General features: G+C 40.4%; 1 long non-coding RNA gene across 1 annotated transcript; it reads right to left on the reverse strand.

Moving 5' to 3' along the window:
• Positions 1-7,391: 7,391 nt before the first annotated feature.
• On the reverse strand, positions 7,392-57,340 carry LOC309849323. Its single transcript, XR_014303656.1, has 3 exons — positions 57,201-57,340; positions 8,594-8,727; positions 7,392-7,726 (listed from the first exon to the last, which is right to left on the reverse strand). It is a non-coding gene; the product is annotated as an uncharacterized lncRNA (long non-coding RNA).
• Between the last annotated feature and the right edge of the window lie 14,749 nt (positions 57,341-72,089).

Below are 72,089 nucleotides of genomic sequence, written 5' to 3' on the forward strand. Positions count from 1 at the left end.
CTCCAGAAGTGTCCTCCTGCCCTCTTTGTTTTTATTACTATTATAGGAACATCCAAGATCTACCCTTTTAGCAAGTTTAAGTACATAATATTGTCAACCATAGACACAGCGCTATAGAGCATATCTCCAGGACTTGTGCATCTCGAAGAACTGGGGCTATTGTACTCTTTGATTAATACTGTCTCATACCACAATCCCCACCTCCAGCCCCTGCAACTGCCCCTCCAAGCTCTGCTTCTCCAAGGAACTAATTTCTCCTGTAAGTGGTACAATACAGTGTTTGACCTCCTGTGTCTGGCTTATTCCCCTTACCATATTGTCCCCCAGGGTTGATCTTAAGCTGACATTTATATCCAAATTAAAATTTGATCGATAGTAGAGGAAAAATTCCTAGCATTTTAATAATTAGGGAGTTCTTTTGTTATTCTATGAATCTCATGATTTAAGACATTTTAAATATCCCTTCCAAGAAACACTGAATTTAAAATTTGTTTTCCATTGCCTTCATTAGAGACAAATTTAATTGGCATGACAGTAAACATTGCACAGGATCAATAGGAACAAGAGCTGCTTGTTTAAGTCCTGTTATACTGAGATATTCGAAAGATTCCCGCACTCAGGTTTGGAGAACCAGTGTCAGAGGCCATATGACTTAGAGTCAAGAAATCCTGCAATAAATTTTAGTTCTCATATTTACTGGCTGTGAGTCCTTAAAGAAACCGCTTGAACCCTGTTCAGGAACCTCAGTCTCAAAGTCAGTAAAATTAAAGTAAGGATACCATCATGCCAATATCACACGTTTTTTGTAAGGATCAAGTTTTTAAAAAGAATATATGTTTTACAATATATATATATACATATATATATATATATATATATATATATGTATATATATATAAACTAGACCCATTAATATTAAAAGTTTAACTACTTTGAGTATTTCTGGCATATATAAACCATAAAGTGTTGGATCATTCCAAAGTAATGGTGAAAAGGTCCTATGCATTTTTCCCCCAGCAAGGAGCTTTGCAAAAGAATAAAAGAATATACAGTGTTAGGGAAATTCAGAACCACACAGTGCAGCATAGAAGTCAGAAAACACCCTCTTCTAAGAATCCAGAAGCATCATAAGCAGCCTTAATCCTTCTGATGTTGCATTTTGTCAATTGAGGTACAATAACAATGTCAAAAATTCCCTCTCAAGACAGAACACTGTTACTAGTAACTATGGTAGTAATAACAGTAGTAATAGATATATTAACAGGGTGGGGGGGGGACAGAAAAAATATCAAAGTTGTTCATATTCATATTCATATTCATATCAAAGTATGAATAAATACTTATTTGATCTGAATTTTGATCCAAGTTCATAAATTGTATTATGCTTAAAATTCTATGAATATATATATTTTCTAGGAAGAGAGAATCTCAAACAGACAAACAGACCCCATGTTGAGCTCAGAGTCCGATTCGGGCTCGATCCCAAGACTGTGAGATCATGACCTGAGCAGAAACCAAGAGTCAGACACTAAGCCAACTGAGCCACCCAGGTGCCCCTAAAATCTATGAATCTTCATATTAAGAAAATGTTGTGTTGGGACACCTGGGTGGCTCAGTTGGTTAAGCTTCTGCCTTTGGCTCAGGTCATGGTCTCAAGGTCCTGGGATCAAGCTCCGCATTGGGCTTTCTATTCAACAGGGAACCTGTTTCCTCTCTCTCTGCCTGCCTCTCTGCCTACTTGTGATCTCTGTCTCTCTGTCAAATAAATAAATAAATAAATAAAATCTTTAAAAAAAAAAAAATGTTGTGTCGAGGTGCCTGGGTGGCTCAGTGGGTTAAGCCTCTGCCTTTGACTCAGGTCATGATCTCTGGGTCCTGGGATCGAGCCCCACATTAGGCTTTCTGCTCAGCGGGGAGCCTGCTTTCCCCCACCCTCTGCTGCTGTTCTGCCTACTTGTGATCTCTCTCTCTCTCTCTGTCAAATAAATAAATAAAAATTTTTAAAAAATGTTGTTAAGCTGTTGTTAACACAACAGCTAGATGGAAAATGCAGCCTCAAAATCACCAATGTGACTTAGCCAACAGAGATTCAAGCATGCACTATGCACAACTCTGTTCCAAGTGCAAAAGAATCAAGACTGTGATAAGAAATAACACCCAGTTCTGCAAAGGATGAAGGGCAATGACCCTCACATATTTCCAGTGGATAAGTGTGTTACTAAGGCTTCTTTGAAAATAGTCTACAAATATCTTTTTAAACTAAAAATTCATATGGCCTTTGACTTGGTGTTGTCTTTTTGAAAATTAACCTACAGAGATAAACACAAGATATGTATGAAGATATTTATTGCAATAATTTTTATAGTAGACAAATTTACAACAGTAACAAACACAACAAATCTGGAATGATACTTGATATTCATCAGATAATAGAACTATATATACTGACCTGGAGAAGTCTATGATATACTGCTAAGTGCAAAAAGGAAGAAAAAGAGAATCACGGAGTTCTGTTTGAACATCTGAGTACTAACTTTTGTTTTATTAAACCATATTAAAAGCAATACATTTTTAAAAAATTGGGCAGAAATAAACAATTTTGAAAAATGGCAGAGAAAGCATTGAGGTGATTTTGAGTTTGCATTCAAGTAGCTTAAAATAAATAGATGATAAGCTTTTAAACAATGAACTCTAAGTTAAAAAGAGAAAATACTCAATAAGAGGCATTTGTTCCCTATTACCAAAACATGCAGAAATGTCTTGGGGAGCTGAGGGGTGGTTAAAATGAAACTGAAAAGGATTTAGATAGAATGATGGGATTTTGTTATACCCTTCCAAGAATTTTCTAGATCAAATTAAGTCAGAGGCAGAGGCTGGGAATAGCTGAATGAGACAAAATGAGACTGGACTGAAAGATTGATCCTTTTCAGTTTTCTCTGTCCAATAGACCAGCTCTGGTCGGGCCGAGAAGATACTAGTTGTCACCTCACTTAAATTCTTGGGAACTGAGCCCATTGAAATGTTTGGTTATATCCAATTTTGCTATAATTGTTTTTTCATGTAGCCTAAGAGTGTCAAAATAATTTAGAGATAAAGACATTAATTAGCATTTCTAAATAAATTTGCTGAGCTATAATCTTAATCTGGTAATATTCTAGATACATTGAAAAAATAATTTAGTAAAAGAAAATGCTTATTAGCAATCAATCTTGAAAAGATAGCACAGCCTCAGAGCTCATGGATACAGATGGCACACTCATGGTGGGATCACAATGAAATGCTAAATAAGCCAATTTGTACACGATCTTCGTCTCAAGTAATAGAGTATTTGTTTTTGTGGGATTCTGATTTCCAAAATTACCCCCCAAGTAGACCTGAACATCATTCAGGCAACTACTTAGCACTTAAAAAGCTTTCACGGAAACAGATGGCATTAATAAATAAATCTGCATATCAAACACTCACTGATAAAACTATAAGCCAGCTATGAAAATTAAAATCCAAGTAAAATAGGTAAATAGGGAAAAAAACAGTTTAGTGTGTTCCCCAATACAGAAAAATAAATGAACCCTGGAAAAGTTCTTAAAATGGCAGGTCTAAGTTTCAGGAAAGCACCAGTTAAGTCAAATGAAAAAGTCTCAATGTTAAATTCTAGTCAAAACTTATTAACTATGAATGGAGAAAATTAGCTATTTAGGTCCCCAAGGTAGATTGTACATAGATGGTGGCCACGTGGGACTCAGATATGGCATCATGGTGGCATCTAACATTCATATAACATAGAGTAGCTAATCAGATAACAGCTTATTATAAAAGGAAGAGTTTCTGACAAACAATAATTTCCTACATATTCTTAGTATCCAGGAATCTAAATATCAACTACTGGGTCGATTGTTACTTCTTTATCTATACCAAGACAGATTCAAAGATATCCACAGATTATATAGCCATCCAGGGTAGAAGAATGCCATTTACTTCTTTCTCTATTTCATAATATATGGATCTGTTTTATATTTAATACCTAAAATAAACTTCATTTATACATTTCCATTTAATTACAAATGTGTGTGTGTGTGTGTGTGTGTATATATATATATATATATATGCTAAATATATATATATAACATATCTGTATATATATAACAAAGACTTGCAGAATAGAATGTTCCTTCCAACTTGAGTAGCAAATTACTAGTGTGTGAAAGTCCCAGGGCTTAAGCTTTTTTGATTACTGGAAAGACACTGGCCAAAATCCCCTTAGAATCTCCAAAGGGTGTATACAAAATTTGCAATGCAGTTTTCACTGACAGTAAAGGGCATGAGACGTGCTGCCTACCACATATAAGAAGTGTAAAGAGAAGTTCATGATTTCTATGCCAACTGCATTTAAGAAAAGCTGGTAAACAAGTTTGCTCCATCAAGTTTACCTTCATGCTAAGATACCATCTCCATTCTGGCTGAAAAACAGTAGATAGAGAAAGAGAGAGAGAGATGTATAGATATATAGATATAGATAGATGATAGATAGATAGATAGATAGATAGATAGATAGATAGATAGATAAAATAGTGTTTTGAACAATTCATCTTCACAACTGCATTGAGTGTTTAGGCAGATGTACCACAAGATACAGGCGGGCTAGGACATATGTTTCTTGGACATCTGGAAAACTCTCCCAATTGTGCAGCAAAGAACATCATTGAAAGACCTAGAAGGAGTTATTCAAAATCATTGCTTTCCAGAGCCTTTGCTACTGACACAAAATATAGAAACTACTGAAGTTTCTTACTATTAGTCATGACCTTACTGGCTTGGGACTGAGCTATCCTATCCTATCCCCTCCACTTCCACCCCACCCCAGACAACCTGCAGCAGGCCTCCGTCCATGAATCCTCTGCTGCACCAATTACTTTCACAGCCAAGCGTCCCAAGAGAAAAAAGTCTTGCTCACTCTCTCTCCATCATAACCCCCACGCCTCCCTCAACATCTGCTTTCTTGGAATTTATTCCTCCCGCAATTTCTGGGGCTTGACACCCTGGAGTGTCAATGTTCCCTCTTCAGACCACTGTTTCTCAGTTTTCTTTGTCCTCTTTCCTCTGCTTGGTCTTTACAAGTGAATGATTCCATAGAGTTGTCCTTGGTTCTCTTCTTGGGCCACCCAGACAGGTTCCATGAAGGTATCTCACCTACACTCCCCTCTTTCTCTTCTGTCATGGTCTCTTTCCTAGTCTCAAACCCTGTGTATCCAATTACTGCTGGAAATATTCACCTAAAGTCCCAGGAGAACTTCAGCCTAAAGTTTTATAACTCACATTTTCAACTTCATTCCTTCCCACCCTCCAAATCTATTTATGCTCCTGGATTTCTTGTCCTTACCACCGGAAACCTCTTCTTGACCAAGAAGGCATACTCCCTGAGTGAGAAGCTTGAAGTCCTAGAAAAGAAGAGGTGATTTTGCATTCACCTCTGAGCTCCAGCAGAATGTGACAAAGAGTTGATGACCCATAAATGCTTTTTGAATGAGAAACTCGAAGTGAATTTTATAATGAAAACCTTTGAAGAGCCAACGAAAAATTGAACAAGCAACAAAAATGTAAAACATTGGGACCAATTTTTTTTTTTTTAAAGAAACTGGAAGATAAAGACTGGTGTCTATGTACTATTAAGCTTGCAGGAAATATCTCTAGGACTTGGTAACAACAGACATTCAATAAATACTTGTACAGTGATTTCATGAGTTAACTCACTTGTCAAAAAGCTCTATTTTAGATTTTAACTGAATATTTGAATAGCTAACTCCTAAGATTTTCTGATATTTGTTACTTCTAAGCAACAAAAAGCACAAGTACCTATTACAGTATGGGCTTTGGAGTCTGTAAGTCTTGGACAGGAGTCCCATTCCTGACCCTAATTTCTGTAAGACCTCAGACAAACAGCTTCTCATCCTAAACCTGAGTTTATTTGTAATGGGTTTAATTACTCTCATCGTGCATGTCCTGGTTTCATCTCAGAAAATTTCAGAATTATACATGGAAACTGCCACACCAAATAAAACACCCAACCACAGAACAAGAACATAGATTTCAGACAAGGACATGTTAAAATAGGAGACTTTAGGAAGTCCCAGCAGGGTTTACCTGCACCAGAGTCAAAATCTCTGGGAGTAAATCAGGTATCAGCTGTGTTGTCCAACGCTGAGTTAACCTGATGCACATAAACCAGATATTTGAGTACCACTGCCTTCGGGGAGGACAGTCATATGTATGACAGTCTTCTATCATTTAAAGTGCTTTCGAACACATTCCTGTCATCTGATGCTTTCAACAAGTCAGGGAGTCATGGACTGATTGATTGATTCATTCATTCATTCAACGGGCAATGATTGAGTACAGGGCACTGTTTGGGTGCTGGGGGAGAGGGTGTAGGATGGGAAAGAAGACCAGACATTCCTTAGTCATGGAACACACAATTCATATGGCCATCTTTACTCAAATAACACCCTGAATAATTAAAATTACACCAAGTCACGTGTTAGGAAGAAGATACATATGTCACTATGAAATCTCTCCCTGGTCGAATTGGCAAGGAAATCGTGCTTAAGAAAGGTTAATGTACATCTTAAATCAGCCTCCTCAACCATGACTAATAGTAAAAAACTGGATTTGTTTTACAATGAGCATTCTGCCATCTGTGAAACTATTCTTATCAAATTCTGGCTTCCATGTGTACAGACAACAGAGTGGTAAGGTTCCAGGGAGCTCACAGGCGATGAGCTGACCTTGAATTACAGCGATTTAGAAGTGCCAAAACAAAAGAAAAAGAAAAAAAAAACCCAAGGATGCACTGAAACAGAGCTTCAAAGCCGTGGCAAGGCCAAGGTCTAGAGATAAACAGAGGTCAGACAGACCAGCTTCCCAGAGAGCAACCAAAAATAGAAGATTCTCAAGCACGGCCATTCATTGTTGGTAGATCTGCCCTTCTTGAGAAATTTGACAGGGCACAATGTTTAAAGTCTTATAATTGTGCACATCCTTGGATCCGGAAATTCCACTTCTAGGAATTAAAATTTCAAACATCTGCTCAAAATACAAGGACGAGATGCGTTTTATTTTGAAAAGTTATTTATAATTTTAAGAAGTCGGAAACTTAAATATTCTTTTAGTGTTAGACATTTAAGTATGGTTTAGCAATAAACTCGAAAGTATGCAGCCATTAAAAAAAAGTAAGGTTTTTTGAAACAGAACATCCTTACTGCATAAAAATAGATGGGAAAAAAGTTAGATCCATGGTTTGATCTGGATTTTTAAGAATATATGCACAATAGCCATGTGTATGCATCTGTCTGTAGCAGATGGGAATAGGTATATGCAACAAAAATATTCAGATAAACTAACATTAACCAACTCTGTAATTTTATTTCATTTTCTGTCCCCACTCCTACCCCATGAACATGCATCTATAATGAGAAGAAAAACAATGACAAGCCTTTATGAAAAGAACAGTTTCTTCTGAAGAACCACATCTCTCTGGCTGCCCTGGAGGCTCCCAGACCAAAATGAACAAAGCGACAGGCTTCTCGAAGAGCAGCTTCAGCGATGAAATGGATGAGGAGTAATTTTCATGTGTGACCAGGGCATTAATGGTCTTCCAAAAGAGCATCGGTTTCCTTCTCTTTCAGAAGCCCAGAGGAAAACATATTAGTGATCATTAAGGCCATTAAAATTTCTGAAAAAAGAAAAAAATCTTATTCCAACAATTTTGGGACAAAGCAGTCCTAATATAGATTTATTAGAGTAGAATAAGCCATTCCTCAAACTGTCTGGATAGTCAGGATATAATTCTTTGAAGACTCTTCTCTTTCTTGCTCTCTGTCTTTTCATTAATGTAGCTCTTGCCTTCACATATGCCCTCTTGATTGGAAGAGCTGGACTATGTAGGCATAGTAGCTACATTCTCTTGTATGAAGCCAATAGAGGATACTGTGATATCAGCAAAATACAACATAAGATCCCAGATTCAGAAAAAAGGTCCCTCTGGGAAGCTTCAGGCGGTGACAGGTTGACAAGGCAGTATCTGAGCTCATGGACCGCCTAATGGAGGGACACGATGCACTTTCACGTCCGGTCTACTGAGCCCCGTGGATCTGGGGGGAGATGCAGGCTGCCCTCCCAGCTGGTGGCCATCTGCCTAAGTGACAACTGCCAGATGGGGGTGGGGGAGGGCTGAAATGCGGATCAAACATTAAATAAAAGGATTTCTTGAAAATCTGCATTGGCATTGATTATTCATGTGACATTCTAATGTCTTGGAAGTTTTCATTTGAAATATTTGGATAGGAATAAAAAAAGATAAATTCCTGGATGAATCGGTCTAGTGTGCTAGACATGAAGTGCTTTGAGCTTCCTACAGAAAACACACTGAATTGATTTATAAGCGGACCTGTTCCATTCAAACTTCAAACTCAGATCAAAGCATCAATAAATAAAGTTTATCTCCTCCCCCATGGGATAGGGAGCATTGACTCTTCCCTGATCACATTCCCAGTTGCTGCTGGGGTAGAGTCCCTGAAAAGCTGTTCCATGAACCTCTCACCTGTGTGTTGTCTAACTTTGAACGATGAGGAAAGGGAAGAATGGAAAATGATGGCAGCCAGGGAACTCGAACAGATCTCTGTACCTTCCTCTTGGTTTGGTTGTAAATCTAAAACTTCTCTGAATATTTAAGTCCTAGAAAATAAAACAAAAGGTGAAAACTGCCCCAGCTCTCACTGATTTGTAAGTCATAACTGGGAAGGAAAGCCAGTCATGGAAGGGACCAGAATAAATAATAACCTTTTTGTTACTTTCCCTTATCCCATTTTGAAAACATTATAAGGAAACAATTGTTTTGCAGCACCACAATTCTTTAAAAGTTACTTTTGAAGTTCAGGGCAACATTCTAGACACAATAAGCAACAATGTTTAAGAAGAATGGGACTAATAGTAGAGACACTATACTTGCTGTTATTAAGAAAATAGTAATTAACAAAAAGAAATGAAGTCAGACAGGTAAACAGACTTCATTTTTCCTTTAAAAAATTGAATTGTATATAAGAAAATATAAAAAGGCTTTTTCTTTTTCTTTTTTTTTTTTTTTACCACCACCCATCTTCCTATCAAATCCAGATTGAACACATTACAATGAACACAAACTTTCAGTGCAGTTAAGAATAGAGGTCGGAACTAAAGCATTGACCAGCAAGGATGTTCAGTTCTTCCTGATTATCGCAGAATGGGGGTGTTGCTCCTATAGACCTGAGCACGCGGGACTTGAGTGCATCAAAACTTCTTCTTACTCTTCGGTGGCCGGATCAATGATGAGGCCGGTTATTTGCTCACTTTTAAGTCCATTTCTCACTTTTAGGCAGGCATTTGGGTCTGTGTAAGCATGGGTTTTATCAAAACTGGCAGTGCTGAGGCAAAAATCTCTAAGGAAAATGGACATGTGCAAATCCTCCCATTTGATTTTTTCTGGAACATTCGATCTTATTTCAACATAATTGCTGAAAGAAGCTGTAAGCTATTTTAATATATTTACAGTCTTATAATTCCTTCTTCTATGGCTCCTATTTTCCATTTGTTGCATAGCTGGTCTTTTCGTGTGTGCGCGTGTGTGTGTGTGTGTGTGTGTGTGAGAGAGAGAGAGAGAGAGAGAGAGATTTGAGAGGGTAAGTGAGAGAACACAAGGGGATGAGCAAACGGAAAGCAAGCAGCAGCAGGCTCCCCACCGAGCAGGGAACCAGACTTGCACCTTGATACAGGGACTCCAGGATCATGACCTGAGCCGAAGGCAGACACTTAACTGACTGAGCGACCCAGGTCCCCCTTTTCTATTGTTTTTTTAAAAATATTTTATTTATTTATCTGACAGACAGAGATCACAGATAGGCAGAGAGACAGGCATAGAGAGAAGGGGGAAGCAGGCTCCCTGCTGAGCAGAGAGCCGGATGCGGGGCTTGATCCCAGGACCCTGAGATCATGACCTGAGTGAAGGCAGAGGCTTAACCCACTGAGCCACCCAGGGACCTTTCTATTGTTTTTATTGTGGAACTGTCCTTGGACACATATCTGAAAATGATACAAAGCAGTGTTTATGTGTAGATTAAAAAAACAAGAACAACAACAAAAACAACAACAAAAAACAAAAACCCAAATCTGAACGTGTTTATCTAAGCTTTAAATAGTACTATGGAAAAAAAAAAAAAAAAGTTCAATTTAGGCTCAACATTTGATTGTCGGATTTACTTCTAAGAAAATAATGGATACCAGAAATGTCTTACAATCCCTACTGAAACATAGATACGCATCTCTTCGAACAAGTAATGATTCTGCATAGGAAGCATATTCGGATGTCTATGTGTTACTGCAAAGTTAAGAAACACAAAGAACAGAAAAGCTGAGGTACAGTCATTTGAGAAATGACTACTTCTCTGTAGAGCAAGGTGAACGAACATAAGTCAGCCAGCGTGGGACAAGAAGCAAACAAATGCATTGTACAAGCATAGACACAGACAAATTCTTAAAACGCCCTCTGGTAAGGCAAAGAATCAAGGACGTGTAATTTTTACTTAAGATGGCTGAATTAACACCAGTTGACCCTGCAGTTTCCAAGTCCTCAAAACCCACAGTCAGTTCCACATTCTTCCAAGAGGAGATGGCAAGTTGTTGCCTATCTCTCTCTATTGTTTGATAGACTCTTGGGCGATCCATTCTCCCGTCCAGCCCTGAGGGGGAGGGGGCAGGCATTATTTTTGCAAAACAAGGGATTCACCCAGAAAATACAGATTTGGATACAACTCTCTGAGTCCCCACTTAAGTTCAGTTTTGCAGAGAATGTAAACTTCCAGGCTCTGTGTGTCAACATCAGCTATAGGACCTCACCTGGGATAATCTGCGGGGGGGGGGGGGGGGGCGGGTGGCGAAGGGGGTTCTTGTGGAATACCACATTTACTCCGGGGCTATGCTTTAGTGAAACATTTCCTATTTGCTGGCCCCCAAAAAAGTTCTGTCAGGAGATATTTAAGGTTCTGGCACATTTTCTGGTGCCAAGACAAGCTTTCACTTGGCCTGCAGCGGCTACAAACCCCTGACAGATCTAGGAAACACAGTACCTTCCTCTCCTGACTGTTTCTCCCGGTTTTTCAGAGAACAGCTAGAGTTTCAAAGGCACTCCCATTTTAGAGTAGTTTCACTAGTGCTGAAGAATGCAGACTCGAGTGTCAGAAAGGAAAAAAAAAAATCAGAATCTTCATTTTGCCACTGATTTGGCTAGAGGCTGTGAACCATCATACCTTAATGTTTCCGGTTTCACCATCCTGACCCGGCAATGACTGCCAAATAAGATAACTCATGTGAAGTGCCTAGAACAAAGCCTGCGTCGTCAAATGATTATTACCAGTAACATAAGCATTAACGGACCATAAACCTAGACCTGGCGGTTTCTCTGACAGCCGTGACTCACCTGTCTTACAAACCACAGTAGCATACAAGTAGGGGCAAACATGTGCGATGCCATCTGACTAGTTTCTCGACCACACATCCCTCCAGGAGACCAACTAAGGCTACTGGGAATACTCAGCATGAGTACTGACCAGGTGCTCTGTGCCGCTGAGCAGTGTGAAGGTACTTTTAAGACAAGGCAACAAACTAAGGATTTCCTAGTTAAAACACTGCATGCATCTAGCAATGCCCAACTAAATATCATCACCAAATAAATGTTTTTAAAATAGGAAAGCTGGGTAGGGGCATCTGGGTGTCTCAGTCAGTTAGGCATCAAACTACTCTCGATCTTGGCTCCGTCATGATCTCAGGGTCCCAAGATGGAGCCCCGTGTTGGGCTCCTCACTCAGCAGGGAGTCTGCTCCTCCCCTCCCTTCTCTCCCTCCCCCTCCCCCACTGCCCCTGCCCTCACTCATGCTCACTCACTCCAAAATAAATAAGTCTTCTAAGAAAATTAAAATAAAAAAGCTGGTTAATGTAGCAACAGTTGGTCAATAGGAAAATGAGGCTCCGTAGCCTTATTACCACTTCTCAGAGGCTTCTTTGCAGTGAGATCGCCCTTCCAAAAATCTAGAGCTCCCGCCTCACCCCAAGGTCGGTAGAGAAAAGTCTTCCAGTTATGATCATGGCTAACTTCCTGTTTCTTGGTATAGTCTTCCTCTCAGTCATGATCACACTCCAATGCCACAACAGAGAACATGTTCCATTTAAAGAGCTTAGTTATAAACCAACCACAAAAAAGGGACAGAAGTCCACCATTTCAAATGCTGGCTATGTAGCCATACTAATACACAGCCTTAAACCCCTCAAATCAACAATACACTATCAATACAGTTAAAAATATTTTTTTTTCAATTTCTACCAGAAATGTGAGCACAATAAGAGTTAACTGACAACCCAAGGGAGAGAAAAAAAAATTGCAGTTTTCTAATATCCAAAGAGCTCTTACAAACCAATAAGAAAAATATTCCATAGGAGGATAAAAAGGGTTAGAAAAAATTTTTAAGAGACATTCTTTTTTAAGAAGGTAAAGAAGAGAAATACAAGTAGCTGATAGATCTTAAAAATTTAGTCCCAATATTAAATAAGTTGAAATAGTAAAATGAAATAGTATTTATATACAGAAGTTAAAAATATCGACCAGTATATGTGTGTGAGGGAAAACACTTATATAAGTGGGAGTATAAATGGCATAACTTTCTTAAATATCAATTATAACATCTAGACAAAATTTTAATGTGTGTCATTAACTTAAAAATTAAAAAGTTTAAGGATATATGTACAAAGATGTTACAAGTTATTCATACTGCTAAAACATTGAAGATAACAGGGCTCCTGGGTGACTCAGTCAGTTAAGCATCTGACTCTTAGTCTCATCTCAGATTTTGATCTCAGGATCGAGAGTTCAAGCCCCACATTGGGTGAGGCACCTACTCAAAACAAAACAAAATAAAACCATAAATAAATAAATAAATAAAATTGAACATGAAGGTTCTTCATTAGACAATGTTTTTTAAGATTTTTTTTTTTTTGACAGAGATCACAAGTAGGCAGAGAGGCAGGCAGAAAAAGAGGGAGAAATAGGCTCCCCACTGAGCAGAGAGCCCAAAGTGGGGCTCGATCTGAGGACCCTGCAGGTAGAGGCTTTAATCCACTGAGCCACCCAGGAGCCCCCACAATTGGTTTTTAAAGTATACTAACATAACACAATAAAAAATAAATAAATAATAAATATAAAGCATATATCTACTAAAAATACTCATGTAATATTTAAAATATACAAAATTTATTTAAACTCATACTGTTGATAGAGAGCTAAGCTCCCAGGTAATCATGCATATAATGTTACCATTTATGTAAAATTATGCATGGCTAAAACAACGGAGAATAAGAAAGGTCAAAAACATGATTATTTGGGGGCAGTAGATTTCCAAAGATATGTTAAGTATGCTGTATTATTTACATTTTACTATGAATGTGTCCTCTTTTAAGATAAACAACATTTCACTGGAAATAGAAATCGTGCTTCTTCCACTGAATGATCAGGGTCCTCTAAAAGGGTGCAGCTACAGTGCAATTCTCAGAGAAGATGACGGCCCAATGTAAGATTTGGGCAGCTCTTGGATTTCAGGAGTTCAAGCACTGCCACACAGTGTGAAAAGGGAAGAATGTGCTTCAGACCAGAGCTGGTGAGAGTAGAGCAGCAGCAAAGATGAGCGAGAGCCTCTGGCCCATATGGTCTCTCAGGCTGGCTGGAACAGCCCTTGCGAGAGCCCTGCTGCCAGGCAAACTGGAAGCTCAGAGCCCAGGCAAGGGAAGAAGCCCCGGCTGGACAAGCCGAAGCTGGGGCATTAGTGGCCCCTCCTCCCAGGCTCTTCCCATCAGGATCTGAACAACAGCCTACTCTAAAAGACAAAGACAAAGGCACTGGCTGTCTCTGAGATCTTGATCGGGGAAAGTGAGATGTGGTTGGTGATGCCAGTGTTGTGGGAGGAGGAAAACCTCACCCACCTTGGTCCCCAGCTGGGCACGCAGGGGTGGAGGCTTCCAGAATCACATGGGACCCACTCTCCAACTGTGGAGCCCAACGAGGGCTACCTGGCTGCCATAGCCTCTCTCACATGGAGAGCAAGTATCCTAAGCACAGGGTTCCAAGGTTATCTGACCACATGCCACTCTGCGCCGCTCCTTCCATGGTGGTTCCTGGACACATCTCCAGGCAGCAAGCTTCCGTCCACACTTGGACTTGTCTCTAAAACCTTTGTCTTCTGCTTGTTCTTTTCTACCACTCCAGGACTGTGTCAACCTCTCTTTGACCCCTGGCTCCTCTGGAGCTCATACGGTCTGCAACTTTTCTCCCCTTCTGCACCCCGGACTTCAGAGAAGTCTCTTGATCCCCTCCAGTCCTCCCTTTCCTCAGTGAGGACCCCAATGGCTGGCCTGCCTACTTCTGCTGTTCTAAGTCGGTTCTGCACCCAATACCTGCTCTGTCCCCAGAACCTGCCAGCTCCAAGGACTTTTCTTCCCTTCCACCTCAGCCCCTCTTAAAATGTCCACCTTGCGTCAATATGCTGTTTCCTGGCCAACATAGCCAAGTATCTCAGCATCAACGATGTTTGCTTAAATGCTCCCTGTGTCTGTTTTATAATTTTAGCTTCAAAATAAACCTAAGAGTAAGAAATACTGCTGCCTGCTACTTAGAGAGTCAATTCTATGTGCCTCACACTTTTTCTTAAATTCACATGCACTCACTGATTAACAGAACTCTATGAGGCAAATACTTTGCCATTTCTATTTTATAAAAAGCATATTTAAGCACAAAGAGGTTATCTATTTGTCCAAGGTCATGAGGCTGCTAAGTGATGAAGCTGATTCCAACTGAAGGCTGGATTGTCAATAAAAAGTAACTCTGACCCGCATCTGTACCTGCACGACTGTCCCTCCCCCTTCCCAGGACAGGTGAAGACCTCCTCACAGCTCAGCAAGGTCCTTCATGCGCTCCTGGAGCAACGCCCCTTGACTTCTCAGGACTGGCTCTTCCATCACTCTGCTCTCACCCTCACTGCAGTTCAGCCCTTGCCCCATTGCCCACCAAAGCTCCTCTTATCAGGTTTGTCTAGAAGACCCCATTCTTGCTGAAGGTAGCAGGACTTCCTCAAACATAAGCTTTCTAGCCTTCTTGGCAGGATTGATTCCACTGTCTTCTCTTCCTTGATATTTTCTATTCTCTTGGCTTTTGCCATTGACACTCAAAGGTCCTCTACTAGGAGTTTCTCTTAGTTTCTTGATGGCAACTCCCTTCTCATTGATCTAAATTCTGAAGACTTTCTGAGCTAAGTCTTAGGGGCTCTCTTTTCTGTTCATATTTTATTCTCAAGGAATTCCCATCCAAGCCCACGGCTATTAGAAGAGGTTCTTAGTAGCAAATAGCAAAAACGGACTTATAAGCTAAAAATGAAATGTGTTAAGAGGACTTAGGAAAGCTCACCAAATTGCTGGAAGGGCAGGTAAACCAGATTAAAGGCTGAGTTGCCACGAGCAACACCACAAACCATGCCAGAGAGCTCGCTGCCCTTGGGCTCAGCCTTGACACTACCAGCAAGACCACAGTAGCTAGGACGACTACTGACCTAAGTCAAGAGCAAGAGCTCTCTGACACCTCCCTCCTGAGCCTCAAGCTCCTGAATAACAGTCTAGAGGGGTAAGACTGGGTGGCAGAGCCCAAAACTTTGGTGGCAAAGGAGGCTGAGAATGTACCCAGTATCTGTTCCTATAGGAGACGGACTCTTTTCCCCCATGCTAAGCTCATAAAGTGGAGAATTACCCAAATGTGGGCAGAAATTCCGGTGTTGAACACTCACCCTAAGAGCTTTGTCTCATGGCTGGATGTGTCCTCTATATCCTGCAGACTGTCCTACTTCTATGTCTACCTCAAACAATTTTTAAGATCTGGTATCTCATTTAGGGTACTTACGCTTATCTCACATTTAACCTATCTGACGCCAGTCTTTGAGTCCACAACCTTACTGCCTGCGTTTCTACTTTTTAATACATTTCTTGACATCTGTTTGCTCATCCTGAGAACTGAAATGTCCACCTTGATACCTTCTTTCCCTTCTGCCTTATCCCCAACCTAACACCCGGTTCTGTTTGTTCCCACTGAAGCATCTCTCCCCATTCTCTCATCTCTTTCTCTACCTTCTCTCGCCGCACTTTTACCTGCATTCTAACTTCTGTACTGGAAACCAGCCTTTCCTCTTGATGGTCTAGATTCTATGCTCACAGCAATTTACAAATCTTTTAAAAGGGGGTTTTGGAAGATGTTGGTCTCAGATTCAAACTCCATCTGTGGCTTCCCCTTTACAACTATATAAGAGGTCTTACACAGAATTTGGACCTGCAGACTTGCTCCTAGCTGTGTCCTGTAAACTACCGTCGCTGCTTGGGATCCGCAGTTACTGAAGAGATTAAGCTTCTTCCCGGTACAGACCCATCACTAATGTTGTCCTTGTCTCCTGGAATGGAATATACCTCCCTCCTGCTTCAGTTGACTCCAACCAGAGATACAGTTCTCCACTGAAACACTATTTGCTCAGTGAGGCCTTCCCTGATCCTCCAATGTTACCTAGTTTACTCACATGCCTTTGTTTTTTTTATATTCTCTTCTTCCCTGAAATTTATGATAATTTACATTTTCATATTTGTCTGTAATATTATGTATCAACATTTGGCTCCCCAACTTAGTAATGTGAAGGTAGAAGCTGCCTCTGTCTTCTTTACCAATGGAGACCTAGAGTCTTTCTAAATGGAGGTAGTTGCCCAATAGCATTTGATGGAGGAGAGAGATAACCAACCTAGCCATGTAGGATATCCCACCGAGGGAACAGAAACAAATACTAGACTGTCCCTGCCCCAAGGAGGCTTAGTAAGAATTCATGGGAGAAAAACAAGATAGAGGTTGCCCTAGAAATCTTTAGTTGAGTATATTTGGTCAAGATAGTCCCTAAAAACATCAACTGCCCAACCTTATTCTGCAGTAAAAGAAGAGGAATGGCGTCCAGAGTAAGCAGGACTGGGATCAGGAGTCCCCACTCTGCTTTGAAAAAAAGGACAAGAAGAGAAAGGGCAGGATGATACGCCTCCCAGGAGCTGACGATAATGGTTTGAGGAGTTTCCTCTCCTGTCGCCTCCCCTTCCCCACCCCACTGTGGAGCAGTTGTTCACATACCTCATTCCTACAAGTGGCTGCTGGTCAGCCCTTCAGTGTCTTTCACTGAGTGTCTATTATGTTCAAGGTAAAAAAAAAAAAAATCACAATTCTTGCTCTTATGTAATTTAAAATCCAGTAAAAAATAGTACAGGCATATAAGTAATGTTCTCATAAATTGATGTTAGTTATGTTGCTACGGTACTGGCCAGCCTCCACGGTGTGATGTCCTTATTCCACAAAAAGTGTGTTCAGTGCTCTAAGAATGGCATGATCAAATTACTATAGAAACAGAGGGACTCCTTCATACTTACATTTTAAAAACAATTCTTAAGAAGGTATGTAAAAGTAGTCCAAACCACTTGACAAGGTTCTGGCTAGACCCTTAGGAGAAGGATCTCCCTGAAGGGAGAGACATGGTTTTCATTGAAACCATGTGGCATGTAGTCATCTCCCTTGATGGTTAAGCAAGGCAATGTTTGTTCAAAGACAGCCTCTGCTTTGAAACAGCCGGCCTGTGGTAGGAGGTGCTGACATATAGTGTCTCCCAGGACAGGAGACCTGGACATCGGCCGCCTTCATTGCTGCCACATCCGGGTTCAGTAGAGACCCTGCATGAACTTCCTTCCAATTCAAAACATAACCGCTTTGTTGACTGGTGTTATCCCCTAAAACCAGACTCAGCTCCAAGAGTGAAGAAACATGGGTGTGACATTAACACTTCTGGTAACCGGAAAGTTTTCCCTTTGTCGTAGACCCATTGAGGGGCAAAGACAGAGGACTCTGCCCAGCAGTGCTGCACAGACTCGGCTGAGACACTCCATCTCCTACACGCAGGTCACAGGGACTGAGGAGAGGTCAGCCCGCTCTTCTTTATCTGTTCTGACACTGGGATTATGATCAAGAATCCTCTCTTGTCCCATGATTTCAGGACAAATTTCAGTTTACCTGCATGCCACGTTTTCATTCAGCTCCTCTGTTGCCCGCTTAAAAGAGTCTTAAATGGTCATTTATTCCTCCAGGTACTGCTGGGGCCAGAGCTATAATGTTTTAAATATCCTTCCCAGGTTTTTCTTGTTGTATTTTATGATCATCCAGAAAGGTTAGGTGTGTGGGCTTAATCTGACGGCATGAAAATAGCTGTTATGTCCTCAAACACATGGACATGTTCTTCTAAAAACTTCAGTGAAATCTATTTCTGGACTCTGCTATACAATATTTATAAAGTGTTTCAATTTGTCTTAAGATCAGAATAGCACGCAGATGAAGTAAGACAAGTGAGAAACAAAAGTACCTGTTGTCCAATTTCTTTTGCTTAACAATCGAAATTAACATCTTTAATCTTGCTTTCATTGGGAAAGGCAAAGAAAGGGGAGGGTGAGGAATATTCACTGCTGATCTTCAATGCACCAGTTGCTATACTCAGAAATCACGGGTTTTCTTGTTCAATTATCCCATCACGACAAGGTACAAATTTGTACTCATATTTTAGAGACAGTGAAACTAGGGCTCCAAGAGGGTAAGTAAAGGTCTAAAAACTGTCCATGTGGTGCCTTAATACAGCCAGGCACCCTCTTTCACGTGTGTCCAAAGACAGCAACGTATCGATCTCTGTGACCTCAGACATTTTACACAAGGAACATAAGTAGATTCACCGTCATTCTCTACTCTTTGCAATTTTAATATTTCAGGAGGGTTCAAGGTATATTCACATAAAGAAATTGCAACAGCTGTAACAAGTCAGCCCAATTTATTAAAAAAAAAAAAAAGGAAAAGGAAAAGAGGAAAATTATACATCCTATAACCCATAAGAGCAAGTTCAAGACAGAGCTGGGTCTAACAGTTTCCCTGCAGGTTAGCAGGGACAGCTGTGTTCCACGTAAATTTGCTGACCCTCATGAACTTCCCATCAACAAGATTTTCTCATCCTCCCATTATTGCTGTTCAACGATTAATCAACAGCTGTTGAAACATTGTAAGCATGCTTGTAATTTGGGGTAAAATTAATGATTGCCTATCTATTAAAATGCAGAGGGAGGCTTTGATGCTCAGCCCCAGTGTGAACTTGCTGATTTATTCTTCAAATCAATTACCCTCCTGAACTCCCTTGTCTCCTGACATTGGCTAAGAGCATCCCACACCCTACACTTCTCCCAAGTGAGCCTGTGACATATGTAAAAACATATAGTCTTGCCCAGACATGGGGTTCTGTAGAGCACAGAAATATACTAGTAGAGTAAAAGAGAAGCATAGGTAGAAAGAACAAGATTTTGTATTATTGTTTTACAGTTACCTAAAAGTAAATTTCTAGAAAGAATGGTTCTTTCAAAGCAGTTATGAATTCAGTGAATCAACAACTCAAACAGTAGTATCAAGTTTTATATAAAAATAAAATAAAGCTAATGAAACCACTTCGAATGGGTTCATTCCTCACTGGTTCGTATTTGCAAAGTGTTTCATAATTTACCTAAGGTCTCACCCTGTTAACCCAGACATGAACACTTAACTTCTGCAAAGTGGATGGTTTGTCAATGGTGGTGCCCTAGGTTCATCAAGCCCAGCATTGGGATCCTGCTTTGATGGCCAAGAGTCTTGACCTTGTTCATGCTTATCCACTATGTCAGGAAGAGAAAACCCTATGCTCTGCTCCTTCAAGATTATTTTAGGAATGCACTGGACCATTTTGATTATTAGTTTGGTTTGCCTTTTTATAGTCATGACATGTCACAGTCATCAAGGAATAAAAGAATTCTCTTGAATTCAGAAAAACACAAGTAGACCATAGAAACAGATATAAAACACTACTAGTGTCTACACTACTCTCTACAGCACACTGCACTGCTACTACCTGTTACAGATCAACTAAATAGTAAACAGTCACCATTGTGTTTCCATCCTGACAGCTCAGGAGTATATACAGGCTTCAGATCACCCACCCAGACAACCACCGGTATGGCAACCCTAAGTCAAGCTATCCTTCAAGCACGTTTCAGCTCTGCCATCAACCTGTTTGTTTTTGTCAGATTACACGTAGAAAGGAAAAATAATCAGAATATTTTTTTGCAAAAATAGAAACAACCCTTGCTCTTAGGATATGAAACACATAATTTAGGGTGAATAAAGATTTTAATTATGTAGTAGTTTACAGATTTCCATTCTCCTCTACCGGTATGAAATTTTCGGGTTCTCAATTCAACCAGTCTTTGTTTTCCTTCAAAGTACAGCAACAAAATATTTTTTCTCTTCCACGAGGAAGCAATATTTTTCTATAAACTACATCTAATATATTAGTAATAATGGTGTGCCACTTCAAACAAATTACAAACTAATGTTAGTGTTCTTACCAATGGTATACCAAATAACAACTCCCTGTAGGCCAATTTGCATACAAAATGTAGCATTTAAAGCCAAGTTACAATTAGCACTTTATTATGGAACCCTGTGATTGTGATAGACTGTAAACTACTTATACCTACTATGAGGATTTTCATTTATGAAAAATTACACTATTAGAATTGTCATTACAACAGACCAACCTGCGTTCAATTACTTACAAACTCAGACCAAGAGTCATTGTTTATACTGAAGGAAGGAGAAAGTACAAAGCATCGCACCCCCTCTGATGTGACAGTGCAAAATAAACAAGATGGATAGCTGAGCAATTATGTACTTAAATGACAAATATAGTGACACCACACCTGTGTACACCTCTCAGTCACATCCTATGTCAGAAAAGCAAGCACAGAGGAATTTGAGCCACTGCAATCAAAAAAGCAAAAGTCAGAAAGAGCACTTGCCTTTCAAAGTACAGGGTTTACTAATTAATAATATGGGGAGTGCTGGATTTCCTCACAAGAATTTACAAAACTAGATAATCGTGTCCCCAGGACTCTCACATAGTTCACTGTTTAAAACTTTGCGACGACGTGGATGGAACTAGAGCATATCATGCTTAGCGAAATAAGTCAAGCAGAGAAGACAACTATCATATGATCTCCCTGATATGAGGAAGTGGTGATGCAACATGGGGGCTTAAGGGGGTACGAGAAGAATCAATGAAACAAGATGGGATTGGGAGGGAGACAAACCATAAGTGACTCTTAATCTCACAAAACAAACTGAGGGTTGCTGGGGAGAGGGGGTAGGGAGAGGGTGGTTGGGTTATGGACATTGGGGAGGGTATGTGCTATGGTGAGTGCTGTGAAGTGTGTAAACCTGGCGATTCACAGACCTGTACCCCTGGGGATAAAAATATATTATATGTTTATAAAAAATTTAAAAAAAAAGAAAAAAAATTAGAGTCATATGGGTGAGTGTGTGATTGTGAATACATGAATGTGTCTTACCAGGGCTGATTTTTCTTACTAACCTTCCAAAATTCATACACTCAGCTTGCTAAACTAGATTCTACATTTGAAGGGGAAGGCGGGTTCTCGGTGGCAGCTCTCAAGTTCCTCATTCTAAAGAGAAGTTAGAGAGCTCACGTGTTCTGACAGTCTGCTTCTGGTGAAAGAGGGTACCTGCCTGAAATGGTACTTATACTCTTCATTTTAACTTCAGGTTATTTTCTATGCTCCACCTCAATATAAAAAACAAACTGAGGTTGAATACGTTTATATTTTGGTTTGGTTTATATAATAAAGTAATAGGGCAGCCTGGTTTATGAAGATTTTCCAGACACTGAGAAAAGCCAGAGATGGACACGTAAGCCAATGTACACATACATCGCAAGTGCGCGCGTGCGCACACACACGTTTCATTTGAATGACTCTTGAAGACATTGCACGTGCAAACCAAAATTCCATTTAACAATGATCTCAGAGTCTTTAAGCATCTATTAACAATCAAAGTTCCATTCTTCTTATTCCTTATTTCAGCTTGCTTTTTTTGTACACTAAGAATGATACAGTCCCCCAATCTTTTTCATTCTTCCCTGGCATAATTTTCCCCCTATTTCAAATATTAGTCAGAGTGCAGGAGTAAGTGGCGGGGGAGGGGGGGAGATACCCTGCAATGGCAGATTCTATAAATACTACAGCTTAATTCTGTTCTGAGATAAGCAACCAGAGTTGCAGCTGCCATCAGCAGAAGAAATGCAGGCTGCACGAGACAAAACATTCCCCAGTCATATTTTTATAGCGAACAGAACACTACAAAGTAATAGAAATTACAGTGTCCTGTGAAGAAGGGTTAGCACCGACTTTAAAGTATGTTCACTGCGTTCCCACTGATTTGGGTCAGGACCTTAGATAAGTCATTGAACTGCTTTGTGACTCAATTTCTCAGATGCTAAATTGGCAGAAACCCCATCTGAAACCTTCCTATCAACAGCACAATGAATATTACAGAGATGATACAGGTAAAGACATGCTGGATTCTAGAGTCCAAAGGACGCGCCTACCCGGTGTGAGCACACACTTCTTACGGTGGAACGGAGAGCCGCCAGTCTGTCTACCATGACTTAGCAAATCAGGAGCATTGAACTTCCCAGGCTAAAAGACACTTTGGCATGTTCATTAATGTAAGTCCTGCGCACTCTCTTGTCATTATTATCCATACTTTTTGCGCGACAGCACAGGTTCTCCAACAATCTCAGAGTCGATTTCAGTTCACAAACAGGTCAGCACTCGATCCACGCAATACTATTAAAATTATTAAAAGACTATTAAAATGTAAAAAAAAAATTATGGAGATCTCAATTTCAGAATGTAAGTTAATTCAAGATTTCCATTAAGGGTATTTCTTTTCCTTATTTTGCCGTGCACATTCCCTTCCATGGAACAGGAGGAGAAAATGCGAAAGCACTCAAATCATTGTCATGTTTGTTGGTGCTGAGCTAAAAGTTTGGTGGCCAAAGTATCATACTCTTTTCTGAGCTTCCTGATTTTCTGGAGCCTGATCTTAAGGGGCCCTTGAGAAGATACTCTCCTCACCTGAGCTATGATTTCTTTTGACATGACTAGAAAAGTAGAGGGAGAGTCTGGGCAGCACAGAGGATTCTCAGCTGACTTTATCACTGGCTGTCCTCAAAAACACTGTTATGGTTTGTTATTGGTGCTTTTCTGACTGCTTAGGAACCATGAAGCCCAAACTATAACGTGAACATAGAACACGGGCTATCCTACACAAAGAACAATTCGCAGGCAATGGTCAGTGTTTGGTCAAGGACCAACATCTTAAAGATAAACCCCAGACTAAAAACTTCCGAGTAAGACATTGTGTCTCCAGTGTCTAGTACACTGCCTGGCCCACATGTGAATGCATAAACATGGACGTGAGACTCTAAGGACAAGAACACAGTCCATGTCGGGTCACCTTAACTGATATGGCAAAGGTGCCCCAAAACCGAGGAGAAGCTTGGTTCTTGGTGTTAGTTCCATGATGACCTTCTCGAAGTTCAAATGTATCTAAGTTATTTCATGTTCGAGGTAAGTCTGTTCTCTTTCCTGAGCACCACTAATCAATAAAACTCCAGTGGAGATGATGAGACAAGATCTTTGTCCTTAAAGTACTAACTTGTAGTGCAGAATCAAGTATGTAACAAGGCATAGCACAGTGCCTTGTAATAAACTTGCATTCAATAAGTGTGTCCATGACACGAGAAGACCACTAACTATATGCCAAGGTGGAAAAACTAAGTGCAAAACACGAGTATGGGGATCTTTAAGAAATCAGAGTGGAAGAGCTTAAATGTTTAGGACCGATATTTTAAAAGATGACTAACAGTTAAAACATAAATGGATTTCAATTGGGGAGAATGTTAAGTGATGATAGCCAATGGAACAGTGCAGGCAAATACATGGAAATGATACAACATGACTCGAGGTTGCAGGGCCTCCTAAAAAAGAAGAGATAATCTCCTGGGCTAGGATATACTTGTCATGGTGGGATGTAGAACCTCCTGGATATTTCTGGTTTACAGACTCATGCTCGATACCTGCTCCACTGGCTAGTCACAGGGTCGGGGCACCTTGCTCTATGCTAGCTACACTTCTATCAAAATCACCTAAGAATGCTTTAGCTAGTTTAAAAATGGCATTCTTTATTGTTTTTTGCTGCTTTTTGGAGCTTGCAACCCCCTAAAGCCTGCTTATCTTTTTAGCTAATATTGTGTAGCTTGGTCACACTTATATTTTATAAATTATTTTTTAACCTAATACAATGTCCAATACCGCTGTTACAATTTTGTTGTTATGGTGATTCATTTTTTTAATTTGTCAAAATTTTCTTTCAATCCTGATTTTATCATCTTCTATAATAACTGCCCTTCCATGCTTTGCGCAATGACAAAATTTTACATTTATGATTACACTATACCTTTTAAAAGACAAAGACAAAGCCTGGTGGCACGCTGCCAGAGACTTTCAGTCAAAAGACAAGTACTACCTCAAGCAACACTTTTAAGTACTGACCGAATGAGCTATTCATCTCCAGTCTGCATTTCCCTAACCTCTACCACACAGGGTTTGAACAACACTGGTGAAATTAGATCTCAGGCTCTCACTCCCATCCAATGAGTATCTAAGAATACGTTCTGTGCATCACTACGCTTCTCTTAAGAGAAACAAGACTTGTATTGAGTATTTCTGTATTTTTTTATTGAGTCCTTCATTTATCTTTTCAACTGACCTTTGCACACATTAATTCTTCTGAGTTGAACAGAACTTCAGAATACCCCTTGGAAAGCTGTAGTAGGCTGGTAGCAGCTTATCCAAACCAACTGTGCACGTATCTTTGCAACTCTACAGTCAATGAGTCTCACTGGTAGGATAGAGAGCCTGGTGGGAATATTTACCAAACCAGTCAGCGTGTGCTATGTATCAGGGATTGTTGTTTTTGAGAAAACTTGGTTAAACTTTTACCAACACAAAACTGAGAACAATTCTAATTGTCCTCCAAGATTTTGAGCTTTTGGTGGCTCAAAGTGTCCTCTGCAAATAAAAATAGGTTTGGGATTTAAAAAAAAAAAAAAAGGATCCTATTAATACATGATGCATTTTATTAGTACATGATGCATTTGAGATGAGCTCAGGACATCTTTAAGACATGTGGCCCCCAGGTGGAAATAAAGGAGTGAAGCCCAGGGAAGGGAGAAAAGCCAGAGTTGCTAATCAGGGAACCACCTATTTGTTGATATGAATGCAGTCTCAGACTAGATGAGACTTAAAAAGGTGGGTAGCACAACAGAAAGAGCACTAGCTGGGGAACCTACAAATTTAAAGCACACAAAATCCAAGGAGGTTTGCTTTACAGAAGAGAGAAAAGTCCACGACACAAGAAACGCCAATATAAAATCACTGATACCTCCACAGGCATCAACAGAGGACCGGAGAAGCATTCAGGGCTGGGAACCAGGCCTGGAAACCACTCTGTGTCTCTAATCTCTCGTGGACCCAAAAGCACAATCTTATATTCTAGAATGAAAAGGACTCTTCAAATAGAATGCAGATTTAAAACATTATTATGATTTTAGCCTGAAGAACACATTCATACCAACACAGAATATAGCATAATTATTTTTCATCATTTTAGAATCTATTTTAATCTAATATTGGGAATCTGAAAACAGGTTTTGTTCTTCCCTTCAGTCTCCTTGGCATAGGCCCAGTTTATTTATCATCACTCATAAACTTGTTCTTTTTTCGATGTAGGACCACTGGAAGAAAAGGAAAGATCATGAATGATCCTTCCCAGTAATGAGTTCCAGCATTACTGAAGTCACTCTAAGCAGCTATATTGTTCAACCGAGTCACCTTCACCTGTGGAACCGCAGATGCCCTTGATGGGATGTATTGAATGAGATTTGTAAATCTCAAGAAAAAAAATTCTTACAGTAGTGACAAGTATAAAATATGATCTATAAAATGGTAACTTGGAACACACACACACTACTTCCTTTTTTCCAGATATTTATGCTTTTACACCCAAAGCTATAAATCTTAGGCTAATGAACTTGGATAAAGTTCTACTCCAACTAATTTCTACAGTTTTCATTTCTCTCCAATCCAACACCCCCATTCTGGACTGCTGATGTCAGAGGAAGTCCCAAGAAGTATGTTATAGCACATCCTTTTTTTTTTTTCCTGCTTTTATATATTTTCTAAGTCTCCTGCAGTGCATGTCAAATTTAAAATTTTTAAAATGAATCCCATCTTAAAAAGGAGAGTGGGTTTTTTTTTGCATATGATGAGATTTTCATTCATAACCACATTTATATCAGTTTGCTTTATCAAAAATACCACTAAGAGAAATGTTATATGTGCATATGATGTTATATGTGCATATGGTATTATATGTACACACTCACACATACATAAATTAGTTCTATTAAGAAACTGAGTTCACTAAAGAACTTGGAATGGATTTGAGAGTAAGAAATTGTAATTTCATAAGAAATGTTGACAATTTTAAGAGACAGAATAGTTAAGGTCAAACATGAATTGGCATAAATACAAACTCTGTAAGTAGGAAGTCCCTTGTCAAGAAGAGGATAAACCATAGAACACCTAAAACCCTGTAAGGTCATCTGAAAGGGCGGGCCTACAGCCCAGATTCTCTGCTTATGTTGCCATCTCAGAGTGCTGTAGGAAGAGCTTTAAATTACTACCGATTTGCATGCAAGTGCATAACTTTGGTCTGAATTATATTTAATGTACGGAACAAGATTATTTTTCTCTTCCATGATTGATCTCTTCTTTTGCTTAGTTCAAAATACATTACTCATTTCTGCCAAAAAACCATTCTTCCAGCAACAGATGTTATGTCATAACGAGACTTACGCATGTTGGTATAAATAACAAAGGTGTTAGCTGGGACTAAAAGGAGAGATTTCCTGTTTATATATCTCTGCAGTGATTACTGAGTGAGGGCAAAATTCTACTATAAATAAATTTTACATAAACAACATGTTTAAGGAACACTGGAAAGTTGGACTGGGGAAGAAAATGTACCTTCAAATTAATGACTGTTTTGTTCACCCCATACAGAGTTTACATGACTGTTACACACATACGGATTCTAAGATATTCATTAATCATCAGCTTTGAATTAAATCCCCATTAGAAGAGAGCACATGTGCTTCTGGGTGTGATTCTTATGAACACCAAGATGCCTTAACAAACCCCCATGTTTTGAAATTGGTTATTGCTTCCAAAACCTTCTCTTGGAAAGAAATCCCAAATGGAAATGGTTTCACCCCTTGTCAGCCCTGACCTGCTACTCAGGATAAACCTTTGTCACCCCATTGATACCAAGTCACTCTGTCCCATGCAGTGAGGTGTTCCCTGCTCACTCAGCAGTTGCTGGCAGGCTCGAGTTTTCCATCAGCTGTTTTCTGACACTTCTAGAGGGTTAGAGGAAGGCTGAATTGCCAACAGCTATGGGACCTCTGGCTCTAGAAAAATGATTCTCCTATTAATCCAGGATTCTAGAAAAAGCACAGAAGGATTTGCCCATTCCTCACAAGTCCCCATTCCAGTCCCCACTTCCTAACCCTAGCTCTTGGGAAATAGCATAGGACAGCAAAGTGGTTAAAAAGAAATAAATCGAGGCTGTTAGTTCTGCAGATGGAAGGGTTCAAATCCTATCTCTTCCACATGGATGTGTGACCTTTAGCAAGTCACTTAGCTCTCTTGTGTTTCACTTTCCCCCCTTGCAAATTAGGAATTATAATACCCACCTTATAAAGCTGTATAATGCATGAAAACTTGTCAAGAACTTGGAAACGTTTCCAGCACAAAGTATTTAAGACAAAAAATATAAATGAAACTTCGCTGAATCAACAATGGTTTTATGTTATGTTCCTTAACTTTCTGGACACAAAAGGATAACATTTTTTTATGTATAGGTAAGAAATCTGAGCCTTAAGAGGTTAACCAGATTGTCAGCCAAAAGTAACAGTCCCACAACTGTCTACATGGAGAGTTTTCCACAGATTTGTTAAATAAAAGTTAATATTAGGAACAACTCCAAAGCTACTAGTTCAAATATTCACAGGGTTAATGTATACTTTTCTACCTTACTCCACAATGGATTTGGGGAGGCTGATAAAAAGCACACAAAAACAAACAAACAAAACAAAAACCAAGAAAGTAAAAACAAAAGTAAATAGCCATTCTGACTGGTGTGAGGTGATATCTCATTGTGGTTTTGATTATGGAAAGAACCTAGATGTCCATCAACAGATGAATGGATCAAGAAGATGTGGTATATATACACAATGGAATACTATGCAGCCATCAAAAGAAATGAAATCTTGCCATTTGCGACAGCATGGATGGAACTAGAGCGTATCATGCTTAGCAAAATAAGTCAAGCAGAGAAAGACAACTATCATATGATCTCCCTGATATGAGGAAGTGGTGATGCAACATGGAGGCTTAAGTGGGTAGGAGAAGAATCAATGAAACAAGATGGGATTGGGAGGGAGACAAACCATAAGTGACTCTTAATCTCACAAAAAAAACTGAGGGTTGCTGGGGGAGGGGGTTTGGGAGAAGGGGGTGGGATTATGGACATTGGGGAGGGTATGTGCTTTGGTGAGTGCTGTGAAGTGTGTAAACCTGGTGATTCACAGACCTGTACCCCTGGGGATAAAAATATATGTTTATAAAAAATAAAAAATTTTAAAAAAAAGTAAATAAAGAGGGAAATATTAGCCATTTTAGAACCTTTAGAACTAAGTGACCACAGGTCAGGGATTCATATTGTGTGGGGCACAGACAATTCAAGACTGTAACTGAATCTGTGATCCTATCTTTACAAAAATGTACATATCAAAACACAAGTTCACATGTCTCACAGACATTCTGAAATCCATCCTAAGCATCCAGGACCGTTCTTGATTATTAACTCCTTTCAAGTCATATCTAATTAGAAAAGAGAGTGTTTGTTTTTTTTTTTTTAATTTTAAAAATTTAAATTAATTTTGAGAGAGATAATAAGTGGGAAAGAGAGGGGTAGAGGGAGAAGCAGACTCCCCACTGAGCAGGGATCCCGATGGGGGGCATGATCCCAGGACCCTGAGATCATGACCGGAGCCAAAGGTAGATCCTTAACAAACTGAGCCACCCAGGTGTCCCTAGAAAAGAGAAATCAACAATGAAAATTATCATTAATGTGATTTCTTTTCATCACGAAAATAATGTAACAGTTCTTGAAAGGACTAAGTCTACATAAGCATGGGTATGGCAGGCATTCATTAACAGTGAGAACTCGGAGGAGAAAAGTTGATCCCACACTTGGGTTAGAGCCATCAACTCAGAGCAAAGAGGAGTATGTGGGAATGTGTGTGTGTGTGTGTGTATGTGTGTGTGTGTGTGTACACAAATATCTCTATTGATTCACATGCATGCATCTGGTTCAGAAAAGGGCAAAACTGGAAGAAGTCTTATGTCTATCTTTTAGAAGAAACAAAGATAAAGAAACTAAAAATTGCATTCTCGGAGAAAAGATGGAGAAGGCGAAGGGCCTAATGAACACATAGTAACAACGGTGAATGAGAGAGCCCGTTTCTTCTCCTTTCTCCAGGATTGTTCAACCAACAAGCAAAGGCAGAGGGTGAGATCATCCAGTGGGAAAACGTCACTGTTGTGGCAAGAAAGAGGGTTGCCTGGGGAAGAACTCTATGGAATGAAGAGTTTGCTCCAAAACCAGATAATTAATTATTGGGCATTTCGAGTCAAATCAGGAAAACTAAGGTCTTCGTCAGCCCAGTGTTTCTATGGTCTAGGGTCATACCCTGAGACCAACCTTCCTAAAAACCTGGGTCTACTAACTACAGTCTTCTGAACTCAGAATCATCCAGGCACACTTTCTTTCAAAACTAGCTTTTTGGGACATAAAGCCTATAAACCCTACTTCAGTGTGATAACCTAGAGATATTGACAAAATCAGTATATAAGCTTGAGGATATGTCACTAATTTACACGTCTTGTAAACAATTAACTTTATCCACATTTGTAATGTTCTTTAAGAGTATCCTGACTAGCTCCATAAGCTCATGTGTTTTATCTGTCCTGTCATTTGCCACCTCACATTAACACATGCACAAACAGCCATGAGTTGCATTTAATCCCAACATTTAATCCTACACACCCTTGGAGTAGGAGAGTTCATATATATATGAACCATTTACAAAAAATCCAACATATTAAGCCAGTGGAGGGGGTTTCACAGGAAAGTGAAGACACAGAGTTCCTTGTTTACCAGAAAACTCTACACTAAGTAGATGTTATCACTATTCATATGCTTGCATAGCAGGAACGCAGCTTGATACACAGGGGATGTTGCAAACTTAATGCTTGTATCCCCCCAGCCTTCACCCAAATTCCTCTGTGGAAGCCTAACCTCAGCCTGATGGTATTTGGAGGTGGATCTGTGGAGAGGATTAGGTTGACATGAGATCATGAGGATGTGGTCTCCATTAAGTTAGTGCTCTTAGGAGACCAGAGCCCTTGCACTCCTGTGTGCTGTGTGGGATGCCACACGGGCTGTGAGGAGCAACCCAGCAAGTTCTGATACACGTGACAGTGGGAAACCCATGGTTCTAAGTCAGCAACACTTAAACTTGACCGCATAACCTAGAAGGATTTAAAAATGTCCATGCCAGGGGCACCTGGGTGGCTTAGTGGGTTAAGCTTCTGTCTTCGGCTCAGGTCATGATCTCGGGGTCCTGGGATCGAGCTCTCTGCTCAGCAGGGAGCCTGCTTCTCCCTTTCTCTCTGTCTCCTTTCTGCCTGCTTGTGATCTCTGTCTGTCAAATAAATAAATATTTTTTAAAATTAATAAAATTATTTGTTTGTTTGTTTGTTTGTTTGTTTTTATTATTTTTTTAATTTCCATGCCAGGGTCTCATGCCCAGACATTCTGATTTAACTGGTCAAGTCCAGACAGCAGGAACTGTTAAAGCTCCCAGGTGATCCTGAGGTTCAGACACATTAAAGAACCATGTGCACCATCATCAGGACTGGCTACTTTCTTTCTCTTACTCAGGTGCTTTCCTTGTGGAGCACCCCCTGTTTCTTGCCTCACCTCCCATCCCAGCAATCACGATCCCTATCTATACCTCTCCATCATGGTGTAGGATCTTTATGGGAAGACCTCTACCAGCCTGGGTGGCTGGTGCGTCCCATTCAATGCATCTCCCTTGAATGTGTTCCTTCCCTATGAAGAGGATCACACAGTCGAGTACCCTCCATGGACCGCACCCGTGGCACTAGCCAAATAACCACCTGCACCTTGGAAGGTTAGCTCTGCCCAGTTTGAACAGAGTTTAACCTTATGACTCAGTTCCCTTCTCCTTAAAATAGAAACAAAAACCTACTCACGTAAGGTTATGCTAATGATCAAACAAGCCCATTGGTGTAGAATAGTGCCTGGCACAGAACAAGCACTAAAGAAACTGTAAGCATGTGGTACAAGTAGTTCAGAACAGAAACCATTGCTTTCATCAAAGGGCCCCAAATATTGTCATGACAATATCTGTCACCTCCATGGGCTAATACACTATTTACCAAAGTCATTGCCAGCTTCTCCTTTTACCGCTTTCTTTTATCGATTCAATAGGCCTTGTAATTCCATCTCAACATTTTTACACATGTGTCCTCCTCTTCTTCATCTTGCTATAAGGATAGTCAAGACTTGTATGTATTTTGAGAGCAACAATGGCTCTGCTCTATCTACCTCCTCCTCATCTGTTTATAATCCCTCCTTCATGTTACCAGTGGAGAGTCTTAACAAGAGCAAGTAAGCACTCAGTGAAAATCCAAATCATTCCTACAGTGATTTTCAGCAACCTACAGTTAGATCACACCTCTTACAAGGCCAGTGAAATCTGGAAAAACCCAGCTTCAGTCATGCAATACCACCATGACTGCCTCGCTAGTGAGGCCCCCAAAGAGGCTGTGTAATTTCAGAGGACCTCAAGTCTTTTCCTCTCTGTTCTCAGTAACTGACACAGTGCCTGGTGAGCAAGAAAACTTGAAAGAATAAAGATTGGCCAGATGGCTGGACAGGTGAAGATTATGGTGTTAGTAAGGTAATAAAATATACACCATCACTTATACATAACTCTTACTGATTACCAGGAATATCCCATGTAAAAAATATCATTAGCAGAAACATTTGATTATATAGAAGACAGCTTCATCTGAGAAAGTGGGATATGGGAATGAACTGGTCTATCTCATGGTTTTTGAAGCATAAGGGTCAATTAAGCTTCTCTCTATATACATAAGATTATCTCAAATTTTTGTATCGCACAACTACCGGCTTGCCTTTAGGCCAGGATATACCTATGTGGATTATTTACATGGTATTCATCATTGGTCGATACAAACATATAAAGAGACACAGACACAATCTATAGGGGTCCCTCTTGTGTGAACACGCATACTTGATGTGAATAATACTCTTATCATTGGGGAAATCCTGAAGGAAAGACAAGCCTGTAATTTTCCTGATGGAACAGCATTATATTGTTTTAGATACCTGTCTTCCAATATGCATAAAGAAGATAAGTAATAAAATCAAAGCTGTGTTATCAACCTAGAAATGGTTCAGATAGTCCTGGGCTACTGTGTTTTTGGTGAAACAATTTTAAGATGCTTTATAGTATATCGATATCCCCAGATGATTCATTTCAGGAAAGTTTGGGACATCTTAGCTTGTACCAGGAAGGTGGATATTATGAAAATAGTGACATACAATTTTACTGGCTCAGTTTCAGTCATCTGGTGAAAGTATATAAAGTTATCCCTACCCTTGGAGTAGGAGAACAGAACAGCTATTGCAGACTGAATGTCGGTCCCCATCACCCACATTCACACGGTGAAATCCTAACACCCTAAGGTGATCATGTATTTGGAGGTGGAGCCTTTGGGAGATAACTGGATCTTGACTTATAAATGGCATTAGTCCCTTTATTAAAGAGACCCCAGAGAGCTATTCAACCCCTCCCTACTTTTGCCAGGTAGGGACACGGTGAAAAGACAGCTATCCAAGAACCAAGAAGTGGGTCCTCACCAGACACCAAATCTAAAAGACACCTTTATCTTGGACTTCCAGAAATAAATATCTATTGTTTGTAAGCCACCCAATCTATGGTATTCTGCTGTAACACTCCCAACAAACTAAGCCCTGTCTACAGAAGACACAGTGAGGAAGGCATTCTCTGGTGATCAGTTCTGGTGAGACATGTAGGCATCTCACTGCAAATGGCTCAAGTAGTGGGATCCTCACCTGATCCTTTCATCCTGCTTTTTTGCCTTTTACCCCCTTTGAAATTTACTTTGAAAGGTAGAAAGGTAAATTTCTGCTATTTACTTTGAAACTAAAGGTTATTTTTGGGAAAAAAAAATCCAAAATTTAAAATACTGGTGGCCAAGACTGTTCTGGACATTTGATTCTCCATGTAAATACTGCTAGTCAAAATGCCTGAACGCACATCTAAAATAGGTTTCCAGGAGATTATGGTTCTGGAACTCGTCAAGATGTATTTTATAGTCTCATCATAGGCATGAAGTTTAAAAATACATATGACGAGGCCACTGACTATGCATACAGAATCCTGACCAGTCAGCATGAACGTGAACTCTAGATGTCAAGTAGAACTTTGTGGTTCAAGTCAGCACACCATTGGCTGTCATGTCTCATTGTTGGAGCTGTGGTTCTCAGCTCCGCTGCACAATCAACTCACCTGAGGACTTCGAGAGATAACACATCCATATGGGCTTGTCCACTTGGGCTCATCCATTGTAGCAAATGTCCCACTCTGGTAGGGGGGAGTTGTTGAAAATTGGGGAGGTTATGCTTATAGAGAGGAAAGGGTATATGAAAACTCTGTACTCTATTCTTAATTTTTCTATAAACATAAAACTGCTCTTAAAATATAATTAGAAAAAAGTGGTCGATGCCTGACTCCCATCCCCATTCTGATTTAATATTGGTTGTGATGTGGGTGTGAGATTTGATAGGAATAAAGTGATTCTATAATGCAGCAAAATTTAGGCACCCTATGCTAGATGATTGGCATTTATGTCACTAAACGTTTCAACTTCAGCAATATACCAGTGATTATAATGCTTAACTGATTTTATGATTTAAAGAACACAAGGAGTATTAATATAAACGTGTGAACTTGTAGTGATAGTCAAATACCGAGATCAAGAGTGCACTGCCTTAAAATTGTAAGCTTCTTCCAGATTTTTAAGAATCAGTTGATTTCATTGCTAAGCAAGCCTTGAGTCCCTCTCTCGGCTTTACCTACCATTCCAACAAAGATCATAAAAATGGGAGATTTTTTTTATAAACTTCCAGTCATTCAATTAATGAATATGTTCAATTAATCAATATGTTCAGTTAAAGATCTGGTGCAGAAAGTTTCTTCATTGGTTGGGAAGTTGAGGTTTTGGGCTTCCTAAGAATGCTCAAAATGTAAAATACAACATTTTGTTTCCCTAATGCTATCACAAGTTTAAAATGCAAAACTAGCAAGCCAGAAAATAAAAATAAAACATGGACTTAAAAAAGTGAAAAATTTTAGGTGCACTACAGAATACAGACATACACAGATAAGTGCAGCTGGAAAAATTCATTGAGTTGAATGAAATATAGGTAAAAATGGAGGAATTCTCATCTTTCAAGAAAAATGAACATAATATAGTTGGTATGATAATGAAAGTGTAATTTGGCATATGTATACCCTCTTGACACATTGCCTAAAAATAATGGCAAAGGTTATGAAGACTGAAATATTGTAGAATGGATAATTGCTTCCTAAGATGTTACGCAAACCTCACAGTACCCAATGTAATTAAATTCAGCAAAGTGCCCAGTAAATACTTGAAGATTTAAGGATTATAGCAGGATGACTTTAAATAGGATCATGTTAAGTATAAGTAGAATAAAGGTGAATAAATAGTATTTTTTTTTCCAGATCCTGACCTAAACAGGAAGTTTCAATCGAAAATAGCAATGTTTGGGAACATTTGGTCTGGCTCAGTCCATAGAGCTTGCAGCCCTAGATCCTGAGGTTGTAAGTTTGGGCCCCCCATTGGGTGTAGAGATTACTTAAAAATAAAATCTTAAAAACATAAAATAAAATAAAATCTTTAACAAAATGATTACCTAGAGCAAATTTGTTTTTGTGGTCGTTTTGGGGGTTTCATTTATAGCTTTTATTCTGAGAGCATGCTGTATACAAATGCCACAGATGAGAAACATGTAACTGCTGATCCAAACCCAACAAAACTTCAAGGTTATCTGTCGTCAAAAGTATCCACAGGAAGAGTTGTAATGGGGGCGATTTTATAGGCCTCAGAGATTAGGATCATTCATCTGCAACTCTGGCCAATTTAATGTACAATAATGATAAGTGAACTAATATTCTTCCTGTATTAATATTCTCACTTGGTGCATATTTACGAAGCTATTAAATATGAGGTGCAGAAATGTCCAAGGGCCCCGACATGTTACATTGGACCCATGAAAGAGCTCAGCCAGATTTCCAAACATGGTGCATTGTAGGTGCAAGTCTCCAAGCAATCCTCTTCCCCAGCAGCCTCCATCCCACTTTACATGGTTACTTATGCTCATTCTGCTTCCTCTTACTTCATGTGTGTGCTTAGTCCCTCCCCAACATGCCTACACTTAGAGGTAAATATTGAGAACTATGGCATTTAGAGGACTACTTCCACGTCCTTCCATTACAAGGAGAAAGTCAATGGAATAGACTAATACCTGCACTTTCACAGACCTTAGCAATCATGAAAGAATGCATAAAAATACAGAACAGTTATGTGATTGCTGAAGATGAAATGAAGATTTACTTCACCATCAAGGGATACTTCTAGTTATTTGGATTCTATGGAATCATGCTGCTGAGAAAAAGAAGCCCTATTTTGGCCCAGTAGGAGTTATTTTATTACTCCAAGCTGCCCTCAAATTTAACACATTCTCGAGGGGTAATACCATCACATTCTATTCATTCTGTCCTTGTAATTGTGATAAAGTAAGGCAAAACTTTTTTTTAATACCAGATTTAGCAAACTAGGCAAACAATGGCCTGTGGACCAAATCTGGCCCTCCACCTGTCTCTGTGTGGCCTGCAAGCCAAGGATGCCTTATACACATGAACATTTGCTACGGATAAGGGAATATGAACACCAGTTAAGAAATATGATACAAAAAAATCATTCTTCTCATAATCAGATCTGTATTATAAGATGCTATGCTCAATCTTTATTGTATTTTGAGTGTATCAAGTTAAAGTTCATACAATTATGTTTCCTTCTGTGTTATTTAATTGCTTACATCATATCCTTAATTTTACCCTTGGCCCACAAAGTGTAAACTGCTTCCTATCTGGCCCATTACAAAAAGAGTTTGTGGACCCAGGATTTAAATAATTTTTTTTTTTTTAAGAGGCAAAACCAGTATTCCAACAGACTAGGGCTCACAAAGTAGATGGAGAAAACCATCGCCCCTGACAGCTGCCACCTGAAAACCGGTCACCTCAGTCCTTCCCCCTCCTTCTCACCTTTAAAACAGAACCTCGGGCTGATTTCACACTATATCCTACCACTTTCAGGTAATAAATCTATATGTTTTGGTCCCAAGAACTCCCTCATTCCCTTAATTAGAATCTCTCCTTCTTGGAGTTGTCAAGATTTCCAAACTTCACTTAGGCCAATACTCATTTTTCCGATTCAGGGTAGGGTCGCCGTCCCCCTGCCCACCTCGGCTAACTGGTTCCCATCCTTCCACAGTGGGCCTCAGTTGCGACACAAAGGGAGAGAAAGTCTCAGTATTGAATGAGCCTTGGCAAAACGTGGTACAGTTTCCACAGATCCTGAGAGATGGGAACTTTCTTAAGGGCATGGTGCTAGAATCTGGTGATCTTGACTTTGAATCTAGAGACATTTCTCTAACCCTTTCCTGCCCCATTTGGCTCTGTAAGTAGAAAAAAAGGGTTGATGAAGACAAGGGATGCATTAAGAATTTGACAACTGGTACTTTATCTGTCATACTTGATCACAGATGGGAATTAAAGCACAAGTCTTGCAGGTGACGGCCTCCACGCCCTGCCCCCCAGTGCTGAGGATATTTGAGAGGCGTCTTCTAAGTATTAACACTAAACTCAGATTAAAAATACAATACATTTTAAGGCTAATAATGAGAAATTGGGGTATGTAATTCATGATTAATTCACAGGGGAATGATGAAAAATGTACTTGATGTTATTAAGATAAGTATTTCCCAATACAGTGATTGGATAATGAACAACTGAATCCATTAATCCTACATGCAAACAAGAAACAATTCTCCTACATGTTTATCCAACTCAGTTACACAAATACAATTCTAAATGGCTTCAGGTTAGCTCCTCTGTCCTCCTAATAGTGACAAATTATGCAATGTTCCTATGAGCTACAGGCATTCTCTAATCCCCTCCAAGAAATTTCTAATATTATTTTTAGGTCATCACTGAACCAGGTTCTTATTTTTACTCTACCAGTTGGAGAATTCTAATCTTCGTTACCAAAAAAGAAAGCTTTACTGATATCCTAGTAATTTTCCTCAAAGATATTTCCCTAGGTTGCGTTACACAGAGAATTACTATGTATATTGTTTAATTTTAAATTTATGTTTTGGGTTAAAATTGTTACTTGAAAAGGCAGTTGAAAGAAAGAAAAAGGTAATTATTTTCCTGAAGAAGTGAGTTGTTTAAAGAGAAAAATATTAACTGTACTGATTAGAGTACTTAACTATTTTTGTGTCTGAACATTTCAATTCCAGTCTTCATACATAGGTAAAGAATAATCTTTAAACTTCCCTTAATTAAATCCTCTTATTTTCCACTTATGGTGTTGTAATTTTACATTTTGGGAAGAGGGAGGGAGGGAACCTACAATAGATGGCCTCTCTGCTGCAGAAGAGATCTCTCATAACCAAGAGAACCGTAAAGAAACCCAACCAAGCTATGAAAAGTGCCACTTTTAAAGAGCAGCCACTCTGGTCACAAGAAACAGTGAATGTAAACTTTCCCCACTGTTTTGCCGAACATCTGAACATGTAGCTTGACTAGCCTTCTCTCGTTATTATTGGGTAGTCAGTACCATGAATAGGATTAGAGTTTGCAAGATCAAATTATGAGAGAACTCAAATGTAAGGGGTAAAGTGAGTGAGGATTTTGAATGTGGACACATAAAGAATATATCTGGAGAACAAGCATTACTCAAGTGTTGTCATTCTTAAAACACTTGCTTCATTGTCTCCTATACTTCTACACCACCTTACAACACTGATCACCTCATAGAGTCTGGATTGGACAACACTAGAAGATAAGGCTATGTAGGAGAAAGGGGTATATAATTACAGAGGAGTTTGCACTTGACATGGTGAACTTTCAGATTCTCCCCAGGTTCTTGGAAGGGGGGTTATGTTTAGAGTATCTATTCTCAGAAGTGATCAAATAAACTGAATTTTCAAATTCAGGAAGAGGAAATTGACTCACAGAATGAAAGGCCTTTTTCTGAGAAAATGTAGTATCAGATTGCTTCGTTAAAAATGACATAAAAACCAGGAAAATGAAGTATGGTAGTCCCCCTGATCTTAGCCCTGGGAGAAGAGAGTTGCTCATCTACTCTACAAACAGACCCAGCCTTGTGATACTTTGTTTTTTGCCACAAAACCATCAGGAGAGTGAGATATGAATGAAATCTGATGAGATGCTCATTAGACGCTGAAGATTTCTTCCGTTTGGTGTATTTCCTCAGCCCTCGAAAAGATACTCATTTCAAACATTGCTAGAGGGGAATGCAAAAATGGTACAATACCTGCCTATGGGGAGAAATCTAGAAACATCGGAATCATGGACACAGTTACACTCTGAGTCAATTACCACACTTTCAAACTCTCTCCTACAGTTATGCTTGCCCCTAAAATTCAGACCACACAGGTGCAGCAACAAGGAATCGGCAAATAAGCTATGGTAGAGCCACACTGTGAAAGTTCAGCTTTTTGAGAAAGAGCCTATACTTCTCCTTCCAGCCACGATGAAATACAAATGTGATTTACTCTACCATCTGAGACAAAAATGAAAATATATGAAACAGTCAGCAAAATGGTGGATATCAGTTCACAAAGAATAATGATCTCTGAAAGTCAGTAAACAAGTGAGTTAGACAACTGTTTCACTTATTGGCTTGATCAGCACATGCAGGTCAGGAAACTGCCTGGAAGGCAGGAAAGAGACACAAGAGGGGGTTACGAACAATGGTGCCCAGCACAGGCATGAGACCAAGACTAATGCCTGTTCCTACCATCAGACTGGGAGGCCTCAAGATTTACAAGCATTGAGGAAAAGACACAGAAGGGCATTGTCTCAGTAATGAAGAAAACTTATCCTTAAACTAAACATTGTTTTGGACTTGAATCTTAAAAACCATATCCATCACCTAGTAAGAGAAAATTTACTAGGTCTGGCATCCAAACAAATTACCATAAAAGAGATAGGAAAAATGACTTGTGATAAAAATCAATTAAAAATGCTCTAGAATTGATATTGGTGTTAGAATTACCAGAAAAAGCCATTAAAAGAGATTGCAAATATATTCCACATATTTAAAAGTAAAGTAGAAACATGGGAAGCATTTTTTAAAGATCCAGCTCAAACTTCTAGGGAATATAAATGACAATGCCCGAGATTGAAAAAATGAAAAATATCCAAAACACTGGATGAAATTAATAGCTGATTACATATTACAGAAAAAAAAAAAGATTTGTGAACCTGAATATACAGCAATAAAACTATCTGAAATGAAAACAGATAAAAAAAAAAAAAAAACAGAGCATCAGTGGCCTGTGGAACAACTTCAAGTGGTATAATATGTATATTTGTAGTCCATTAAGGAGAGAAGATTAGGAGAAGTTAAAGGCAAAAAACATTTTTTAAAAAAATGGCTATAATTTTCCTAAATTTGATGAAAACTATCAACCTGCATATCCAAGAAATTCAACAATCCCTAAGCAAAGAAACATGGAGAAAACATCATCAAGACACATCACAGTCAAATCCTAAATGTCTATGTATACAATAGAACTTCAAAATACATAAAGCAAAAAACCCTATAAGTATAATAATAAATCCCCAATTACAGTGATTTTAGTATCTCCTCAATAATGGATGGAACCAGAATATATAAAGGACAGTGAGTATTTATATAATATTATCCATTGGCTTGGTCTAATTGACATTTGTAGAACATTCCTTCCCACAACAGAATACACATTCTTTGGAAGGGTCCACAGAATATTTACCAAGATAGATCACTTTCTGGACCATAAGACATGTCCAGGCGTGCCTGCGTGGCTCAGTCAGTTGGGGATGGGACTCTTGATTTCAAATGGGGTCCTGATGTCAGGGTCATGAGATGGAGCTGTGTGTCAAGCTCTGGGCTAGGTGTGGAACCTGATTAAGACTCTCTCTCCCTCTCTCTCTTCTTCACTCTTGCACATGCCTATACACATTCTCTTTCTCTGTAAAGATAGGTCTAAATGCACTTGAGAAGATTTAAACTACAGAACATACTTTCTGAGAACAATGAAATTAAATTAAAAGATCGATATTTGGAGAATCTCTAAATATTTGGAAACAACACTTTAAATAATCCATGAGTCAAAACTATCAAAATCAAAATTAACAAATACTTCGAGCTAAAGGAGAATTAAGACCTATCAGAATAAAACATCACAAATCTTTGAGATGCCACAAATTTGCTGAGGGAAAAACTTGCCAAAGAATTTAATAGGAGGACAGTCTCAAATCAAGACTCTAACGCTTCATCTTAAAAACTAGAAGAACAAAAACAAACAAACAAACTAAAAAAATCAAAGTAGTGGATGTGAAGATCAAAGTGGAAATTAGGGAAATAGAAAAGTGAGCCAGTGGAATAAAGCAATACAACTATAAATTATTTCTTTTTAGAAAAATCAAGTTGACAAACCACTGGACAAACGGATCAGGTAAAATGACACAAAACACCAGTATCAAGATGGAAGAGAAAGAATATCCCTAAAGCTTCCATATGTATGTACAAATTTGTGCCAATGAATTCAACAAACTAGATGGAATGGACAAATTCCTCAAAAACTACCAAAGCACGCTGATTCCACACTCATTCTCTCTCTCCCCCTCCCCCAGCCCCACACGAATAAAACTGAAGGATCCTGTATCTATTAAATAAATTAGATGTGCAATTAAATGTCTGCTCCCAAAGAAAATTCCAGATCCAGGTACTGAATTCTACCAAAGGTTTAGGAAATAATTTTACTTTTACAGAAAATGTTCCAGAAAATGGAAGAGGGATTTTATACTTCCCAAATAACACTTTAATTCTAGAATAACCACTGAAACAAAAGGATGAAGATATTACAAGAGAATGATAGACTAGCATACCACTTGAGCATAAATGCTTAAATTCTAACAGATTTTAACAAGTAGAATCCAAAATACCAAAAGGATACTGCATATCAACTATGCTCACATTCCAAGATAATCCCTAAGAGTCGCACCCCCTGGTATAAGGCCTTCTATGATTTTCTCTCCTGAAGTGTGGGTGAAATCTGTGGCTAGGACAGGATGGCAATTTGCTACATAGGTAAGTGTGTACCACTGTGTAATTAGCCATTTAACTCCTAATTACTTAAGAAAAATGGATGTATTCGTCCATATAAGAAATGTGCACTGTTGTTCTAACAACTGGAAGCAATCCAAAGGTCCTTTAGTGGGTGAATGGATAAACAACCTGTGGCATAAACATGACAATGCTTTGCCACACAGGATTAAAAACATTGAAAATGGAGAAGCCTTAAAAACATTTTGTGAGTGAAAGCAGCTCGTCAAGAAGGACCAGGTGTTGTAGGATTCCATTTATGTGAAATAACAAATCACAGGCAAATCAGAAATAAAGACAGAAATAAAATTAGTTGTTGCCAAACAGCACAGGGGAATGGACAGTGACTAAGAATGGGTAAAGGGTGTCTTTTTTAGGTTGATGAAATGGTCTAAAAGGAGACTGTGGAGATGAACACTCACATTTGTAAGTGTACTGAAAACCACTAAATTTTATATTTTACAATTCACCATACCATACCATACCATTCACCATTTGATCTCAAAACTGTTAACACTGCTTTCATGAATTTTCCTTGAAATCTACAAATTAGCAGCCTTGTGCGTAAACAAGCCTTATTTGTTGATAGCTACCCGTTAAGCAAAAGTGGATATTATAGGCCCTACTGGACAGATGCAAAGATATGATGTGTTAATGTTCCCAAACCCACCAGCTCAAGAGTCTGCAATAGCACCATCTGAAAGTCTAAACAGATACCTTCAACCCACACAGGTCACAGGTAACTCCATCCACACTCAAATGTGTAGGTTCCTACATGCCCCACTGTTGCTTCACTGCCACATGGACTCGAGACGGACTTTTCCACAAATTGGGCCCGACCAGCTGATAGACTAGAAATTCTTCCTCGGCTGACTCTTGTTGACAGGTGTAAAATAATCAAACATCAGCGGAGGCTGGGAGCACATGGGAGGTCACCCCAAGGTTCACTGAAGTCTATTTGAATTGATTAATTAATGAGGCAAGCTTCATATTGTCTGCCCTATCAATTAAATGTTCACTCTCCTTTCCTACGCTGTGTTATGGAACCAAAAATATGAAACCTTAAATCCAGATGGGTGGTCTGGAGACAGGACCAGCTGTGCAGAGAAAATGACAGGACAAAAAGAAACAAAGCCCAAGGTAAGAGAAGCTTGGGATGGCAAAATTACAGAATTAGGTCAATAAAATGTCAGCATTTCAGTACCCAAAAAAAGTACAAATTAGGAGCTTAGAAATAACTCAACTTGATTAAATTAGAAGACTACAGGAGAAGACCACACACAGAAAGTAAAAAATAAACCCAGATCTAATTATTGTTCTTTCAAATTATTTGGAGAATCATTATAATTGGAAACAAAAATTCCACGCTGACAGAGGTGACAGGGCTCTTCAGGGACGGCCGCCTGAACACAAAACCACAGAGTTAAATAGAGCTTCTATGTGTCATCACACTCAAAGACCCGTAGGGAGGTAAAAACTCACAACTTGAGAGAATTTAAAAACAAAGCAAGAGAAAGGAATAAATGGAGATGGTCACTTTGCCTGAAGTGAACAGAGAGTGAAAACCACACTACTTGCCCCAAAGCGGTGCACAAATTCGCCATCTATAACCCTAGGACTTTTCCACATATTTTATTCTTTATTTAGGCACCTAGTATAAAACTGTGACATTTTCGAGTTTAAAGGAGGGGGGAATATTCTGAATGTTTTTAAATACCTGGATTATGCCTACTTCCGAATCAGCTTCCTTTGCTTTCTTTACATAAATATTAGAGAATCCAGAAATATATTTATATATAGGGAAGAAGAAAGAAGAAGGTTAGAATTTCCTTCTTGAATATAAACAAAAAGAAAATCCTTCTCCCTGGCCTACAAGAGCCAAGGAGAACAATACTCAGATTGTCATATTTGGAAAAAAGTAATGTTTCTGAACTTGAGAAAACGTGCAAGAGTAGGCTCCCATGAATTCACTGTTATCAAAACACGAAACTTGACCCAGGGATTGTTCTGCCCTTGGGTACCTAGGCCACTACCAGTTTCAAGGAAAAAAAAAATATCTAGAACTACACTATATATTACAATTTAGGCACCACAGAGTCCAAAGCTAATAGGTCTTAAAAATGTTCCAATTAGGGAGCCTGGGTGGCTCAGTGGGTTAAAGCCTCTGCCTTCGGCTCAGGTCATGATCCCAGGGTCCTGGGATCGAGCCCCGCATCAGGCTCTCAGCTCAGCAGGGAGCCTGCTTCCCTTCCTCTCTCTCTGCCTGCCTCTCTGCCTGTGATCTCTGTCAAATAAATAAATAAAATTTTTTAAAAAGTTCCAATTATTTCCCAAACACTCCCCCTACTGTAAATGGTGTCACTTATTCACTTCCTACAGATGATATGCAGTTGAAGACAATTAGTAAATAGTATGTAAGTCTCCCTTAGAAATAAAAGCTTTTACTAAAAGATGCCAAGCAAGGGTATCAGCCACATGGGCATATTAGGCTCAGGTTGGCAGAACATCCTATCTCGCCTGCAGTCACTTGGGATTACCTGGTGGAGGATTATTCTCCTCCTCAGACCACACACCCTCTAACCCACTCCCCCCCTCTGCCCTTGTCCCCATTTCTCATGTTACTCCATCATGGCCCAGAGCAAGGTCTACAGTGGGACAGCAGGCCAAGAGAGAAGCCCTTCCCTCCTCCTCCTCCCTCTATTATCCTCTGCCCTTCATCTGTGACCATCTCAACCTACACAATTCCCTTGGGAAACATAGGGTCAAGAATTTTAAACTAAAGTTAGTCTGTGACAGTTTCATGGATACTGGCAAAAGACACAGGATTCCTGGGTCACAGAAGGACAGCCTGGTATTATTAGCAATTGTTGTTGCTAGAGGCCCACCATTGATGCTGGTTCCCTAAGTCCCAGTACCCACAGGAGGTGTCAGGAGAGTCAGATGATGTTCACCTGGTTCAGTGGGTGGTGTTAACTGCAAAGGAACCAGAATCTTGTCTATGAGGCAGTAAGTACTCCACGGGAGACATTAGCTTGCTGGGCCGTAAGCGTACCTGCCCTTCGCTCTGCAGGGAGATGTGGATCGATCTCCAAAAGTGTTGTCCATATAAACACACTTCACAAAATAGTGCACAACAACAGGCGATCGGCACCTTGCTCAAAGAACATACAGACCAAGAAACCCACGGAGAGTTCTCTCCAAGCACATCAGTGCACAGTTATCAGTCATGAGGACAGAAGGAGGAGGAGCGGAGGAAATGGGGTCATTAAAATGGTGACCAAGAAAGCCAAGAAGTTATGGGGTGCCTGGGTGGCTCAGTGGGTTAAGCCTCTGCCTTCGGCTCAGGTCATGATCTTGGGGTCCTAGGATCGAGCCCCGCATTAGGCTCTCTGCTCAGCGGGGAGCCTGGTTTCCCCCTCTCTTCTCTGCCTACTTGTGATCTCTGTCTCTGTCAAATAAATAAACAAAATCCTTAAAAACAAAAACAAACAAACAAAGGAGTTAAAGCCCCTTTGCTTTGGAATTTTACAGATGCCCATGTTTGGACTTTCTCTTCCCACTTCTTTGTCCTTAGGTCTTTTGGGAGCTTCACCCAACCTCCCCAACCCCTTCATGCGGAAGCCCATCCTTTAAAACTAGCACAAGCGACTTCTGGAATTGTAGATCCCTCCTCTTTCCCCACCTAGAGAAAGCAAGGGGGAACAGGAGCTCTTGAACCGGTGAGCATGATGCGGCTGGGGCAGAGGTTCTGGGGGCCTTATACTGGAACCCAAAATGATTTTCCTTTAGAAGCCTTATTATAACTGATGCTATCCCAAAGGTATTCAGGAACATCCCAAGGATCTTCAAAATTGGAGGTATGGTCTATGACCACAATCACCACACTCTTCTAGAAGAAGTTCTTCTTCTTCTAGTTATGTACTTCTAGAAGTACATAACTTCTAGAGGAACACCTTTTCTGAAGGACTCTCCAGAAAAGTTTTAGAAAATAGCCATTAGTTCTAAAGACATAAAGACAGAGAGTCTTTATGTATTACGTGAAGATAACTGTAGGTTAATCTGGTAGTTTTTGGCAAAGGTTTATTAAAAGATTTTGAATAAACACATTCAAACATACAAACATCTCTGGGGGAAAGAAAGAATGCACTATTATGCAGTTACGAAAAAGAAAAACACATTTTTTAAGCATTCAATATTCAGTAATTTCAGTGGAACATACTGTATAAAAAAAAAGAATGGGAAAAAACAGATTTTATTTAAGGCATAAACCCTGAAAAATTATTGAAATATGCCTATTCTACATCTGGCTGAAAGCATCATCTAGACAACTAGAATGATCTGGTATATATATATGGCAATGAGGGTGAGGGAGAACCACAGAACTTTTTCTAGATAATGAAGAGCAGCTGAAATGGCCTATAAATTGTTAAATGCTTTAGAAAATGGAGACTAGACGTTACAAACCAATAGCATCCCCACTGATCTAGATCCCGAGTCACCTGAGACCAGCAGGTGGAGAGGAACTTGTAAGTCCAGCAATTTCCAAGAGCAACAGCTCTCTGGTCCTACTGAATTGTGGGGTCATGTAGACAGGTAAGCCCGAAAGCTTCCTCATGCATCCCTTTTCTTCTCCTGCTCTTGGCCTGAGGTTTTATTCCTGGGTGTGAAGAAATTAGAACATTCTCACTTGTTCTGGAGTTTTCCTCCTGCAGAGAAATCTGAGGAACCAGAAGCAACTGTTTTCTGGCCTGTATTAGATGGTGCCTGGGATTGAAAACCGTCATGGACCTTACTCCTTAGAATCGAGTTCCTAAGAAAAAGTAGCTGCAGATGATGACAAATGCAAAGGGAATTTGTGACATTCTGCCTGCTCTAGCAATCAGATAAGAGGTGCTAGAAGCCTAAGAAAAAAAAAAGAATGAGCATTGTTTGTCTTAAAGAGTAATGAGTGACAACTACCAAGCATGGAAACCTTGATCCGGTGTACTTGAGTCCTTCCTCGTAGGGCGTTACGGACGAATAGCAGTGCATCAGTGTTCTCATGGTAACCCCACATACAATTTGATTTATTGCTTTTTCTGTTTTCTAACTCGTTGATTTCTTGATAGGTTGTCATTTTAGTCCTAAAGAATTCTGAAAGTAGAAAATTATACTGGCAAGAATAAATAAAGGAAAACAAAGTGGCTAGATGTGAGACAGGTTACTTTTCAGGGTTTACTCACACCAGGAAGTATTACCAGAGACTATTTCTTTCTGAGGAAGGAGTCCTTGCATCATCAAACTCAATCTGGAACAGACTCTCCCTTTGCTACCTCTCCCCACAAGGGAAGGACAAAGGAGAGTGTGCCCGGTACAGGGTCAGCTTCCCAGGTCTTATTGGTCTGAGCCTCCTGAAGGCAAGCAATTTACTTTAAAGTTAATGATGACCGTACAAAGGATTGAACTCTGATGAACTGAGAGAACACTTATGAAATTACAAAAATGTCTTGAAGCTAAGAAGAGTAGACAGTCTTGAATGACGGAGAAGACCACAAACAGGAGATCATTTAGGAGGGAGAGTTCGTTCCAAGCCACAGCTGACCAAAGGGCTCAAGCAAGACCTGAGGAGGACAGGTGGGCTCAGCCACAGGTGTGGCTGCACACAGGTGTACTCAGCTGACTACGTGGTTATGCTTAAGGACAACCTTAAGGACAATCCTATGCATAGAGTTCCCATCCCAGAGGATGGGTTTGTTGTTGACGGATCTTTCTGTTGTCTTCCAAAGTCCCAAATCATATAAAGCTTTTATATATTAAAACTAGTTACCTGGTTGGGGGTGGGGGTGCCTAGATGGCTCAGTCTATGGAATATTTGACTCTTAGTATAGGAGTTGTGAGTTCAAGACCCATGTTGGGTATAGAAATTATAAGTAAACTTTTAAAATCCCATCCAAAAACAAAACAAAACAAAAAAGTTACTTGGAACAGGAACACCTCACCTAACAAAATCAACAGATTCTCTTGGAGAAGGTCAACTTGGAAATGTCTCCCCTTTACTAGACTATACTTCAGGTCTGCCCCAAGCAAGAGAGTACATTTAGCACAGCCACAACTTAAATATTTCATTAGGGAGAGAAATCCGAGGCTGAGTATTTTTGTAAATATGCCAAGAGATCCTGACTTTGATTCTAAAGAAGCTTTAGTGAATCAGAACCTGTAACTATTAATACAGCAAGGAGTAGAGATCCTAGAGTAGGAACAGAGCAGGGCTTTACACAGAGGTGCCACAGAAGAAAATACATGAAGAATATAAAGTTAGCAATAAGTCATCCCCCCCCCCGCCTGCAAACAAAACAAAAGAATGGTTCTTTGTCGTTTTTTCTCTTCTTTAGTAAATTTATACTTGACTCTAATGCCCTATTTGAACTCACCAGCAGGAAAATCCATCCTCTTTACTCATGGGATTGCTCTCAGGGTTTTTCTAAGATCCCAGAGTTCTCTGCATGACCAAGGAGCTGGAGGCTACTTTCCAAAAGGGTTATCAACCCACTCTTGTTATCACCAAGTCACTGAGAGTCTCCTGCTGCTAGCCCTTCAGATCAGGCAGCTCTGCCACCTCCATCCTGTGGCCGAAGCTCTGGAAGTCTATGGAGAGCCTGGCAGACTGTCCCAAGACTAGCCTACCAGACTAGTGAATCAACTACCCTACATGGGGTCCTGCTGTGCCCTATAGTGTACCTCAGAGACTTCTCCACCTTTTAATCCTTGAGGGGAACATCCACACTGCTGGTCCTCAAAAGCATTTCTCCCTAACATTCGACAGAGTTGTATTTAAGCTACGTTTGCTTTGAGGTCTAAAAATTCAAGGCAAAACAGAACCTAAGTCCTCATAAAGAGCCTTGTAACCTTATGGGCTTGGGGGAGGGCATGAAGAGACAAGTATGTCGAAGGTGCACCCCTGGAAGAAAAATACAGGCAGGACAGACAAACCCGTTTATCAGCGAATTACTCCCCCATCAGCTCCTGCTCTGCCCTGACTGACCCTGAATAAGGCATTGATCTAATCTGTGGCTTCATTTATCTTATTAGAAGTAGGAATCAAAATTCTTGTTCCTCCTTGGGATAATATCTCTTCTGCTTTTCTATTTACTCTAGCTTGTTTAAAAATTACTATATATATATATACATATATATAGTGTGTGTGTGTGTGTGTGTGTGTGTGTGTGTGGTGGATTACTGGACCTGATAGAGCTGATTGTGGGTACAGGGCAAGCTGGCTGCAGAGTCTGGGAGCTGACCCTGTGTCATGCAGCACCATGAAAGGCAAGCAGGAGGAGAATGGAAGCCCCGAAAAGAACATGAGCGTGCAAAACTCAATGGCCTCATCCAGGCCCAGCAGGCCCGCACTGAGGCTGAGCAGAACAAGTACACAGAAGACCTAGATGACATTTTCTCCCAGGTGAATAAGAAGAGAAAGAAGTGAGACATCCCCAACTACCTGTGTGGCACAATCAGCTTTGAGCTAATGCAGGAGCCACGGTGCATCACATCCAGTGACATCACCTAGGACAAGGTGGAGCACCTGCAGTGTGGAGGCCACTTTGTCCCTGACACCCAGATGCCCCAGACCCAGGAACAGCTCACCCCCAACCTGGCCATGAAAGAGTTCATTGATCCACTCCTCTCTGAGAACTGCTGGCCCAGAAGGGACTTGGGGCAGCAACTGCCAGTCCCTGTATAGAGTTTGTGTGCCTAGATCTCTGCCCTCCTATTCCCCAATCCCACTCTCCTTAGTTCTGCTGCTGGACCGTGAGCCCCACCGTCTGCTGGGACAGAAACAGCAGGTAAGTGTGGGCTGTTGTTGTTGCTGTTACTGTGCTGTACTGTACTGCTGTTATTGTACTGTAATAAAATCTGTGAACATTAAATACAGAGAAAGTGAGCACATATGCATTAAGAATCCACACTGTGTGCAGAGACAGGTGAGGAGTATTAGCCATTACCCTCATGATTGTGTTGGTCAGTCCTTGAACACTTACTATATGCTGGACACTGTGGGACTACCTGCATGTGTTTTCTGATCAGGATAGTCACGGTCCTTTGAGGGCACTTATAGTCCTGTGTCATCCAACATAATCTACCTCCAGCATGCCCATGATGAAGAAAGAATTAGTAATGATCACTATAGATCTGTAGAGAGATGGTTTAATAGCTCGATAGTAACAAAAATGAGAAATGAAGCAGGAGAGTTTTAAATACATGAGAACATGGTTGAAGTTACATCAAGTTATGGTCTGCCTTAAATGGAAGGGTACTTATATATTAAGGGAAATACACATTAAAGTAGAAAAAAATTAAAAACTCAACAAAATATATTAAGAAATATTAAGGTGGTTCTCACCATGAGAAATTTTGCAATTATGTAAGGTAACAGAAGTTAACTAAATTTATGGTGATCATTTCGTGATATACGCCAATATATCATGTTGTACACCTGAAACTCATGCATCCATTATAACCTTAATAAATTAAGGTGAAAGTTCACAAGTAATGTAAAGCTTGAGGTGTTTGTTTTTTGTTTTTGTTTTTTTAAGATTTTATTTATTTATTTGAGAGACAGGGAGAGAGCATGAGTTGGGAACGGTGGCACGACGTTGCAGAGGGAGAAGCATAATCCCCCTTGAGCAGTGAGACAGACACGGGGCTCACTCCTAGGATCCTGAGATCATGACCTGATCCAAACACAGAGGCTTAACTGACTGAGCCACCCAAGTGCCCCCCCAGGGATCACTTTAATTCAAGTAAGTGGAGGGATAGACCTAAGAGAACTGTTCCTGCAGATGGAAACTGGAAGAGAACGCGTACAGAAGTTCACAGATTAAAACCTGATAGATTCTTTCTTAGTTCAGATAGACTCTTTTCTTGGGGTGTTTTGTTTTGTTTTGTTTTGAGAGAGAGAGAGAGAGAGAGAATACTCGCAGGAGCAGGGAGGGACAGAGTGGGCAGAGGGGAGAGGCAGAGGAAGAAAGGGAAAGAGAATCTCAACCAGATTCCACAGCTGGCAAGGAGCCCGATGTAGAGCTTGGTCTCACAACTCTGAGATCATGACCTGGGCCAAAATCAAGAGTCGGCTGCTTAACGGACTGAGCCACCCAGGCACCCCTCAGTTCTGATTACTACCTATCCAAGAATAAAGCCAAGCCTCTAAAACACATATCATTTCTATTTCTCTAATGGGTTGGCTTGACTAACTCTGTTAAGCTTTTCAGACAATAATTTAAGAGGTTTAAGAAGATGTTAAAATTAGGAACCTGTCATTTATTAGGATTAGTTACCATCACAGATAAGAAACTCACAGCTCATAAAGTAGCAGCCAAACTGGTATATGTTCCATCAAAAGAAATTTGGACTCCATGGAAACCTTGAGTCTTCTTGAAGGAATAGGATTAGAATAGACAATATGCCAGCATTTTCCACAAATACCACATTAGCCATCCCTTTGCATTTTTGAGCGTGTTATGAAAATTCAGAAAAAAATTTCCAGGGACCCTGGTAGGTATTTTTCCAGCATGAAAGGATTATCAGAGAAATAGTTCTCAGCTCCATTTTACCTCTTCCTGCTTCATTCAAAGAATCTGCATGAGTTTAATACCTATTTTCAGTAACTTATGTTACTGTTTAAAATAACTTCTCCTTCCAGGCAAGAAGAACGAACAGCTCTGGGGACTCGTGGGTGTTGAAAGAAGGGGATCTAATGGCCAATCAATAGGGCAGTGACTACTGAACAGTGAACATGAGAAGTTCTAAAACAGCATCAGTATACTGAATGTTCTGTAAGATTATTCATGCACACATGCTAAAGATGATAAATGTAGGGCGGAGCTTTCTTTTCTCAAGCAGTTATGTTACTGATTTGAAACCTGTTCAGAATTACAAGGATTTTCAACTGGATCAAACTTGAATGTGTCTGAAAATTTGAAACGAATTTCAACTGATTTAAATAATTAGCTTCCCCTATAAAATGAGCCTCGGTATTAAAAATGTCCCTTGAAGCTATGTATGGGCCCAAATGCTGATTTAATCTAATGGACTCAAGTTCCATAAAAAGTAATCTTGACTACTCTTCCTCCATTTATGCTTTTAAACACAGAGAAGTTTGTGGGGCTCCTGATATCCATCCTAAGGCACATTCTATAGATAAACAGAAGACTTTGTTCACTGGATCTTTTCATTCAGAGCCTTTCATGAGCTGTGAATTCCTTTTAAAAGCACCTATCAGCATGAATAAACTGATAAAAGCAAATGTGTGAAATGCCTTTCACTTAACTAACAGGCATGACTCCAAATTCTAGAACTCCCACTGCTTTCCCTGAAACCCTAACCCATGATGATAGGAAACATGAATTGATGGAAGGTCCCTCACTAATGTTACAAGATCTTCGGCTATTGTGAATTGATAGCTAATGGAAAGCTTTGCCAGGCATAATCCATTCCTGTACAGTCTTCAGGATTATCTCCTGTGACTGTGTTATTTCATATTTGTACAGAAAGGTTAATAAATCTGCTCAGCCTTCCCAGCCCATTTTCATTCATTCATTCAGCAGCTGACATAGGAAGTGATCAGGTATGCCCCTTCCCTTCAAAGTCGAGTGAAGACATCATTCCCATAGCCAGATTTATTAAAAAAAAAAAAAGAAAAGAAAAAAAAAGTAGGAAAATCCTATAGAACTGTAGGGCAATCTGGACAAATTCACAATTCATCTCTCAACTGATGGGTTGAGAAGACAAAAAAAAAAAAAAAATAGAAAAGACATAGGAAACCTATAAAAGATAAAAATCTTATCAGAATGAATTTCCCCAGAATATCTCATGGAGAATACACACTTTTCTCAAGACTATGTGCAATTTTTAATTGTCACATACTAGTTCATAAGTCAAAATTTTAAAAGGATTCAGATCACAAAGAAAAATTGGGTAATAAAAACAAAAAGTCAAATTAAAAATCCCTCTGTTTGGAAAATCTGAGACACCTCTAAACCGATAGAAACAATGGAAATAAAGAAGTGTTTATAATCAACAATCAAAACACATTTTAACACTTGCAAGTTTGAACGAGGTAGTATTTCAAAGAACATTAAACTTTAAATGACTACAAAAGAAATGATAGGACAGATATCTTAACACAATGAATTAGACACCATGCAACAGAATCAATCCAAACATTTTAAGAAAATGAGATAATACAGAATAAGAAATATGCAATACAGAGTTGACAAAACCAAAAATTCACTCTTCAAGAAAACTAAAAGAACAAACCATCTTGTAGTGAGAATGGTAGCGATGTCATAAAGAAGGCAGAAACATTCCATTCTATCAAAGAAGAAACACTCAAACTGAAAGGAGAGGAGAATATGATGAATGATTCTAGATTTTTCTAATAACTTGTCTATTTTCCAATTTATTGATATAAGTTTCAAAACAGAGTTAAGGAGAAACAAAGCCCAAAGGGTTCTAATTAATTAAAAATAAACTTTCAGAAACAGTTCAAAAACTTTTCACAAGAACACTTGGCCCAAATGGTTTTATAGGACTTTTCCATACTATTTCACATTTATATAAACTCCTCAGAAAATAGAAAAACAAGGATTGCTCTTCAGTGTGTACCCTGAGGCTTATATAATATTGATCCCAAAGCAGAAAGAACAGAACATGGCAGGAGATCAGGAGACTAGAACAATCTTACTAAGCAACCTTAAAGCAAAATTCCTAAATGATGTATTAGCAAACCAAATGGAGTCAGAATATCTCTCTCTCTCTCTCTCTCTCTCTCTCACACACACACACACACACACACACAAGCAGGAACGCGCACATGTGGCCAAGCTGATTTTATAGTGGGAAGGGAGAGAGGTTTAAGTAACAAAAACTTGAAGGTATATCTCACCAAAATTAAAGGATCAAAGAACCACATATTCATCTCAATAGATGCAGAAAACGTATTTTATTACATCCATTCAGGATACAAAAATGTCACCCAAAAAAATGAGACTCCTTGATAATATAGAGATATTTATGAAAAACCTAGAACAAATTTATTTCCTAATGATAAACATTTTGAAGCATGCTTTTTTAAAATTTTTTTTCAGTGCTCCAAAATTCATTGTTTATGCACCACACCCAGTGCTCCGTGCAATATGTGCCCTCCACAATACCCAGCCCCAGGCTCACCCAACCCCTCCACTCTCCTCCCCTCCAAAACCCTCAGTTTGTTTCTCAGAGTCCACAGTGTCTCATGGTTTATCTCCCCCACCAATTTCCCCCCAACTCACTTCTCTAAAAATTTATCTCTAATGAAAATTAAGACTTCTGTACACTAGAAGTATAAAAAAAAGAAGTATGGAAGACAAAAAAGAGAAGGTACAGCACATACAACCAAAACAATAGTTTCTCAAATTCTGTAGTAGTGGATATGAACCATCGTCCTTGCAAATAGCCCAAAAACATGTGAAAAGATTCTCCACCTCCTGAGAAGTCATTAAGATGTAAATCAAGACAAGATACTGTTGCATACTCCTTAGGCTGCGAAACGCAGGACATCTGGCAGTAGTAAGTTTGGGCAAGTAGGAGTCAAAGGCGATACCCGAGGTGTTGATGGAAAGAGAATCGAGCACCACCACCGTGGAATAGGACTGGACATGAACACTCACTGATCTTACAGTCCAGTAAGTTCCCATGTGTAGATACACCCTAGAGAAATTCTTGCTTAGGTGTAGAACGGACACATTGCTTATGTGTAGGTACACCAATCTTTGTGATCACAAATAACCATAAGGAGGAAACAATCCTAACGGTTTTCCACACCACAATGGGCCAACTGGAGTATATTCACCTCATCTGAAGTAGTAAATAAAAGTAGAAGGTATTTCCCTTTTCTCTCCCTGGAAGTACTAGCCCTGACGTGCAGGTGCAGAGCAGCAAAGATGTTCCTCCGGAAACCTTGAAGCTTGCTAATCAAAGTGTGGGCCAAGAGAAGCAGCAGGGCATCAGCTGGGGACTTCGCAAAAATGCAAACCTCTGGCCCCATCGCAGACCTATCAGGTCACAGTCTGTATTTTAATAAGACTTACACACACATTAAAATTTGGCAAGTATTGCCCTACAGTAGCATTCACTGTTCCGTAGAGCACCAGCTAGTTAAATCCTCTATTGTACCCAAATATTTTCCACAATTCTAGCAGTATTCATTCTAACATGCGTCAATGTAGGAAGCCCTTATTGAGTTCCTACTCTAGGCCAGCGACTTTATTACTGCTAGGGATCCAAATTCTCAAGGAGCTCACAGACTTCCATATTTATACACACATACTTGCACAAGTTAGGTAACCCTACAAGACCAAACTGAATTTTTTCATACTTTTCCTAATGCCATAGTAATTTTATGTAATTATGCACATACTCATTTTATCCTCCTCTTGTGACTTAATGTATCCCTGTAAGTAGTCATAGGGATGGTCGCTTCTAGTGATACCAAAAAAAAAAAAAAAAGTTTTAATACTAAGTTTCTATGTCCTATCACATTCCAAGAAATTTAAGAGCTTAGACCACCTAAACTCTGGTTACCTTTCCCACGGTAGCTTGAAACAGAGCCCAATTTCCCTCTCTCCCTTAGGCTACATGCCATCCACTTGGTCTTGGAGTTGATTTCAGGAGGACAAGTTTGGACATTAATTCAAGCACATTTTGGAAGGAGTCAGTGATATTCCCCATATAAATTCTACTATACTGTACAATGCCTCTTTTCTCATCCTGAAAGAATTTTACGATTTTCTGTACTTGCATATATAATACTCTTAAATATGTGTGAAATGTTTACATTCAACATGGGAACAGGGTGGCTGCAGTAGTTACAGACCTGACTGATACAGGTATGTTACTTTAGACTCAGACCCCATGAGTGCTGTTCCTGTCCTGAACTGGGATGCCAAGCCATTCCTGATAAAGTTTTAGACCAAAAAATACAAACATACCTCAGTTTACATTAAAATGTGTATTCCTGGAAATTCCATTATACCTATTAAAGCCTCACGAAAAATGAAGCCTAGAACAGTTAACCCTGAGGCTTAGATCATTTTAAGTTTTCTTTTCCTTAACCTAAAAGATTATTCTATAAAAACATCAGAAATCTATAAAACACAGGATAATTTTTTATTCTGTCATAAGGATCTGACCTTCGCAGGATGTCTAAGATCTTTGGCTTCTACTCAGTCTTCATAGCCCCCAGCTCATTGTGACAAAAATCATCCCCACAAGTTTCCCCAGGAGAGAACTCCCCCAGGAGGAAGTACTGCCCCACTGAGACCATTGTGTTAACCAGTCTTCCTAGGGAAGTGACCCACATCGACGCCCATATTGCCTTTGAGAGAAGCCAATAAACCAACTATCCCTATGCCCAGAATGTTATAAAATAGACATTTACCTCCATCACTCCCATATCCTGTTCTTCAAACACACCAGTGTTCTTACCAGCTAGCAAGGGCCAATTATTAAATATAGAAGTTTTGCAAGCCAGTTGAAGTCATATTAGTAGTTTAAATCAATCATGATGGGAATATTTATACAACAGAAATTGGCAAATGCTACAAACCAGGGCTCATTTTGTGGGGAAAGGGACCAGTTGGTAAATATTTAACAGATTTTATATGAAGGACCTTTGGCAGCTTCCTCTTATTCTCAGTTTTATATTCAAGCTCCCTTCCTTGTAGCACATTGAATCTCTTTTGACTGATAATATTGAAGGATATGACTGCTCTATTATCCACATTATTTTTCCAATAAATCATGTGGAGCCCTACATGTCTTTGTGATTGAAAAAATTATGCTAATGTCAAGGTATGAAAACTGCCCGTTGTTTGCTTTCTTTTTAAGGCACTCATTTAAATCTACTTGTTACAAAAAACATGTACAGGGTTCCAGTCTTAAAGAAAAAAAAAAGAGCCTTTTTAAATCTGTTAAGTAGTGACAATGCATTTGGGTAAAGGTAGAATTTTTGAGAGTGTGGGGGAGAATGGATAAAAATGGCAAGGCTGGAATAAATTCTCCTTCAGGCTGAGCCCTCTGTGCCAGGTCCAAGAGCCTGGTGGTTGGGAGACAGAGGTTTCAAGCCCATGGAGCTGCTCAGGCAGAGCACGGGACTTTGAATCCAGAGGTTAACAGGACAGAGGTTGTAAATTTGGCTCAGAGTCTTGGAGCCTCCTTGAGATTATGCCCAGAAATCAGCACACCGAGACTACGCATCGCCTTACCTTGAACACTGGGATTGCCTTGACTGGGGACGGCCACAGGGCCCCTCCCAAAGGTGGGGTAGGCAGTAAAACAGGCAAGTGAGGAAAAGAGGAAGGAAGATAGCATGGCTGCCTTGTGGGGAATGAATCAGCCGGAAGAGAACTCTCAGGCCTTCTGAGAATAATCAGAAGTTCCTTTAAAAAAACAAAAACAAAAGTAAAAACATGAAGATAGATAGAAACTGCAAATTCAGCAAACATCTGGGTTCCCCTTCAATAAGGAACACGCTTTCTGGAACGACTGATACCGAGCTTTGATGCTGGAAGTTCCTGTGGAACTAACTAGTGGTTCCCTAACTAATGGTCTCCTCGAGAACTTCATTAAGACACAGATGTCCAGATTCCAGACACCAACCCCAAGATTCTCAGGCTTTACACTGGGGGTAAGGAGGTGTAAAACTGCATTTTTAATAGCCACTCCTTTAGGCAATTGTTTCAAACATACTGGGTACCTTGTGTTTTTATTTATAAGCAAAGAAGTTGTTTCTATCAATGAAGAAATCACCTTCATGTGACCTCGTCAGTTTTGTACATTAACTCACATACTTGCCAAGTGCTCTTCTCTTCCTGAAGAATTCTTAATCTTTCTGAAGAATATCCTTTAAGACTACAGTATTTTAAACCTTTAAAATCCCACTTAATCAAAGGGAAAGATCACAGCATAGGAGGGGCTAGCACATTTTCAATCAACAAAATGTTACAAATTACTTCCATTTGTAATCAGTAAACCGACAAATCCATTATAGCCAGATTAGCTAATAAGGAATATAATGAGCCAAATTCTTCACTGTTTTGAAGGGCATATTAATTCAGGTAGACCAGAACGTGACAAAGAAGATCCAAACGTGAGCCCCATGCTGCGTGCTTTTGTCTTGCACCCAAACCCCACAACCCTGACCTTCAAATTCTGTTTACATGACCGTGGCCTAATTCAAGGAAAATGTCCAAAACTGGGGTTTCTTTTTAACCTAGAACTGAACAATCTGGTCATTCATTCCTTCACTGCATAGATCCTTTCCTGCAAGGTTTCAAGATAAGAAAAGCAGATTTAGAGTAATGAAGTATTGTTTGTTACTGTACTTGCCACACAGAACAAAATATACCAAATGTCTGAAGTTTATTGGTCTTACACAAAAAAAAAAAAAAGACAAAGATTCCTCAATATCAAGTTCTTGATTCTCAATTCTGCTTTTTAATTCCCTGTATCTAGTTATTTCCAAGAAAAGCAGATTTTTCTTCCTCACCCCCACCCAACTTCATTTCAGACAAATGAATTTCCTATTTAGTTAACTCAATGAAGGAGCAACATCCTTGATCGAATGGACAATTAGATGGAAGGAATAGTGTGTGGTTTGCAGCAGAACAGGTTCAAAGGGCAATAGGCCATTTTCCTAAGTGAAATGGCAGTAGATTACTAGGCCATCGTGATGATTACCCAGGGTATGAACTAAGTGACATTGGCACTTGTGGCTAGAATTGCAATATTCTCTTGCTTTGCCGCTTACTGGCAAGATCGTGTTTTATAATTCCACTAGAACCATACTTCGGGACTACCTAAAGAAATATTCAGACTGCACGACTGAAGCCTAACATTTGAATGCTTAGACTGAAACTAGTGGTCATTAGCTCAGTCGGTCCATCCATTACTGACTAGCTTCCTAAACAGTGTTAGGGATCATTCCAATACATTTATTCATCTACACTGACGACAGTTATAGATTATAACTAGTAGCTCAAAGTACAAATCATACAAGCTATGTTCACACAATATAGATGATTACGTACTGGGTCTACAGGGTAGGAGTTAGGGTTACGTGGGTTTGCAGAGACAAGGGCAGGGAAATGGTCTCGTGGAATTAACATGGTGTTTAACCAGCGGCCGCTGTGATGACCAACCGCAGGATGCTGTGAATGGAGAGGCCTTAAGAGGTCCTTGGCTCTTAGGACAACCAGCACTGGGCTCCCAATGATTGACTTGCCACATGTAAGGATCCAGTACTGTCCTTCTGATTTGAGGTTTATATTAAGTTATGATACCAACAATAATGTGATAGGATACTAGACAAAGTCCCTTTCTAAACAAAAAAGCAGGACTTACAGACACTGCTTTTAATCCATGTGTTTTTCAAAGGATGAATATAGATACAAATTACACCAATATTAAAGATTTTCTTCCCCTGTAAATATAAATGGTACTATTAAGACGGCTTTTTATTGATGATTTCATACAGTATTTTTCCTCTTTAACATATCTCATTAGCCTCAGGAAAATTTTATGAAGAGTAGAAAACCAAAGAGAAAAATTAAATTAAGAGAGTGACAGCCTGCCAGGTTTCATATTAACAAAAGCAGTAAAGCACTTTCCTAGAAATCTAGAGTAGACTCATTTGGTGTTGTCCTCATTCCCGGAGAAGGAACAGCATTTTCTCAGAGGCATATTATATTAGCCATGTGCACAAAATTAACTTGACCATAACACGAGATCTCTCTAGACTGAACTGCTGACTTCTTTGCTGAAATTCTCATAGGTGATGGTCTTTAAGTTCTTCTAGTCTAAGTTTTTGTGTGTTTGTTTTTCTTGACATGAAACAAAACTTTCCAAGAACTGTTTTACAGCCCCAGGGCCCTGGGGATACCCAAAGATGAAAGCCAACAGGCCCCACCTCCTGGGCGCTCACCATCCAGTGGAGGGAAACAGATGCCTCCTGGCCTGAAGCAAGGGCGGGACTAAGAGTTGGGAGGAAGTGCAGGGGGGAGGAGGAGCTGGGCTGGGATAGTCAGGGATGGCCCAAGACTCAAGGACAGGTAGGGCTCACAGTGACATCAGGTTGTCTATTCAAAGTGTGAAAGTGATCATTAAAAAATAAATAAATAAGTAAATAAAGGAAGGAATCTCAATGTTTTGGTTTTCAACCACCTATAACCTACGCCCAAATAACATATCAAGTAAGTCTTTTCCTTTTATTGGTATCAAGATGACAGCAAATCAATATGTACATATTTGGGGGGAGGGATTCTTTCCTAAAAGGACTAAAGTAAGGATTTACAGGAGTTGAGGAAGCCAAATAGGAAGTGTGGTGACAGAAAGAAGAAGGTTTGTAATAGATTTTACACGTGTCATCCCACTTGGTGACCAACAGTAGAGGAGAGAGGACAGTGAGGACTCAGTGGTGACTGAGGATCTTTGTTGATGGCCAGGTACAAAGCTACATCCGCGGGTGCTTATAGGACAGAAACCCAATCCTAATGATTCAGCTTGAAGTTACCTATAGATGGCATCAATAACCATATTGGCACACCTTCAAAAGTACCATTACTTTTCCCCGGAGACAAGAGTTCAGTCCCATAACGTACATTATCTCCCCTGACGTACATCCCACATGTCTTCCATTGCTTTTTATACAGACCCATCCCTGGTGTGGTTTTAGAATGTTCATAGTCTTGGTCCCATTCCTCTAGCCCCACCATCCTGCTCCTTCCTCGCTCAATGCCAACGTCATTACTCTTATCAGTTTTTCAGAATCGCTTTGGCGATTCTTCTGCCATAAACTCACCAGCACAGTCTACCACAGACATTTCACACATTCCCTGTGACCATGAACTCACCCTTTTGCTCCTCATTTGATCACTTTGTTTGCAAGTGACTGCCCTGCCAGCCTCCTTGGAAACGTGATTTCATAGAATGGCATTCCTCTCCTTGGAAGCAACTTTTACAGTCTGTAGCTGTACATTCAACACTGATGTTACCTGGCATTGGACTACATCTGCAGTGAGAGGAGAGCTACATCTGCAGAGCTGTCCAGTCCCCCAGCATGTAACACAGTAGGCTCGATAAAACTTGAGTCACTAGTGAGTCAGTGAAAAACTGAGTATCTCCTGTTGACACAAGGTTAGCCTTATCGTTGGGGAAAAACTTACCCCACTCAAGCTCCCTCCACCATATGAGACCAAGAAAGTGGCATTTGCTCCTTCCTGTCCTGACCAAAGCCTGGCTGGGTTACAAGAGACACTTTGGGAGCTGTAACCGGTTGTGGTCTCTCCTATCCAGAAGGAATAGTGCCAGCTTTGGGATGCCAGCTCTGATTAAATTCTTTTTATTCTGGGTTTCCCTCTGATAGAGCAAGGGGGGAGGGGGCTTATTGGTTCATTCTACCACTGTGGGAAGTGAAAATAAATACAGTTTTAATTTATTAGAGACTGCATCTTCCAAATAGCACTTAGAATTCTGCAACATTGTCTCATTATAACAGAACAAGGCAGTTTCAAGAGAATCCATCACTCTTTCCGACTTCATTTGGCTCCTACCATGACCACACAGGTTTTCAAAACTCCAGCATTCTGGTTTCCAAAACCCACTTGGAACTCCATCAGAGCCCTCCCCTCCCAGCGGCTCCAACTCTCAGTTTGAGAATTAAGGCATGAAACACATGGAAATACAATGTTCCAATCCATCTAATTAATGCATTAAGTCCCTCATTTGCATAGCACAAATTTCCCTTTATGCTCTCAGTTGCTTGGCAATTGCTTGCCTCAAGAAAATATATTAGCAGTTAAAACGCAGCTTAACAATAAGAGAAACAAAGACATCAGCCTTATTTCCAAAAGCATATTTCAGAAAGGAAAGGGAAAATCCATCATGTAAAGGGATTTCAAATCCTAAAGTGGCTGAACCATTCAATTTTGAGAAACAATTTAACCATAGTAAGTCAAGTAACATATCACTCTGGCAGGCAGGAGGGGTGTCAATTAAAGTCTGTAGAGCAGATGCTACCAGCAAACCTCATAGCATTCCCCCCCGATGGATCTTTGCTACAAAGGGCACAGAGAGATTGAAAGCGCCCTCAGACTTTACCAGAGGACAAAAAGATCATACTCCAGGGTTACATTATCCGAGAAGAGGCACTCCTGTTAGAACCAAAATGATCCCAAACAGAGGGAAGGTTTTAAACCAAGCTTCTAACACCCTGAACCAACAAAGCACTATAAACCATACTGAATCGTAGGAAAGAGGCAGATGGAGCTCCAACTTTGATCCTGAATTAATCCCAGCTTGTGTAAAATTGCCATGTGCTCCGCAGGCTTCTGGGGAGGGGCGTGGCTAGGCAGAGGTCGGGCGCGCGCGCTCTGGGGACCGCAGACACGGGACTGGGAAAGCGGATGTCCATCCCTGGCATCCTCGTCCACGCAGTGTGTGCAAGAGAGCTCCCCGACAGTCAAGGCAGAAGGGGCAGCGTGACCTTTTCTAACTCAAGCAGGAAGTAGCATTAAGATACGTATTCCACTGTCCGTGATAAAGGACTACCCAGCTCAGGGAACTCTCAAAAGAACGTTTCAGAATATTGCTTCTTTTGTGATGAGGTATATAATACCTACTACTTTTTAAGTAGTACACTAAAACATACAGAAGACTGCTTCAAGTTATATTGATCCTTAAGCACTGGGAAACAGGAGTGTCTACTATCTTTATCTTTCAGATGAGTGTGCTGGGTTTTGGGACTGGAATTATTAGCTGTCCAAGATATCAAAAGAAAAGTTGCCGAATTGTAATAAAATGAGATTCTGAGATGCCAAATCCCATGGGAAATGGGAGAAGTTAGGATGACCCTCAAAAAGAAAAATAAACCCACCAAGCCAAAACAGACCAAAAAAAAATAATAATAATAAAAATAAAATAAAAAATTAAAAAAAAAACAAACTGGAGGGATATTAGCCTTTGGTTTCCAACCAGCCACCTAGTTCTGAAAGCATCCAATTTGAAGTATTTGGATGACACTTAATGGTCTTCAGTAGAGGAATGCACAGCTGTAATAGTCCGTGATGGCACATGTCTTGGGAGGGCTGCCAGGGCCGCTCCCGCACTCCTCAGTCAGACAGTAAGCTATTTGAGGATCAGCTCTATATGAGCTTTGTTCATCCCAAGTTCCCTAGATTCCAGCTTCAGGGTCCTCAACTTCATTCTTCAGCCTTCACCCCTCAACAGTCCCCAAGTCTTCAAGGGAGTCTCCCATGGCTTCCAGATTTCCATGCCCACCAATGATTTGGGGACACCCTTAATTTTTCTCCTGTGTATCAGCCTTTCAGGAGTCCTATATGCTGCTGTCACTGGTAGCCAGCTTCCCCGTTCTCAGATCAAACCCCCTTCAACACCAGATAGAAAAATTCAACCTTCTTGACCTTACATTATACGTACAGTCCAACCCCATCTCCCCAACCTAAAGACCTTGTGCTTCCCCAGAACAAAAGGATTCACTACTTCTCTTGCATGCTTGCCCCCACCATCACTTTTATTCTTCTCTCCACCCCTCCCCTCCCACAAAGCTCCACATCTGAGTTAGACTCATCACTCCTTGAAGGCCACAAACAAATGCTACCTCCCGCAACCCCCTTTCTCTAAACTGGACCTTGCTGCCCAGAGCCTTGCTCTGGAGTTCCGTGGACACTTCACGTAGCACTCCACACTCCCCACATGCACAGACCAGGTGGTGCAGCTTCCTCCAGTCAGATTCTTAGCTCCGCACCTACCCCCAGACACAGACTTGGTGGTCAGCATACCATGTGCGGTATTCCCATTGGATACAGAAACATGCAACTTCAGACACAGAGGCAGTAGTCAAGTGTAGCACAGTAAGAAGGGATGGATTGAACACTTTTCATCTTTTGAAATATAGCCTATAACTGTAGAAGTTTATGTCCATTAAATGTCCATTAACAGCTCTGTTTACTGAGCACCTGCAAAATTCCTGGAAACTTAAAAATCTATGTTCTTCTGAGCTAGTGCAAAGGGCAGGACAGAAATCCTTTTTTTTTTTTTTTATTCCCAGAGAAGCTTTGTGCAACCTTGAAGAAACTACCTATGGAGTTTTAGTGTTCATCTGAAATACAGTGATAGGATATTAAGTTTTCAAAAGGAGGAAACATGTAAGACCATGCCTCCTGGATGAAAATTAAAAATAATGAAAATTAAAAAGTTCTCATTCAGAATAGTTAGCTCCATTCTAATAGACCCTACAGCTCTTAGCATTGTATTTTGTTTATAATAAGAGCTTAACATCTTTACAGGAAAAAATGTGCAATATACAACTATTTTATTCCTAGACATCTCTTAGTATGTAGACATTTGGGTGAGTCAGAGAATAAAGTCCCAGGGTACAGGGGCTGCTTTTGTCCTAGAGTGAATCAGTACCTATGTTGGGGACACACATGCAGTCTGGGAGACCGCTGTATAAAACTCTGTAAAATTTGTTCATGAAAACCAGTGTAGTGTTCCTAGAGAGTTTTATTTTTGTAACAGGGACTGTTTCCACACAGACATCAATTCACCATTTATCATGGCTTTTATTAGTGGTTTTACCTTGAGTCTTTTGTATTGAAAAAACCTTTTTCTATCGGTAGGATGCTTTGTAGTCCAGTCATCAACACACAAATGCTCAGAGTATATGCTTAAACAGCAGATGCCCTGCATCTAGGAGAGCCCACTTGGGATTTCTCCTTGCATGGAGCAAAATTTTATGTGGGAACACTTACAAAACTCAGATGAGCTATCAATGCTCAGTGATGTTACTGGAGGTCTGGCGGGACAGAAGTTTCTTGTTCTGGAAGCACAGAGCCACCTAGACAGCCCTGGCCTTCTGAAGTCCTTCTGGTTTCAGATCTGGGTCCGGTTTCCCGTGCTCTTCAGCTGTGTGTCCGTCCTTGTCGGAGGGCTCCTGCGTTGCCCCGGCACCTGACTTCCGGATTATTCCAGCTCTTGCCCAGGTCTGCCATTTCTCTGCTGTCACCCAGCGGACAAGGAAGGTCTCTTCTCACCTGACCCGGCACCACTCACCCTAGCTGGCTGGACCTCGTGCCATTTCTCTCCCTTGCACAGACTTTTTAAAGAGACTCACCCAGACTCCTTACCTTTTTTTCCTCCCTCCTTGGTTATCCCTACATTACAGGAAATCCGGGTTTTGACCTCCATGCTCCTGGAACTCTCTCCTGGTCAAACAAGCCAACGCCCTCCCCAGCCCACGACTCAGTGGCCTCCCTGTGTTCTCATCCGGGCGGATTCTGTGGCAGTGAACACCCTCTCGAGCTTGCCTGCTTCTCTTGTCAGTCTCCTTCCACTGAAGTTTTTATTAATAGGACTCAGCTATCACCAATTTGCTGATGACTTCCCTGTCCATGCCTTCAGCCCTCCTCTTCCCACACTCACATTTCCAGCTGTGGATTAGACGGTTTCCAAATGAAGCCTAAAAACATGCTCAAAATAGAACACAGCTGCCCTCCCTCCCCCCCCAGAAAAACACAAAATTGTTTTAACTATTCCACTCTCTAGTTAATGGTATCATTAACTGCCCAGGAAATTAAAGCGAAAACCCAGCAGTCATCTTTGATGAGACTCTGTTTCACACCCATGCCCAGTCACACAGGAAATCCTGGGAAATCCCTCTATGGAACTATACCCCTTTCTTTCTACCCCACTGATGGATTCTCAGAAGGTTCTTCGTGGCCCACCTGGGCTATTTCAGTATGGTCTTAGAGAGCTCCCCAGTCGTTCCTGCTTCCAATCTAGCCTACGCACTGCTTTCCCAGGTCATGTTCCTGAACAAAAATCTGATTACTCTATGGTCAAGGTTTTGAGGACTTCCCACCAGGTATGAAGTGCAAATGCCCAACCCAGCACGCAAATATTTAGTTGGCCTCTACCTATCTTCCAAGTATTGTTCTCCATTCCACTTCACTCTCCAGAACCACCTATGTTTGCCATAAGGCTCCACTCCCTGCCCCCCAGAGCCCCTGCTCTTCTGCTTTACCCTATGCCCGCTGTTCCCTTTCTCTCTAATACTTCTCCCTTGGCATTCTCTGTGTACCTACTAGAGACCCAGCTCAAATCCCAGCTTTTCCAGTGCATTTCTAAATTTCCCAATTGCAATCCATGTTTTTTTTTTTCCCTTATAAATAAATGCTCAGTGTTCCACACCATTTTGAACTGAAATCTGTGTGAACCTACAGCAGATCTTTAAAACTCACACACACCTGCATATGCAAACAGTCCTGGAAAGCAGGGATCTAGATCTTCTGTGTGTGTGTGTGTGTTTTTTTTTTTTTTTTTAAGATTTTACTTATTATTTGACAGAGAGAGATCACAAGCAGGCAGAGAGAGAGGAGGAAGCAGGCTCCCCGCCGAGCAGAGAGCCTGACGCGGGGCTCGATCCTAGGACCCTGAGATCATGACCTGAGCTGAAGGCAGAGGCTTAACCCACTGAGCCACCCAGGCACCCCCTTCTGTGTGTTTTTAACCACTCACAACAGCCCAGTGTATTTCCACAAGACGCGGTACTTAAGAAGTCGATGGAGGACCTTGCTAAAAGTTGACTTGTGTGCCAATCCAGTTCACCCGTCCTGATCTACCCCCCTAGCCTTTCAAAGCAGTAAAACCTGTACTTTCTATCCTTTTCTTCGCAGCCTTAGTCACTTTTACTTGTTTCCTGTTCACATATATTTATTTTGTGGTCAGACATTTTACAGTAAATTAGGCAAATTTTAGGACTCCGCCATTCTGGCACTTATGACATTGCCTTGAAAAGCTCATGAGGCTTAAGGTCCCTCCCCACAAAGTACATAACACAAAAACGTTTATGTGCAACCTCAGGAGGTCCATAGACAGCTGACAACTAAAGGCACTGGACCTTCATCAATCCATAAACTAGAGAGAGGTTCATGGTTACGAGAAATGTGAATGCAAACAGAGCCCCTAAAGCCACTTTAAACTTATCAAGAGGCCAATAAAAAATTAAGCAGTTAACCTGATTTGGAGATCTCCTGAATCAAGAGCTGCAGTCCGTCCAATTCCACTAGAATGCTTGAAAATCAAGGAGCAAATTTTCTTTTAAATATTTTTTTATTTCAAAACTAAATTTAACTAGTAAATTATTTTTTTAAAGATTTTATTTATTTATTTGGCAGAGCGAGCACAAGCAGGGGGAGGGGCAGGCAAAGGGAGAGGGAGAAAGAGGCTCCGCGCAGAGCGGGACTCGATCCCAGGATGCTGGGAACATGACCTGAGCCGAAGACAGACGCTCAAGGACCAAGCTACCCAGGCACCCATCTTTTTCAGTTTCTGAGGCTTTTCTTGAACTGTTTGTGGGTAGTTAATAGTTAATATTAGCCTCCAGATGCAGATAAAATATTTTATATCCAAAAAAATGTGAATGGTACTTAAAGCATTTGACCTTTTTAAGGATATCCTTCTGAATCTGAAAAATATACTTAAAAGGAGCTATAGTAGTAATAAAAACCATTCGGAGAGCCTGTGGAATAAGTTAATAATCTTACCAGCAAACTATAAAGTAAAAATTCTATTTAAGACATTATATTCTATCAAGCAAAAGCCTGAGAATCTTGCTAGACTCTTTATGGTTTATAAAATTTGTTCCTCAGTTTGTTTGTTTGTTTGTTTTATTGTAGAACCTCAAGAGGGATAGTGTTTCAATCCCTCCTCATCATTCTTTGACTTATTCTTTCTACGGTGTTTGTAGAAAGCTTAATTTGTGTTGACACTGTACTTGGTTCTAGGAATACAAGGTTGAGGAAAGTAAGTCAACTCTTTCTTTGAAGCTTATTGTCTAGCAAGTAATAAGCCATTGTCTTAGGAGTATAATTGTAAAGAGATCACTAAAGGCAGGCTTCAGGGCTCAATTTTTATGTAAAAAAGCCTTCTTACAGGAACTGGGGTCCAGAGAAGTCCTGGAAGAGGAATCAGCCAGTGATTGAGGTGTGGGAAAATGAGCGAGATTCTGATCGTGAGCATCTGTGGGTCTGGCTAAAGAATTTACACATTACATTCTCTTAGAGGCAATGGGGAGCCTCTACTTTAAGAATTTTAAGCCAGGAAGTCACATAAGTCAACTTGTCATTTTAGAAAAGTCACCTAACTTTGATAGGAAAAAAAAAAAAGTTGAAGGAAGTGGGTAGACAGGTAAGTCCGTTGCTGGGGTCCTCTCCAGGACACCTGGTGGCAATCTCAAATACCATGTTGGTAGAGAGTTCTGGCCTTCAGTCAGGGGTCAGGGATGGTTTTAACTGAGGTTTGCTTAATCCATAGGATCTCCTAGCTGATCAACAGAGTCAGCGAGAGGGATCTGGGAATGTGGCCAGCCACCAGCCAGGCCCCTGGCATTATTTATTAGTGACTTAAGTACTGATGAGTTTACTTGTGAGGAGATCACCAGCCCATTTGGTCCACTCTTCACCATTCCAAATTTGGAATCCAGCACGCCATTTTACAATGTAAGAGATCACAGGGCAGCCTACAAATTCATCCAGTAGCCTTTCCCCGTAGGAACCCTGAATTATTCATCTTTGCCTCTTATAATATCCCTAATGGGCTTATCCCAAATGCATCTCCCACAATAAAGTTTTCTTAATCATTCTAATCAGACATGATCTCTAACTCCTCTACACTCCCACTGAACTTTGCATTCTATAATGACCTTTATTGTTTTCCAGATAATATAGTTTAAGCTTTGAGCTATAGTTGATATACGAGAAGTTACACACATTTAACGTACACATCTTGAGTCCGGACATACACATCACCACAACCAAGATACTAAACATATTGGGCTTCCAGAGATTTCCTTGTGTTTGTGGGTTTGTTGTTTATGTTCTGTGGTAAGAGCACTTAACTTGAGATCTGTCCTCTTATCATATTTCAAAGCGTACAATACCATGTTGTTAACTATTACGTGTGTTTTCTTAAACCCAGAGACTTTTTTTGACCTAGCATCAGCACTTCCTAATACTTAGTCAGCTGATCTACTTAGAAATAGCAGGGGGGAGAAGGGAGCCTAGCGGGGGCGGGGAGGTAGGGGGGAGCATCCAAACTCACTTTTAAAAACAGCCTAGATGCCCATGAATGGACAACCTAAAATTTTTATCCATTTTTAAAATGCCATTGAATTTTAAGTGTTTTTAACGCATTACGTGCACAGTTGAATACCAGGAAGTGAAAACAAACACGAAATAGCCTAGAGCGTTGCACAGAGATGAAACTCGTGCTGTAGGTAGGTTAGCTCAAGAAAAGATCAGAGGTTGTAGAATAGCACATTGTCACACGTGGATGAAAAACACTTAATTCTTAATTCTGTCACTGGGATTCTGAAGCCCCAGAATAAAGCAAATTGTACTCTGAGAGAAAATGGAGGTAGAAAGGTAACAGGTTCTTGCAAATAACCCACAGGAGGCAAAGAAGAAAAGGGATGGAAGGAAGCAAAAACATCGTAACAGCTATGGGTGTAATACTCACCATATGTCCCATATGTTTTCAGATTACAACAGAGCAACTCTTCCCCACAGCCCATTTGCAAGTGGACCTGACAACTCAAGCCCACCGAAATCAAAGACTGAAATCCACTATAAATCCTGCCATGCTAGATGGAACGAATATCTGTCAGATTTTTTTACTTAAACTTCTCTTCCTTTAAGAAAGCAGCATCTGGCTCTAAACTGCACATTTAATTGAAAAATCCTTTAATAGCAGCATTAATTTCCATCATTTTGCATTCCGGCAGTCTGTGACAAGGAAACGCACTTTGCATGTGTAAGGGGGTCAGACTACAGAGCTGAGGGGGAGGGACAGTTGGGGGGTGCGGTGCGTGGTGTGCAAACACCGGAGGTGGTGGGTGGGGAGGGGGGAAGGTAGGGGGAGACAGAGGCGAGAGCTCGGGGCTACTGTGTGCCCGCTGCCCTGCGCCCAGAGCAGATCGTTGCTGGGGGCAGTTTAGGGTGAAGGCGGGAGCGTTCGCTGGTTTCCCATTGCGGAGATCGGAGATGTTCCAAAAGGACACTGCACCTGAAGAGGATCAAAAGCAAACTGGGCACTTCGGAAGCCGAACTCAGCAGCAGTGACAAAGGCCATGAAACCTCGTCCTTGGACAGGACTGAGACAGGGTTCCAACTGCGGCTCTTACCGATCTTTTTGGGGGGTTCTCATTTAACCGGAGCCCAGTGCCTTGCTGTCTAAAGGGCTGGTTTCTTTCTACAGAAAAGGTAAAAATGGAACCCATCAGAATCCATGAGTCCCTCGTGCACACACCTCTCTCCCATCCTGGGTCGGGTAGGAGTGGGACATTAGGGGAGGCTGTCGATCCACGGACCAAGTTGTCTATAAAACGAGGTGAGTCCCGCAGTGATACGCCTGCGACGGGGCAGAGTGGGGACAAACTCTCAGCCCGGGCTCAGAGGCAGGAAAGGAAAGCAATTCGAAGGAAGGGCCCCTTCCAGAGAGACTGGGTACGCACTGAAAAAAGAGGCGGGGGTGAGGGGAGAAAAAAGCCCAGTTTTTGTTTGGCCTTCCCAATACCAGGGGAACTTGCGGATAAAAGACCAGACTTTCCCCCTGGAAGGCTAAGGAGCAGCACTTGTGTTTGTGAACAGCACACACCCTGGGGTGGGGATTCCTTTGCTGTTGCCCTGACCAACGCCCGTCACACTCCTTCAGGAGTCCTGGCCTCCCTGGCCATCCTCCTGCCGGCTTAAAATGCCCTAGATTTTTACTTCTTCATTTAGGGAGAGCGAGAACTTTGCTTTTTAGGGTTTCAAAGCAGATGATCTCATTTTGAAGTCCATTTCCCTCAATGGCCGAGCAAATCTACATGAAGGAACACAGAAAAAAATTTATTTTTGTATTCAGGGCTTTTCAGAGGTTCCTTGTTCTTTTATTTAAAGCTGTGTTTGGGGCATTAGCAACGCATAAAAATAACTGCTTAACAAAGACTGTAAAATGGAAACGAGTAGGTGGCCCCCGGGGTGGGGAGTGGAAGAGAGAATTCTCTTGGCCTTAAATATTTCCCTAGTCATATTTCACAGAAGTGCTCCAATAAAGAGAAAGTAAGTCATTTTAGAAGTAATCTGTGGTCTGACCCTTCTTCAAATTTAATGGGACTACTACTGTTGGGTGACCAGGCATTACACTACTCAAAATCTCATTAACTGACTGAAATCAGCCACGTGGACCTTGCTTGGCTTTCTGCTCAACCTCAGAAGCATTTTAAAGGTCCCTACATGACCCGATGATGACGCTGGAACAGAGGCCACCTTAGTCAAAAGATCCCCACCTCCCCCCAACCGATCATGGCCCCTCTATTCCTCCATTCTAGAACAGCAACCCTGTGTGACACGGACTTTCTCCCAAAGTTTTCATGATGACCAGAGGCGTCCCTGGCACATAAGAGGAGCTCAACTAATGTGAAGAGGAGCAATTGAGTTATTTGTACATCAGAGGAATCCAAGTCCTAAGATAAACATAATACAGAATCCCAGAAGATTTGAGGAGAAAAACATCTGTGTTGGTTTTAACAGGATATTAACTTGTATTTTGTTTTTCTCCCTGTTTATCAGATCCTTTTCTTCCCACCATCAAGTTGGTTGTGTGGGTCGAACTTATTTTTTTAAGGACTGCACAAGGTTGTACTCTAGCAAAAACCGAACATTGTTTTTTCCCCCAAAGGTACTGAACACCCAGTGCAGCAAAATATCCTTGCAATGATGCAAGAAAAAGTTTCTCGAGATTAGATATTTCAGGCTGGCTAGCAGCCAGTAGGAGAGTTCTCTGGATCCAAAATTCTGGTCAGAAGCCCAGGGACAAACCGCTGCAAAAGATTCTAGGCAGACACCGTGGGTGGCCTAAGGAAGGTGTCCACACAGAAAGTAGGCTATGGAGGCCCAGAGTCAGCTGGGTCTGTCCGGGGCACACTGACCTTCAGGAGAGGTAGAAAAATCTGACACAAACATGGCCTTCCACTTCCAACACTTTGACTCTCAATCTCTCCTTGACTCAGGTGTAGAAAGGTTGGAGGGAGGGTTGAA

This window comes from Mustela nivalis, assembly GCF_964662115.1.
Source record: "Mustela nivalis genome assembly, chromosome: 15".
Classification (NCBI taxonomy): Eukaryota; Metazoa; Chordata; class Mammalia; order Carnivora; family Mustelidae; genus Mustela; species Mustela nivalis.